Here is a 72,089-nt window from a genome sequence, read left to right as displayed (position 1 = left end):
AACTCGTCATGCTCACATGTACGGCGAGAGGGTACTCCTGTCTGGATCCCCTCTCCCTTCCCTCTCGTTCAGTATCTTCTTCCTTGTTGTTCCATCTCCTTAGTCCTAGGTCATAGGGTTTCCCTTTATGATTGGCCTTGGGTTTTCTTTTCTTCTTTTGGAGTAAGCAGGTCACCCCACTTCCCCCCCTATATAAGGGAAGAGGGTTGCCCTAAACCAGACTACATTGTTTTTTTATGAAAGAAGTTTCCCCTCGTTGGGTTTTGAAAAGCTGTAAGCTCGTTCATGGAGATTAGGCTTGCGACCAGTTGAAGAAGAAGAAGAAGGAGAAGAGGGCGAGCAGAAGAAGGAGGCCTCATGAGGGTGGAGACTGCATCCCGCGCCCCTCCATGTCGTTTGCGCACGGCAGCGCGCCCGCTGCACTGCAGCGTGCTGCTGTTTCCCTGCGCGCCCCTGTGCCGCGGGCCCCGCTCACGCCGCCCCTGGAACACCTGCTGTGCTATCTGCGGGAGTAGCTTGCTTCTAGGATCCCCTAGCCGCCGGTGTCTTCCCCGTGCAGGGAACTCGAGCGACGCCATCAGCCCACTTAGACGGTGTTGCACCCCAGAGCAGGTCCTCCTGTCCGTCAGTGCGCCCGCACCCCGCGTCCGAGGAAACCCCCGATCGTCGCCCCCAGCAGGCGACGTCTTCCTGGGTTTCGCGCCTCCTGGCCGCTGCGAACTCCCTCGACCCCTACCGACTGCACCCGCGAGCGTCCGCAGGCTGCCCACGCCGTGGTTGTGCCCCTCTGCTGCCACCCACGACGCGCCCCAGCGGTCTGTTCCCTCGAAGGTTGACCGCGTCGCCCGCCGTCCATGTTCGTGGCGCGTAACTGCACTCGCCGCGGAGCCTCGCCGCGTAGCCGGCGCTGACTTGGTTGCACCCCGTTTGAGCACCCCGGGTATTTGATACCTTGAAAGCAGGCCATCTCGACCGTGAGGCCAGACCCGGGCCCCCGGATTGCCGTCCGTGCTCTACCCGCCGACACCCCGATTCGCACTCGTGGACCGCTCTTGTCGCCGCCCGGCGGACCCTGCGCAAATTGCCTGCTCGCTGTACGACTGTCCTCGCGCCGAAAGTGCCTACTGCAACCCTTTGCACCTTAGCCTTCGACCTCCCCCGGGACGACAACGAGGTACACGCACGACCCTTGTCTCTTATTTTCTGCAGTATCCTATCGGTTGCCTCCACCGCGCTCGGGATAGATGTAGGTGAGAGCATGAGGTCGAGTGAAAACTACATATACTTGAGCATCTCTCCTAGTTTGGTGCGAGTCGGGTTCGCCCGTCACGTGCGAGCACTACCCAGCGGGGTATACCCCGTTCGGCGCCGTAGCGACCTCGTCCATACGGACGAGGGTCAGAGGGTCCACTTACCCATCTCCGGGCGACCCCTTCGATCCCCCGGACGTCGGCTTCTCCCTGCTCGTCGGCTGTTGCACGTACTTCGCCCCCTCCCGGATCATTGTCATCCTAGCTTGCCATTAGAGGATTCCCGTGCCCGACGAACCCTTCGAGCACTCGTCGCGCACCGACGCGCCATCAACACCGAGTACGAACCCTCGGTGATGGCAGGACTTCACCTCGGACGTGGTCATGCATCACTATTGTCATCAGCTCGGACTCTGAACCAGATGGTGATGATATCAAAACACGCACAAACAATATCGATGGAGGGAACACAGATCTACTTTCCCCATTTCAAGAAATTCTTATTCAGATGAGTACCAGGCGCATCATATTTGAAATTCTAGCTATCCCGTTGAAAGACTTCTGCCCTGCGACACATGGAGGAGAAATCGTGCATACTCAATGGGATGACAATGAATTTTGGGAGCGTGGCGATTTCACTCCAGCAATGATAGAAGCTGTCCAAAAAAAGGTCAGTCGTCACGCGTCCCAGCTCCTTTGAAGTTTATGATACTTATTTTGCCAGAACATCTTTTATGAATCTCTACACTCATTGACACGTTTGGTCTGTAGTAGTAATTGTTGTTCGGCAAAGACTAATTAATTTTGTCATTTAAACGTCTATTGAGTAATGCCTAGCTTAAAATGGACCAACTTTAAGGTCAAACAGTAAAACTTCAAATTTCCAAGTTTAATTTTGATAATTAAACAGCTGTGGTCTACTTGCATATACCAGATAAGTGTAAATAGAAATTTTCCGCACGACATACTCTACATATGAATAGACTAGTATGGACGTTTCTTTATCATTTGACTCTTTTGTACTCAAAACTCTCAATTTTTTTTAAAAATTAAATTTTCTCGTATTTAAAAATTTATAATACCTTCACTACTAAAATTTCTATTCATCTTATAAGTCTATTAATTAACATGTCTTCCGCACTTGTCCACTTATGGAATTTGCCAAATCATAATAATTAGTAAACTTTTTCATTATGCCAACAAACACACCCTAATAAACTCGCCATTTAAATAATTAACCCCCCTATTATATATACCGGTATACTATGTAATAACTTAGAATGTTCTTGGTTTATTATAATTTGCTATATGCAGAATTATTATTTTCTACCTTTGCGCAATTTTATGCAATTTCTGATAGGATTAACTATATGCAATTTAGCAATTATGTGTGAATTATGTTTGTTTTGTGCGAATTGTTCGTTTTGTGGGAATTATGTTCGTTTTGTGCGAATTTGTTCCTTTTGTGCAAATTGTTCGCATTGTGCGAATTCGTTCGGTTTGTGCAAATTGTTTGGATTGTGCGAATTTGTGCGAATTTTTTCTTTCTGTTTCGCCCCGTCCGCTCTTTTTTCGTCCCGTTTCTTCCCTCCTTTTGTCCCGGCCCGTCCTGTCCCAACAATCTCTCCGTTTCCCGTCCCGTCTCCTCTCCTTTCGTCCTCTTGCTTTCCACCTCGTCCTGTCTCCTCTCCTTTCGTCCGGTTTCTTTCCGCCTCGTCCCGTCTCCTCTCCTTTCGTCCTCTTTCTTTCCGCCTCGTCCCGTCTCCTCTCCTTTCGCCCCGTTTCTTCCCTCGTTTCGTCCCGTCCCAACAATCTCTCCGCTTCCCGTCCCGTCCCCTCTCCTTTCGTCTCGTTTCGTCCCGCCCCGTTTCGTCTGCTCTCCTTCCGTCCCGTCCTAACCATCTACCCGCTTCCCGTCCCGTCTCCTCTCTTTTCGTCCCGTTTCTTCCTGTCGTCTCGTCCCGTTTCCTCCCTCGTTTCGTCCCGTCCCGTCCCATTGCGCGTAGGGCACGCCACGTGGCATTCCTCTTCGCGAAGCTTCCTCCTCCCCCACTTCTTCTCCTCCCCCCTTCCTCTTCTTCCTCTTCCTCTTCCTCTTCCTCTCTGCAAATCGGCTCGACCTCGAGCTCGAGCTCGAGCTCCCCCGGCTATGGCGGATCCCGACGAGGGCGAGGGCAGCCCGTTCGACCTCCTCCCCGACGCCGTCCTCCTCCTCGTCTTCGGCGCTGTCCGCGAGGTCAAATCCCTCGCCCGCTGCTGCGCCGTCTCCCGTCGCTTCCGCCTCCTCGCTCTCCAATCCCCCTCCGTCCTCGTCCTCGTCGACTGCGTCGTCTCCTCCTCTTCACCCTCCTCCTCCTGCTGCTCCTGCTCCTGCTCCTGCTCGTGCTCCTCGGCCATGGCCGCCCCCAAGCCGGGCGGCCTCCTCGGCGCCCTCGCCCGTCTCCTCTTCTCCTCCTTCCTCGCCCGCCTCCTCCCCCGCAAACCCCTCCTCTCCGCCGAAATCTCCCACCACTCTCCCTCCCAAGTCCTCCGCCGCTTCCTCGACATCCGCTCACTCGACATCGTCCTCCCCTCCGCCGAGCTCGCCCTCGACCCCGGCGCCCTCCTCCGCTGGCACGCCTCCTTCGGCCGAACCCTAGAATCCTGCTCCATCCTCGCCGCCACCTCCCTCAATCCCCCCCCCCAATCCCCCCCCGACGACGACGATCAAGCCTTCTGCACCAACGGCGGCCTCAAATTGCGCGTCGTCTGGACCATCACCTCCCTCATCGCCGCCTCCGCTCGCCACTTCCTCCTCCGCGAGATCGCCGACCAGCACCCCTCTGTCGAAATCCTCCGAATCGCCGACGCCGATGGCCAGGGCGTCCTCTCCATGGATCGCCGCCAGCTCCGCGACTTCCGGAGCTCCGCCATTGACGTGGCCTGCTCCTCCAACCGGACCCAGGTGCCCGCCCTCAACATGAAGCTCTGGCACTCGCCTCGCCTCGTGCTCGGCTCCGGCGACGTCATGGAGGGCGCCACGCTCGTCGCGATTAGGCCCGCCGAGCGCGGCGAAGGCGGCGACGGGTTCGGGATCGGGATCGCCGAGGCCTTCGATGGGGAGTTCAGGGAGGCTGCTAGAATTCTGACCAAGAGGAAGGCTTATCTTCTGGAGATGAACCCGTTCTGAATTTGGGTTTCATTGGTACTGGAGTTTCTGTATATAGGTACCATCTTTGTCCTTTTGATTTCTATGATCCGGTTCTCTACTGTGTCTTCTTTTTTCTTGGATGGGATGAGAGTTCTAATTGTAGTGTTGGCTGGGCTCTTTGGAGTTCTAATGATCGAAGAATCTTTGTATGATTTACGCTCAAAGTTTCCTTTAATTTGCTTAAAGGGTTGGTTTGTAGTTTTTTTCTTTTTCTTTTTTTGGATCCCTTTTAAATCTTCTGATGTAGGTGAGCATTATGTAGAAATCTATTATCTTGTTGCGATGAATCTAGCGTTCAAGTTTTCTTTGGGACAGAAATTGAAGTATATCCTCAACTATTGCATCTCGCCGGGCTCAAAAGTTTCTGAAAACAATTTATAGTTCCATCTGCTCTTCGTTGTCTATCATAGTTTTATCCAGAAAGCTATCAACCTATTGTTTCTTCTCATGAAATTTATTGACCGACTCACTATTAGATAAAAGGTACTTTTTGGAATTTCCTTTTTCGTCGCACATAAGTTTTGCTTGTGGGATTGTTGAGTTCAAATTGTAAGTATTGCCTTATTTTTTAACTTTCTGAAATTGAATTCACCTCTTAACCCTTCTATCAGAGTCGTAAAAAATAAGTTACCCTTCTATTTTGAGCTGCCAGTTTATGATGGAAAAATTTTGGGTGCCACCACTAAACTAGTTTTTTCTGGACCATGGAGTTTTTAATTTGTAGATTTGAATTATACTTTGGTGCAGTGCATGGTCTTAAAACCAAGCTCTGCAAATTTGTGTCTGGCTTTGGAATCATAAATGCAAATAGCTTTTTTTGAGTTTTATTCTGAATGTAGAGAGTAAAATAGTTGATCTCTCCTGAGGACTAGAATATCCCACCGTAGTTCAAAATTTTCATGGCAATGAAATCTTTATTAAGATTGAATTACAAAAACATAAATATTGCCGTTTGGGCTTGACTGTAGTTATTTTAACAAAAAAAAAAAATCTTTTTTTGTGGATTTTGCAAGGATTTGTAACGTCTTCAAATTAGTTGGCTGTGATTTCATGTTTCACCACGCAGATCTGAATCCTTACATAATTGTTAAAGATTGAACCGTTGTTGAATAGACTCTCATCATTGTAAATGACAAGCATGAGTGCTGATGATGAATTCATCAGCTTGGTTTAATTAGCGTCTTTTTAAAAATTTTGTTGTACAATCTTAGTCTGAAAGTTTACTTTTTTAGGCAAGATTGTACTCCGAACGATGTTAGGCTACTTAGATGATACCAAAACGAATCTTGAAGATGTGAACGAGAGTTAACATGAGATAAGTTTTTTAACACTCCATCAAAATGGGATTTTTTTAACCCAGATGCTTAATATGATGCCAATTCTGTAATAACATTTATGGTTGTTACAATGAATTTTTTTAGGATATTTGGAACGGACGTGGGGCATCCTTTCCTTGCTCCTTGTGGTCTTTATAACTGAATTATCAACCAATCTTTAGCCATCAGTCTATGTAATGTCCTCATTTATTGGAAACTAACATATAACCCAACTGTGTTATTTGGGGCATGGATTATTTTTTGCGTGTAAAATTTGACGGATTTCTCAGATCTTTTTAAATATTTTGTTTTATCAAAGTACATGATCTGCAGATTATACATAGCTTGATGTATATTAAAATATCAAAAAGCTAGATGATTTGAAATTATTTCTGAAGTATTGATACATGTTGTGATATTTGTCTATTTGATGTGATAGTTAGATTCTTTGTTTGTCAAATCTGATTTTACGTTGTTAGAACTAATCTGCGTTGATTATGGGGAAACAATGAGTTGTCCTGGTATAAATGCTGTGAGCTTGCCATCAGCTCGGTCTAATACAAGCTTTATATGGAGTGTTTCATGAAGGTTAGTGATGGTGAACAAAACATAAAGATCTAGAAACAATAAAACATAAAGATCTAGAAACAAAAACCCCACCAAAGGAATAGTTTGTAGTGCAGTGGCATGCTCATCCTACACCCAAGAAGGGCATCAAAAATGAAGCTTGAAGAGGACGATTGAGAGGAAACTAGCAAGAAATTGTTCATTATTCAATTGATTCCTTGATGCTGAATTATGGGACACACCCAAGCAAGGTAAAAACAATGATTCTAAGACAAAAACGTTTCTAAACATTATGAGCGGAGAACTAACTCGCCTTCAGTATTCTACAGTTCTCTTCTGGGAAAAATAATTTCTTTCCAAAAATTTAATATCTTTTTTCATAGGGTAAGAGCCTTATTACCCTAGTATTCTACTGCAAATTCATGAGTTTCACTTTTCTTGATCTGTTGTTCAGTAAAAATGCATTTGAACAAATATAAGAGCATATAGACATAGATCTTTCAAATTATGATCTTGAGCTTCCTTCGAGATTGCCCCAACAGTTATTTTCTACCTTCCCTGTGAAAAGAAACCCAAGATTAAGTGGCAATTAACTTTTTTCTTCAAATGCAATAAAATATTGATCATGTGGAGGTGAAATTTGGTAAATTTTATTGGATTCTACGAAATGAACTGTAAAAAGCCAAAGGAACAGTTTCCATAAATGCCACAGGTCTTTAAACTTTCTCCCTATGTAAAGGTCCTGCCTTAAATATACCTTAATATTTCACATGAATTCTTATGTAACTGTTCTGACTAGATGATTATTCATGAAATCCTACTATTTAATAAAATTGTTATTAACTGTGAATATAATACGATTGACATAGACATATAAACAATTGTATAATATTTTTTATTTATCTGAAGCCAATAATGTGATTTCGGAGAGAAATAAATCATATTGACATGTAGTATTTTTTACGCTGAAATTTAGAATATTGATTGTGTGACATATTTACTGATGTTTGTTGATTTTTATTTTATCATCATTAAAATAATATGTTAGTCATTTTGATCAAATATTCTGAATACTGTTTTATGTCTATATTGGGCTTGTAATCTGGTATGCTACATCTTAAAGTACAAATCAAGAGGATACTTTTGAGACAGGTACATATTATTATTGGACCATACGTTGGCATTATTAATATTGATCATCATGGAGAATATAGTTAACTTTTCTTACATTATAACTGAGATCTAAATAATCATGTAAGAGCCAATGTGGCCAGGCACCTACTGAGATAAAATGACACTTTGTTCCATAATATTTCATTGAAATTCATTGCATGTTGACCTGGATTCAGGTGATTGACTTAAAAGAGTTATATTATTGACCAGAAAGGAGTCTCATGTTTCACATGTGATGAGTCAATAAGGGACCTGATGATGATTTTGAACTTGGCTTGACTGAGTTAAAGATTTGACTTGGGATATTCAACTGTATTACTTTTGCGGCTTGATTCAGAGAACAGGGAGCATGATGTATCACGTAATCGGCCGGGATCGACGGCATGTGTTTCAAGACAAGGGTTGAAAGATTCGCGTGAAGTTATGTGATTTTCAATGAAATGTGAGTTTAAAATCAATGAAAGTACACAGTAGTTCCATTGATTTTAAGTTGACAGAGTTTGATTGGTCACAAACCAACTCCTCAACGTTCCTTTGAAAAAGTAATAGATTTTAGAGGAAGGTACTGGAATAAAAAATACTATTATGTGAAACTGAGTTCAAGTAAAACTCCAAAATTCTCTCGGATTTGATAGAAGTGTGAAAATGGATATGCATTTAGATCAAATTTATAATGATTAGTGGGCCTCAGAGTGAAATGAGAGAGAATGATGCATGATACCTACTGTAAGTGAAATGCGATAAATAAGTAAAATAGAAATAATGATCATAAATGGGGATAAACACAGATTGGTAGTACCTGAGTCTTATTTAATATACGGCAAATGAATCACTTCAAGAGTACCCTGAAATAGCGGGAAATAATTGATTTTAGCATTCAAGAGTGAAATAAACCCAAGGAAAATATAATAAGTAATGCTCATTGACTTACCTTAGACCTAGGTTCATGCTTTATTTCTTTTTTCTATAATAACACATTATAACAGATTGAATCCCAGAGAAATATTGTAGGATAAATATCAAAAACACCTGATGATCAACCTTGCCAAAGAAGAATTGTAGGCATGGTCGCCGATAACACACAAATTCAGTGGTAAAATGATATAAATATGTGTTATCTGGGGGTATTAAAGTGATCTGAATGCATATTCTCATATGGAATTATCATTTATCTGCATTAGAACCACTTATTGGGAACTAAATCAAAATGAAGTTAATTTGGTGAGTATATGATTTTTGTGATTTTCTTTGGGTATTCTTCCAGGACTTTTTGTTATCAGAATATATTTATATATTTGTCAAAAGGCTTATTTGGGTCTAAATATTTTAGATGATAGGTTTCAACAGGAGATTGGATGATTTTGGAGGGAAAAATTTGGAGAAAGAAGAGCCAAAACAAGCACAGAACACGAGGAGGCAGAGGAGAGAGAAAATGGTAAAATGGGGAGACAGCCCACTTTGAACCCTCATACCTCGCAACTCCACCGTTGGATCACGCTCAAATTTTGATTGTGGATTTTTCACTTAATCTAATTTCATTCCAACAGTGGAAATTACCAGCAAATCTCTAGAACTCTTGTAATGAAGGGACGACCAAGGGCAAAAGGGGAAGTGACTTTACCCTTTCACCCAAGGTACTTAAACCCTTTTTTCTTTTCTCTGCGCCCATTCTAGAGTCTTCCATCCACAGCTGAGCAGACAGAGGAGGAAGTTCTTGGATCAAAAAAGTTTCTGAGTTTATTTCATTGCATTTTCTGGTCTTGATTTCTAGATTGTAGTCTTCTAAATCGCCTTGGCTTGGACGAAATGTTCTGGCCCTTTCTAGGAATCAAATCTGATTTTTCTTGAGATGACTATTGATCCCTGAAAAAAAAAATTAACTTAAAATTAGATAGATTTCACTTCCTTCTAGTTTAAAAATTAGACAGCTCCTAAAAACTCTTGAGAAAATTGAATCAGCTCCTATATAGATTATAATTCCCACGTACATTATCTTATTACGTACTCTATTTCTGATATCTTGATCTTGATTTCATGATCAAGAAGCCTAAATTGAAATCTCATAAATACAATCCTCATTTCTTTTCTCCTATCCTGAGGCTCTTGATCTTCTTGACAAGAAATCCAAATAGGAATCACTCATCCGATTATCTCCTCTATATTCCTATCCCAAATTCAGCTTAAAATCCACCAATCAGATTGAACATCTCATTTACCTAGTAAGCCTCTCTTGGACGATCCCTGATATTCACACTATACATATAAGTATTGGGGTAAATTTATAAATTTAATTGCATAATCTGAGTTGTACAATGACAGTAATTAAGGCATCTTAATCACCCAAAAATTCAGTTTATCAGTCACAAATAAATCACTTACGGTAACTAATACATAGTTTAAGTCAAATTCTTTCATAGATTTCTTATTAAGCTTAGGAACCATCTAGATTGATTGCTAATAGGATATTTTAAAGTGACCATGTATGAAAGATATACTACATTGTTCATTATTTCAGAAAGATCCCAAAGATATATCCCAGCATACATCACTGCACCTTTTATTGTGATTCTTTAGATATTTTTATATTTACATGCATGATTTATACATATTTATACATTAGAACATAAAATTTTTGAAACATTTAATTCGTATATTTATTTTTTTACTAGAAATAATCCACTTGCTTTGCCAAAACAAATAATACATGAAAGGCATTCCAAAGGTAAGCATGCTTGTGGTGATAGCAACTCAAGATGGGTGGATAACCAGACTGGTGGTTTGCCGAGAGGACTCTACCAAGCTGAAAATATTGGTAAAAGGATATATCACATCACTTATCAATAATACTTCACATATCAAAATTCTAGGAAAATCATTATCCTCACAAAATCCAGTAAATTTTTTTGAAAATGTTACAGAAATAAAAAATTGGTTCATTAATATGTGGGTTTGGTTTTTGCATGAAAATTTCGTTTTTTTGAAATTTATATAAAGATTTTAAATTTCAATACTATCAATAAATATCTTTCAAATATTTGTAGTAATGGGTATATGTGTTATAATCATCTACCAGATTCATAAAAATCCATAAGAATAAAATAGATATTAATTGTCCCTGGGTCATAGGACAAAAGGCTGAGGGAGTCAAATCCCAAAATAATGTAGACATTTCGTGTAAGGTGAAAATAAGGGATGAAAATTCCTTAAAAAGAAAAATTGGATGTGTTACTATGTCGTTGCTGTTAATTTCATTATATCAAATGATATTTATGAATTCTTAATCTTTAATCAAAATATATTGTTGAGAGCAAAGTCATATTCTTATGGATTGGTTCTTAGATATAAACTTAGTGAAGGAGTAAGAAAAGGGGGTAAGAGGTATTTGGAAAGTAATACTAATAGATCATTTTATGATTATTATAATCTTTTGTTTTAATTTGAAAGACACAGAAAATGTAGAAAGATGCCTCTAATAATGGAAAAGTAAGTTATGAGGAACTAGTCAGAGAGATGAAGTATCTGAAAGGAGAGAAAATTGAGGAAAAATATTCAGTAAATGATAATGAATCGAAGGTGTTAGCTAAAATCCCAATAAAAAATAGAGTTAACTAGCATTAATTTCTATGATGAACTTTAATTATATGGGTATTTTTTATTTTTTTGAGAGGACTAAACGAGTAGGTTATGATGAGTAATGATTTTAAGGGTTCTAGGAAATTCTAGAGTTTTATTGCATAAAAAATGTGGAGAAATTTGCTGAAAAATCAACTTATAAATGCTGATTTCAGGGTCTTTGATAGAATGCCTATATGAGAAACAGCATCACTTGTTTGAGTTAATATACGATTATGTCGGATTTTATACTTTTTATTCACCTAAGTGTTCTTATATGAATATAGCTTCTTACCAGACCACCGGCATGAAGAAATCATTGTCGGCTTCAGATTCCTCTTATGAGCAGTCTACTCGTCCAGCTTTGCTTTCTCCACTCCTCTAACTCATTCATTCTTTCAATAACCTTCCTTTTAGAGCAAGTATCTATCTCTCCTTTGTTCTGAAAGGTTCAAGAAAGAAGAAATAAGACATGAAGGAGATCTTCCTAAGCTTGATATTTTTAACTCAACTTTAGATTTGGTCAAAAAAAGATGTGTTCTGGACCTGTAAATTATGTTTTATAATACTGGAATGTTATAAAAACTTCCCTGAGAAATATGGGACCACTCCCTGATGCTTTTCAGTGGGAACTGGGCAGAGATTCACCTTCTCATCGTCAGAGTTTGGTCTCTGGTGATGGAGCCAAACTTACCCCTGGGCCATTCAATTTTGTCTTAGAGGATCCAACTGCTGTGATTTAGTCTCAGCCATGGAGCCTCTTAAGTTTTGGTGTCCTCTACTTAGTCAATGATGTACATTCAGCTTTTATCTCCCGCTGGCCCTGTGTTATTTGTTCGTGTTAGTGTTTGTTGTTGATTCATCGCCAAAAATAGAGAGAAGGAGATATTAGAAAAATAGGAATTGAACCTGAGTGTTTGATCTTTTTAGAGAAGATAGACAGTCACAATTATAATCCTTGCTTAAGGATGGGTCAACTCAAAGCCCAAATGTTCGCTTCTTTGTGTGCTTTGTTCACACTGTGGCTTTCGGGCTTGGTTAACACCTTTTTTATTTGCCATGGCCCTGTCCGCATTTTTCTGAAAGTTCCAATTTTGTTAATCCCATATCGAAATAGTTAAAAATGATCAACACCATATAACTTTCAGGATTATACAACATCTGAATTTAAAAGAACACTTCTCGCACTTGCGCGCTTGGGACTGACATTGTGCACCTTTTTGAGCTCTGCCTATTGTGCGCTGCCTATGCATGTGCCTTTAGTTTCTGCCAACGAGGATAGCTTAGTGGCCATTGTTGTGGTTGTCCCTATAATGCTGAATGGCTACTATTCCTGGGCCATAAACATTTAGTTTCTTTTTTTATTTTTAGTAATCATTAATTGTTTACTTATGATGTTTAGCTGATATTTATTTTCATTATCATGCTAAATGCATAAAAAATTGAGTAATTTATATAACATGTGAATTGATGCGTGGAGTGGAATTTATTCATCCCATATCAAGAAAAATATGTATACTAATTTCATATTGTAGACAACTCATAACCATGAAAGCGATAAAATGAATGCATGTATTTGAACATGTCGACGCCTTATTTTAAACTCCTATTAAATTGAATCTCATATGGGGCATCTTCATTATTAAAGTATAGGTCTTGGTCCTACAACAGAATAAACTTCAAAGAAAGTACGGAAGGAAAATGAGGATCCTCCAAGTGATGAGATAGTGTTGGTAAATCGAGTTGAAGGGAGTCAGAGATTGATGGAAATATATGTGGCCGGCAAGCCAATCACACATTCCACATCTCGTTCCATATTCATTAATAGAACATATTCATTATAGTGCACGCGTGATGCGTATAATGAAGTCCATGAATACATGATCGGGCTTAGTGAATTATGATGAGATCGTAATACGGAGATCCCTAGTCTTTAAGCATGTGTTCTAAACATTCCTATTCAAAGGATACGCGAGAAGGACATCGAAGTATCCGGATAGAATAACACAATCTAGCCTCACTCATATGATGAGTATGGCCGCTCCCGTAGCCATTAGTGTGGCGACACTAAGGATAGATAGTGGGTGCTCTTTAGTGGAAAGAGTTCACTGAATTGATCCGTACGAATCCCTGAAATGTATTATACCGAACTGTCAATCAGGTTGATTCACGTCACGGTTGTGTAAGTGGTCCTTAGACCTAAGACACCAAAGACGGCTTGTGGACGGACGGTTGTACTTTGGTTATGGCCAACGAGACTCTAATCATGGGATTCTAAACGGTCTTAGTTCGGGTGCATCAAGAAGTACACGAAGGCGATTGAGTGGTCAAGATGGGATCGTCCACCCTCGATATAAGAGGTGACAGCTCAAGGAAGATGATGCGATGAAGTCCTTGGCCAAGGCAGTGACATATCGGAGAAGAGTTCTCCGATGATTTTCGAATGCATCAGTACTAACTCGGATGATTGATTAGGGTTTGACAGTTGACCATACCCTAAGTCGTCCAAGGAGCGTCAAGTGGATGAGGGATTATACATACACGATAATCGATGATGAATAGGTTCCATGAGTGAGTCGACACACTCCTTTGTATCTTCTAGGACACAAGGTGTAGCTTGGCACCCCACGTGTCGGAGTCTCGACCTATCGATTGGGTTAAATCGATCCAACATTAATTAATCTATATGATGATATAGTTAATTAATTTGGAAGGCCAATAAAGGTTATTGGGCCGCTGGAGTCGTTAACTAGACTGATACATGGGCCTACAAGGTCACACGCAAATGGTCTTTTGGACGTTGGAAGATATACTTAAGTTTTGGGGTTTTTATGAAAAAATACCCACTTAGTCTAAATAGGGGAAGGCCCTGAACGAAATTCACCCAGGCCAGAATTGTTCAGGGGCCTTTCCCCTTCTTCTCCACTCTCCCCACACCCCCTCTCCATCCTTGATGTGATCAGGACGACGTAACGACGCCGACGGAGAAAGAACGGGACTCGTCAACGAGAAGGAGGAGATCTGACACACCGAGGACCGCGTGGATACGTCTAGAGGCTGCACACTTGAGCAGCTTGATTCGTCTCGCTCCGAGATCGAAGAAATCACGAATGAGATTCGTACAAGGTACTTCGTTTTAATGGTTTTTGTTAATGCCGTTCGATTCGCAAAAGTCTTCCGCTGCGCATCGTTTTTGTTCTGTTCATCCAAGTCAAGACCTGTAGAACCCAACAGAGACTACCACTGAATCTATCGATAAACTGTAACCCTGGTCATTGTCACAATCAAAGAGTCACGTTTCCAAGATTTATTCTTCTTTGTGTCTTATGTAGGGGGGCAAGGAGGAGCACGTAGATATGCCAACCACTACATAAGCTCTTGGGGGGTGAGGTTCAGCATGAAAAAGTGAGGGAAAGTCAAGTAAAGTACGACAAAGTAGGACGCTATTACTTAATTAAGGGTTGCTTCTTAGCACTGATCTTTCCATTTTTCAACAAGTTCTCCATGAAAGAAGTAGTGCACTAGGTTCTTCTTTTCCTCCTAAAGTGGTGAGTTGTGTCATCTCTCAATTTGGAAATATTTTAAAATATTTTCTTATGATGACCTTTATTGTAATTTTCATATTTATTTTTCTTAAACTTTTGTACATTGAGTTTGATACCCATTCAATGCATTTAATATTTTGGGTTGTGTTTTTAGTAAATTGTGATCCATGGTAAACTGTTATTCCTATGAGTATGAAATCAGGATGCATTTACATCTTAAAATGATGTTTCAATGCCCTTCACGACAACCTGATAATTGCATATTCAATAGAATTCACATGTTTATAGCCATTTTTAAGATATATTTTCTCATTGTTTTTAAAATAAATGGTGATTTAGCCACTTAAAATATTAAAATCGTCAATGGTGTCTCTTGTAGGGATAGACTACCCTATTTTAGCTTCAATATCAATAATAGTATACTCTTCACATTTTTTTAACATGTGATACATATATCCTTTGTATCTCTTATTTTTAGGAATCAACTCGCATATTCCTTTGAGGTATCATCTAGTTTACCAAGAGTCTGATATTTTTCATGAAACATGCCACTATATTATCAAAGCATGTCATCATTGACGCTGAGATATTTTCAAAAGGATCAAAAATTGATAAAGTAAGGGAAAGTGACCTTATCTCTGTCTCAACCACAATAGTGGTCATCTTCACCAACTATGTATTTCTTTGAGCCTGATAAAAGTCATTATCTTCATCATGAGCTACTTGTGTCAACCTATAGTTGTTTGGATCATCCAGTAATTGAACTTTTCTCAAGCCTAAGGCTGTATATAAATCTTTTAGTTAATCCTTATTTATGTGACATAAAATATCCTACAGTGGTCTGCTGTTTACCTGATAAACAGCTGGTTGAAATAGATTATGGTAATAAAATTTAAACCTTTCCTCCTTTTATGATCTGCTGCAACCCAGTGAAAATTCTTAATTGCCACTCGTCTCAATCATTACTTGCTTAATTTTCCCCATAGTTTGAGGAGGAATTTCATGGGTCTTATTTTCAAAAATATATGTAGCTAGTAACAAATTCTACATCTCATTTAACACTCATAAATATAAATATATTTGTTGTAATTGATGTGATGCTTGTACGTGAAGTACATGAATACATGAAATCGCTTACTCTGTTGGGATGAGATAATAATAATATGATATTGTAACTATATATGCATTCAATATATTCCAGCGATACTAGAGAAGGACATTGAAATATATGGATAGAAATAGTACTATCTAATTGGACTCATATAGGGACATATGGTGAGTACTCTTACCTTTATTGATTTATCTCCAACACATCTATAGGTTAATGTAAGACCCCGAAGTAGGCAGCACTTCTACATAAAGGTATGTGTGTTAACTAGGGAACGACACATCTGGGATGTGACGCCCCAGATGTGACAGAACAGATGACAAAACGTGATGGACGGTGACATGATGAAACTTTCATCACGTCACAATCCCATCACGCGTCCAAGTGTGTTGGGAAAAAACCATCACGTTTGTGTCACACATCCCTCCGTGCGGCGTCCCGTCAGATTCACGTCACCGCACAGCGTCACTGTCACTGGTGACGTGAAAAAACAACCCTAAGAAAATATTTTCCTCCACCGAGCCCCCGACTCCCAGTCCTCGACTTGCCATCTCCCCGACGACTCCGACGACTCCTCCCCGATGACTCCTCCCCGACGACTCCTCCCCGACGACTCCTCCCGACGACTTCTCCCGACGACTCCTTCCTGATGACTCCTCCCGAAAACTCCTTCCCGAAGACTCCTCCCCGACTCCTGGTTCCACTCTTGTCTCTCCCCCTGACTCCTCTACCCCCGACAATCTTTCTCTTCTTGGTTGTCGCTCCTGTTAGTGACTATGAGAGGCAGCACTCGCTCGTTCGTTCTTGCTCGCTCGCTCAGTCTCTCCAGTCGCTCTTGTCGCTCCTGATGAGTTCATCTCGACGACTTCATTCTTCATTTGTCATTATTCTTCTTCATCTTCCTCTTCTCTTCCTTTTCCTCTTCCTCTTCCTCTTCCTCTTCCTCTTCCTCTTCCTCTTCCTCTTCCTCTTCCTCTTCCTCTTACTCTTCTTCTTATTCTTATTCTTATTCTTTTCTTATTAAAAACATTCATCATAGAGTGTGCTAAAATTTTCAATTTCTTCCATTTGTAGGCATCCGTATCTGTAAGAAAAATGTTCCAAGGATTAGAATAGAAATACATGCCTTTCATTTCTGTTATTTGACTCTCCTTTACCCACCATTGATAGGGACATCCAAACCAAGAGTTTGGGGGATAAACTCACAACACATTTTTCCAACAGACTAGGTGATAATCATGCGTAGAGGGTCGAGTTATCAAAGTTTATTCTAGAATAGTTTTTTATGATAGAACTGCAGCCAGTTGGGAAGAAACTTAAGAGCCAAAGTCCTGAAAACCCAACTCCATTTAGGAGGGGAAGAGAGTGTGACACGTAATAGTGCAAGATGTGGTCTGGTCATTCGGTAAACCTGATGAGGTTAAAACTAGGATTATGAACTATGCCACTGAGACTAGAGGCAGGCACTAGTTTCTCAAAACAATTATCGATGCATAAGGTATACACACAAAGGCCCTTTAATGTGGCATCATAGAACACCGTGCATACAAGAAAACCTCTCAATTTTAATGTGTGACTTATAACTTGGCAACTGCTTATGAGGCACCTTTGGGAGTGAACAAATAAGCAGCCCCCAACTTGGCTTACCAAATTTCAATCAATTCAAGAGATGATTTGGCTTTTGGAGGATAGTAAACTACATGGCCATGATTCATTCAAACTTTCATCTCTTGACTCCTCTTCTCACAGCGTGCTCTCTCTTCTTTGTCTCCCCCTCTGTAAATATATTGAGAGGAGAGTCCTGACTGCATTCTCATTCCCCATGTTTCTGGTTGTCAGAATAATATCAAATGTGAGGGATCATTGCGCTTCTAGCAGTGTCACATCCTCTTAGCCATTTTGAGGTCTTAAGTCCAAATATAAGGATGGTTTGGCTTTCGGCCAGTTGCATGTCCTCCTGACCTATTAATAGTCCTGCCAAACTCTCCACCATCCAGAACACCTTGCCCCTAAGGTCCTACTCCAGGAATCTGCACCGTGATTTAGTTTACCGTGTCGTACTGTGTAGTGGATGAATATGCATTCTCTGTGGTTTAGTTTAGTGTATCCTCTTTAGGGTTTGACAGCCCTAGAAGAAACACCAAAAGTTATTAGTATTTTGCATTCACTAGTTATATATAGTGGCTAACATAAGGTGGGCTTTGGACCCTCTAGTTCAAGCTTAACCATTTCGCTGTCCATAGAATTCTAGTATTATTTATATAAGTTTGGATCAAGCCAGATTGTAATTCCAGGAAAAAACTTCAAATCGGGAGGGTGATCATCCCCGTGAACTGACCGTACCCCAAACTGAGACAGGTAAATGATTATAGCATACTAGGGTGCTTCAAGAGAACCATGTCGAAGGAACTTGGCAAAATGACCCCATAACTTCGGGAGAAGGGTTGCTCTCCTATCTTTTGATTAGGAAAGCATCACATACCAAGGGGTAGCGACTGTTTATTAAAAACACAGGACTCTGCTAAGCGGTAACATAGAGCACTTTTATTCGATGGATTTGTGAATGCTTCTTGTCTGTTATTGTTTCTTTCATGGAGACTTATTCAATGTTTACTTTATGTTGTGTTGTATGAACGTTTAAATCTAGGTAAATGATTATTTTTAAATGAGGTTATTATTTAGGGGAGAGGACCTAGAGTACCAGTGACCTTTAATACAGTTAGTAAATTTTTATCATGTTTATAATCAGAACCAGATAATTAACATTACAAATTGGTGTCAGAATTATTCACCATAGGTAGTCCTTTTGAGCCATCTGTTTTTACATAGTCTATCCACTAAAAGGCTATGGACACTAGTTAAATCTTTGAACTGGTATAAGATCACCATAGAGTCCAATGAATTTCATGTATAATACTCCACATTTCAAATGTTGGATGATACCTTACTGTTTTACCTTCAAATTTTAATTAGTATTTTATGAAACCATCTTAATCAACTCTTAAGCATCATTATCATACTTCATCCTCAAGTTTTCTCCTCTAGATATATCCAAGTGGTGCCAATCTCCATTTACCAAACCCTTTTCAAAGATTTAAACCGACCCATGATCAGAAAACATTATGCACCTGAGATAACACCATGGTATGGACTTTCATCATATTCTCAAGGTTATAAAAATCTCATTAACTCCCTTTGTGAATTCTAAAATACCTTTCAAAGCATTCGTATTTCCAATCAAAGTAATATTGATTTAACAATTATTCTTCATTTTTTCCTAAGTGACGAACTCAGGAGCAAGTTTAATGACCACCCTTTTTTGTCTTACCTTTGAGGTTTGAAGGAAATACTATTACCTTCCAGGTATTGAATGGGAGTTCTCAAATTGATTCATATTAAAAATGGCGCTGACGTGTTCTATGTGCCTCTGTGGATCTTCTGAAGGGAGTCCATGAAAAATGAGATACCGGTTCATAAGATCAGTATCAATTATGAAGTTAATCTTATGGTCTGAAGAGGCATTTTTTTGTATCTGTTCTACAAATTGTAGCTGTTAACCAGGCCAGGAAACTTTTTCCCATTAGGATTTTGTTGAGCTAACTTTTATGAGAGAAGTATAGTATCGAAGCTAACGACGAATAGTAATGTGTAAATGTAGTGTTTTGTTCTTTACATTGTTGGCCAGTGTGTCAATAAGGGGAAAGGAAAGAAGCAAAATAACAAAATTGAAAATTCATACAATACACAGACTCACTAGGTCATGTCTTAGTTTATAGCTCGTAGGTCCAACTGCCCACAAAATCAGCACAGTTCTAACTCCCATATATCCAAGCATATTTTTGTTATTTCAGCAAAATGTCATTTATTAATGCCCATGATATCCAAATTAAAAAAAAAACTAGAGTTTAGTATAGGCTGCCTTCACATAGTTCATATCCGATACAAATAATAAAAAAGATATTTATTTGTTTCTACTATAACAATATGCAGATATATGTGATAGTTTTTAAATCTTATAAATAAATATGAATAATTAAAAATATTAATTTTTAATTATAATTAAGAAAATAATAAAATAAATTAGTATTTATAAATATATGTAGTAAGTTGTTCTATTTAATATAAAATAGGTTATCATTATAATATACAGTTAGCAGATTTTGTTGGAAAACAATAGTTAGGGGAATATTGTGTTTTAGAGGATCTGAGATTCAGTTAAAACATTATAGTTATTAGGTACTTATAGCAAGTATCAGATATCAAGGAGGATATCTCCATTCCGTAGATACTTTGTACACAGTAATAAATATTGGATCTTTGATATCCTAAACAAATCTGATATTTAGTAATCAAGATATAGCAGAAAACTGAGGAAACATGTCCCATATGGAGAATTGTTTGGAAACACATGTATAGCAAATAAGTCCTTGATCAAATGATTTTTCAATTATGAACTGATAGAGAGAGAGAGATAGAATTTTCAAGAGATTACATGTTTGACAAGTCATAAAATGATTGTGTATTACATTTTTTCTCTCTCTACTTTCTGCATGATCAAGGTATACACTAACTGAACAAAAACTCCTAAGAGGAGGAGAGAGAGCAATATAGGAAGTGATACAAATCGATAGATGATATCTTGGGAGACAAAGAAATATAGGAAGAAATAGAGATCCTAGATGGAAATAAAAACACAAAAAATGGTGCATTGAGAAGATAGAAAGCGATGAAAAAGATAATTTAAAGGTAAATCTATCAATGGAGAGAGATATTGAAGTAAAATATATGAATTAAATTTTTGGGCAGTCATAAAAGAAAATTAAACGATGTAAATGATTCATCGTCATAAATTTAATATTACGTAAAAACATTACATGTATAAATATGACACTCACTCAGGGATGTTTATGATCACAAATAACATGATAATTTTCATATTAATCCCATGTATTTAGTGTTTATTCACATTAAGTTTATCATAAATTCATGCAATTATGGATTAATCTGACCTATTACATTTTAGGCTGAATTTTTATTTTTATTTTATGGTATTTTGGCATAGTTTGTTATATAAATTTCATAAAGAAAGTATTTTTATTAGTCAAAAAATTATATTCTTAGATTTAGTTAGTTTTTTCTTAAGGCGTATTATAATGTGAAAAATAAATGAATTTTCTGATATTTAATGGAATTTATCACCTCAAATTTGTAAAGAAAATAACTTTATAATTCAGAAAATACAATTTGGAATCTATTCATATATTTCTAATGATATTGTTGACTTTGATGTTCCTAGACAAGTTGAAACAGAGAAACTGCCAAAAAAATAACGTAGAGAGAAAAGAAGATGACACATATTGCTCCATGTTTAAACAATCATATCCAATGATTTAGAAATTTTGGGCTGAAAATTTGAGGTTATTTCCCTCTTTCCCTCTATCCATCAACCATTGTTGGTCTATAAATAGAACACCCCTATCCTTGTAAGAATGTACCCTTGGATTTGTTTCCTAATTATAATTAGCAGAGCGATTTGGTCATTCAAAATATCGTTCTGCTCTGTTCTTGTACTCCAAGAACAAATGATTAAAGGTAGAGCTGTAGGACGGATGACGAGTCGTCATCCGTACGTACAAAAACTCTCATCCGTCATTGTTCGGAGCGACGGACTGATGACTGAACTGAGAGCCTTTAGTCATCCGTCATCTGTACGGATGAAAGATGACAGAAATGATGAGCAGAAGAATGAGGATGGCAAATAACATTTTGCGGATGACGGAATTATAAAAAATATCAATAAAAAACTATAGAAATCTATTTAGTCAATTAAAAAGCTAAGGGTCAAGGACATAGAGGGGGATGGCGACAACGACGAGGGGAATGCTGACCGTCAAGGGTGTCGACGGTGAATGCTGAGGACATGCACGGGACTGCATAAGAAGGGGATGGGAATGTGATGCAAGATGATTAGGGGATGACGGGGTGATGTAGGGTGGCTAGAGGAGATGTTGACAGGGTGACGATGGGAACTGGATACAAGGATGACTAGGGGAGGGATGGGATAAAACAGACCACAATTCACATGATTGAATTCGAAGATTTAAATCCAGTGAAAATAATGATGGTGCATCCCCTTTCCTCGTCGAGGGCGGGAGTATTGTCTTACAACCGCCGCGGTGAAAACAAAGCAGCACGTTCAATAAATCCAAATGACGATCGCTAGAAGACTCAAAGACCTATTCAACTAGTCACTTGAAGATTCTAAATCCAATCAAATCCGACAACGGTGGATGAACGCTCGAAGAACACTGAAATAAGATCACGGACACCAAAGAGTGTAGAAGTACCTCAGCACTAGATAGTGCGTGAAGAGGCTGCGGGAAATTCTTGACACGTCATTGGCGGGACGATTAACGTGCGCTTCGATAGGGTGTTGCGGAGACAAGTGGCTGCAAGGGCATCCAGGGGCACGACAAGCGCACAGGCGGCTGGGGGCTCGACGGGCACATGCAGTTAGGGCGCGGCATGCACGGGCGGCCGAGGGGCACGGAAGGCGCAGGCGGCCAGGGGCACGGTGGGGTGCGGGCGGCCGGGCACCAAAGATTGTAGAAGTACATGAACACCAAAGAGTGTAGAAGTACCTCGGCACTAGATAGTGTGTGAAGAGGCTGTGGGAAATTCTCGACGCGTCGTTGGTGGGGCAGTTGACACGCGCTTCGATAGGGTGTCGGGAAGACAAGTGGCTGCGAGGGCTTCTAGGGGCACGGCGGGCGCGTGAGGGCAGCCGGGGGCTCACGGACACAGGCGGTTAGGGCGTGGCACGCACGGGCGGCCGAGGGACGCGGCCGGCCGAGGGCACGGCGAGCGCAGGCGGCCGAGCGTGCGGCGTGTGCTGGCAGCCGGGCGCACGGTAGGCGCGGGCAGCTAGGCACACGAAGGGCACGGGCAACGGGGGGGAAGGGCGTGGGCGGCCAGGGCGTAGGGCGAGGGTGGTGGTCAGTCGATGGGTGGGTGGTAGGAGTGGTCCTTCCTCGATGGCGACAGTGGCGACTGCAAGAGGCAGCGGCAGCGGCAGCGGTAGCTCGGGAGGGGACCAATAGGGCAAACTTTCTTTCTGAAGAAGAAGACTTCAATTCAAAAGGAAATTCGCTAAGTGTTTCTTACAACTTTGGCCTACTTATACGCCTTGGAGGAAAGAGAAAATACGAGAAATAAAGTAAACTAGACGACATGTTATTCTGTCACGTCAAAGGGCAGTTTTGGATATGGTGTTGACGAGGTGTCATGATGCGGGACATGTCATGTGTAAGTTGATGCCGGTGCGTTGACTTGGTCGCTACCAAGGCGATTCTTCAGTTGATGTTGGTGATGAGTCAGGATGCGGGGCATCTCGGATGATGGTGGCGGCGCGTCCCATGATGATGCTTGATGTCTTCACCACCAGGATGGTGGAGGACAGGTGGACTCCTGTAACTTACGGGTGGACGATGGCCAAGGATGCAGAAGGGTACGACAACAATGAGGAGGGAAATGACGATCGCGGAGGGCAAAGACAAATACCATCAATGGCGTGGATGGCGAACGGCAAGGATGGGCATGGGGACAAGATACAATCGTCGAGGATGGGCATAGGGACAATGCACAACCACCGAGGACAAGGACAAAGATCATGATAAGTGAGGATGAAAAACATGACAACCGGGGGCAGGAAACGATAATTGTCATAAAGTTATAGAAGCTTTATAACTGAAATTATGTCTTACAACCAAGGAAACAAAAAAGAAAGGTCGAAATGCTAAGGATCCAGTTTTGAGGGTTCTAGCCTAACTTTTAAGGGTTCAACCAAATATGTATAAAATGATTCGCCACAAAAATACCATTCATCAAATCTGTAAATTTTAAATTAAACATCAACCTGTATGCAGAACATTGACCTGTGTGCAAAATGGTTCAAAATGAACCATTACAACATCCACAAAATTTCATTGGAAAGATATGTTTATACCTCCAAAAAATGCACAAAATAATAACAATGGCTCAAAGAATATAAATCATAGTTATATAAAAATGACTAATTGAAGTGAGATCCTCTTTCAAATTGAATCGTAATAGCTCTAATTTCTCAGATTCTACAAACTCGGATATTTCTTTCCCTGTAAATGTCAAATGCGACAGTTTCTCCTTAAAATAGTTGTAGGGATTGCAATCATAAAGAGAGATGAAGACATGTAGGTGAATTATTCTAACTCCTAAATCCGATCTGCTGATTAGTTCTCATAATTAATGACCTTGCAGATGATGGGCAAGTAGAAACCAGAAAGAATTTAAGCTCAAAGCTTACCCGGCAGGATCATTGATCAAACGGCGTGCACTGACGAATGTAGTATTTCAGAAATAAACAGTATTTTTCAGTCGTGAAATTTTATTAAACCCTTTCAGTTATGAAATAAACAGTATTTTTAAATTATTTTATAACATCAGAATAAATTAGATTAATTTTAAAACAACTTTCAAATTCATTTAGAGTTATTTGGAATTAGTTTTCAATAATTTCTTTTGCTTAAATTAGATTTAAGTCCTTAAATAAAAATTTAAAAAATAAAAAATAAAAAGGTTAAAATTCACTTATCTAATACTTAGGTTAAAATTCACTTATTCAATACTTTTTCTATGTGGGTTCAACCCTTGATGATAAGTGATGACATGCATTTTTAGGAGCCTAATATGACTATATTTACATGCTTATTTGCATTAAATTAATTATATATGTATTTTATCAAGCTTTAAATGATTAAATTGATTTTTAGAATGATATTCCAAATTGTATGTATTTTTATGTATTTTTGGATATATTTTTGACAGCAGATTCTTAAAGAATACAGTTTTCTGAGTGAGAATATGCTTTTTAAAAAAATTACATTAAATTTGGAAATATCTTTTTTCTAAGTTGTAATATATATTTATTTGGGCCTTTATTTTATTAAACATGAATTTATAATATATTTTGGGTTTTTTTACTTTTCCTGTGCAGGTGATGTGGACCAATCAGAAAAAATAAGCTATTTTTTGTAATAATACGCTCCATGGATCGAGAAAGATATGTTTAAAGAATTATTATTTCTCTTTTCCTTTCTCTCTCCTTGGAATATGCAACAATGATGGTCGGACGACATGGCAGCACCACAAGGTGCCACGTGTACATGTGGCACACACATGGCACATTTCTATTTGATTATAAGGAGAAATCATTGACATGGGCTGCGCTAACGAGGATGAGGAGAGAGAAATATTTTAATTAACTAAACCGTAGAAATCATCCAACTTCCAGAACTTGGATTGAGCTTAAATTTTAAGGGCAGCTTCATATTTTTGTCATCTATCCATCCATAAAGTTGGATTTATAAATTGAGCCCCTGTTTTTGTAAAAAAATCTTTAAACTCACATCCTCCTAGTTAGGCTGATTGAAAGAAAGTGAAGTTTTGAAGGTCCATCAAGTGCTTCTTGGTGACTTTAGTGTTTGAGGAGGTTCAACAGACAAGTGGGGAGGTTAATCTACAGCAGGAAGACGTCGTGATAACGGAAGGATATAGGGATATAAGGTTAGCCTTTCGTCTTACATTGAATCGTCTCCAACCGACTTTGTTAGTGTAGCCATCTTCATCATCCATCATCTTAACCATTCATCACCTTCATTCATTATCATCATCCATGCCCTTATAAAACAATCCATTGTCATCTACTTTCATCCATTTCAGGTCCCATCCTACACCATCATGATCTCATCACCTACCTCTATCTCTCTCATTAAAACCAATATACATTATTGCATCTTTACTTTGCTCATCATCCTATCTCAATATCACCACCTTCCTCACCATATCCACTACCTACTATGTTGTCCTCACGATCCCATCTCGCCTCTTCATCCTCTTCTATCCTAAACCCTAAAAAGTAAAACCCTAACTAACCATATCTCATCTTATTGTTCACTCTCATCAAACATTCACTACCGTATGCATAACTCTTCTCCCCATCGTGCTTCACCCAATTAAGATCGTACCTTCCCTTATACCCATTTTGTATAGAGATGCGCGTTACTCATCACTTGCTAACTAAATGATTTACGATTATAGGTTTATAAATTTATCGACTAAACTCAAATTTTCAAAAACATAATGTTTACCCTAATTCTGAGTTTATCGATAAGAAAAAATATTGTTGCATAAACCAGAAGCCTCAAACGACATATTCAGCCCTAATTTTTGGTTCATCAGATGCATAGTAGGTGATGAGGTTTTCTTTGCAGGTATCAATATTTAGAAATAAATATAATTTAAATCTAAAACATAATATGGAAGGCCTATGAAATTAATTCATGAAGAGAAAATTTGCTTATATTATTTTAAGGAAAAAGGTGTATGTACTGGGAGATATACATTTAACATTCAATAAGATAAGAACGAAATAGGAAAAAAAAATTTGATAATTATAGAAGCATATTAAGAGATACTAAGGAAGACTATCAAAATACAATTTTTATAGTATATGAGGGGAATGATATATGAGTTGCCAACGAAAAGCTATTTAAATTTCTAAAATTTGTATTAAAGGATGATTTTTAAGGGTCTCGACATATCAATTATCTCAAATCTAGGAATCGGAATGAATAATAATAAACAACCAGGTTTAAGATGAGAGAGACAAAAATGTGTTAGAGACAACTCAATAAATTCAAAGGATTCCTATAGGTATTTTTTCAAAGCTACCCAACTTGAGTTATGTGGACAAAATGAATGAAGTTTTTTCTCTCTTATGGAAAAATAGAACAACTCAAATCTTATTCTATTTCAGTTCATTTGTTATTTTTATATTAGTTAGAAACATAACGAAACATCAGGTGTTCAATTAATGAATCACTCAATCTACTTTTTCAAATTTAATTCAAAAGACAATTAAAACCAATTGAATCCAATTGATCTACTAAAACACACTAAATGTTCACCTATTTTTTCCTGAATGAACCAGGCTACCCTAATTTCAAAGTAAAATGTAAAGGATAGCTACTCGCCCCTGCCTACTATTGGCTTTCTTCTCTTAGTACATTTCCTTTGTGCTAGCATAATTTGATATTCATGGAGCTTCTCTAGAGCCTTCCTAAGCTTCTCAAGGCTTCTAAATTATCAGTATCTTTGTCGGGTTCCCTAAACTCTCAGGATATCTCATTGGTTTTGAAGTGCCCAAGCAAAAGCTAGGGATAAAAGTGACAATTTTTTTATTATATGACTTGGAAAGAGGCTCCACACACCGTATATTATATGGGGTCAAATTTTGGTTCTTTTGTTGCCAAAATCTATTTTTGAATTGAGGGGACAACATTTATTGGTAGATACTGTGGACACTGCCACTGCCCATATTATATTCCTAAATCAAGGGATCGATTGCTTTGATTATATTAAAGTGTCATTGTAAAGTGGTGGAACCTTGTCTAAATTTATTCCCCGTCATCCTTATCAAGAATTCCTAGACAATGAGTGCCTTCAAAAATATGGACCCCATTTTTCCTTGCCACCTTAACTTCCCAGTTCTAAGTCTACAAAGAAAAAGTGAGCAAGATTTACTCATTTGAAATTTCCATTTAACATTGTTTCATAGTATCTGACGATCTAGTTGATATAGTGAAATTAGAGTTCAACCCATCAAGAGGCATATTTTAGGGAGGATTGGCCTGAGTCGAATCTTAATTTAGTTTTTTCTTTGATTCCACACAAACCATGTTGGAACCGGAAGGGGTAGAGAGTTTAATCCCATGTTACAACAATCATCTCAAAATTCAATTCTCACTTCTGCATATCACACCCCGGTCCCAATACACGATCCATCATATATTAAATGTGAGATTGGACATCGTTCAATATAAAGTGAAGATGTTTCAAAGAAAACGTCCAAATTATTGTTAGTGACCAAGCAGTTTCGAAGCTGGAGAGTGTGAGGTTCTTTATTTCATTTCTTTTTGTTACACTTCATTCAGATTCATCTTCATCACTCCTAAAGTCACACCTCTCTTAAAGTCACTTTTTCCCTGTTGCTTGTAAACTCGGGCCTTGAGAATGTTTCATAGCCCCTGAAGTTGTGCCTTGTGGAATTATCTGTGGTTGGCACCACGTTTAGCTAAGATTTAGTAGCCCAACCTGGATATAAGGTTGGCCCTTCTTATTAAGTTATTTAAGATGATAGTGGATGGTCTTTCCTGGGTTGCCAATCAATGACACCCCTTTAATACACCTGAGAGTATAGCACCAGGGATAGACTTGGTTTATAAAGATACAACTATATGGGCCACTCATCTAAGGGGTCCTACAATGCAGGTATTTACTAGTAAAATCCATGTTTAATTCTAAAAATTTGAACAGAGGTGTCTTAGAAACAGTTGACCCTTTTCTGGATTTTCTTTTTCCAGCCTGAAACATAAATATTTATAAATGTATGTGTCTTTGTGATGCAAATTTGTGAAAGTCAGTTTTTCTTCTTGTTCCATTAAAACCCTGAAATTCATATGATAAAAATGAAACATCAAATTCACATATCTTTTATCTGGTAAGGTGAACCATATATAAAAAATGATACTGAGTTTTAATCATTAGAGTATGGAAATTTTGAGTCATGCATGTCGTAGTAAAGCTTAACCATCAAAATCAGATTCCAATCTAGTTCATAAATGAAGATGGATGGAATATTCAACTTTAAATTGTCTCCATAGTGTTTAGTTCGGCATGAATCTGCTGTAGTGATATCCATAAGTTCATGCATTAAATTTGATGTCAATTTATTGGGGATAGAGGGAGAGATTTAGATGAGAAAGGAGGAGGTGAGTGTCCTCCCATATAAGTTAGAAAATTTCAGCTTGGTGCCTAATGATAACTAAAATAGAATATCATATTATTATACAGATGTAAGAAAAATTCTATAACCAATATTGAAAAAACCAATATCCAATATTGGGATCCGAAGCTCAAGCTCCAGATATATACCAATATCATTACAGATATAGACTCCAGATATTGTTACTGTGGCAACTGATTTATGGTATCGATATCCAGTGCTGAGATTTATGATATAGATTCCAGATATTTTCAAGTTTCCTTAGCCGATGTCAAATTCATCGGTAACTGATTTTGACAAATGAGATATAGAAAAACTATGTAATGCATTTTAAGTATCCATTTCTGTGATTTATTCAATCCACATGAACTTAAAGAGGTGGGGATATCAAGATCAAATCCTCTATACACATATTTCATTGTGTCACATTAGTTAAAATTAAATCCATCATAAGTTTCTGAATAAATACAAATATCAATTCAATTTATCATATTTAAAGGTATATGGATAAATAAAAAACTTGTGGGTTCAACAAATAGGAAGTAAGAAATGTTTAATAAGAATATTTTAATTTGACTTCTAAAAAAATAGTTATAACAAAGGTTTCATAACTTGATGATAAACCCTTTAACATTTTATACAATAGGATGTTTCATCCAAAAGAGTCCTTACAACTCTGGTGTTAAGCATCAGGTTATATTTTATGATTGAAAATTACGTCCATAATCCTGGAATTTTAATATTTAAAGTCATGAATTTTGATACAAAATGCTTTAGGTACTTCTGATAATTTTGAAAATGAATAGAAAATTGAATGTCCTGGTCAAACATTAATAAACACAACATGCCTACAGTCGAATCATGATCAAATATGAAAACAGTTACCAATTACTTGTAAGACCTGGAGCAAGAGTGATGAGCTAATATATATTCAAATACCTTCAAATTTTAAGTTCATTGCTTTCATCTATGTAAAAAAAATTAAATCTGATCACATGATCAATGGGTTAACTCATTTTCGATGAAATTTTAATTTATATAGGAAAAGGACTGTGTCATGTAAGTCACATTTTTATAAAGGTTTACAGAGAACTGTTAATAATTGATCAATTAATTCATGTGGTTTCTCATGAATGTCTCAAATATGAATTTCTTTATAATAAAACGTGGTGAATAAATCTAGTTGAAGAATTATATTAAAATGAAATAAATAAAATTCATCCCATGTTTGTTTGGTAAAATTCAGAAAGAAAATAGCTGAATAAATCTAAGTTGCCTATTCTTTTTAAAGAGGCCTTTAAAAAAGGAATGCCAAAATCATAACAGATGTTCCAATATCAAAATTATTTACCACTTCTCTATTTTATATATCAGTTGTTCCTGGTTACAATTCACTTGTGCTCTGTTTCTAATTTTCACACACAAACTTATTACTCTCTAGCTCCATATATTTCCTAGTCCTAACCTATTGATAGCGCCACAGGATGATTTTAATTTTTTGGAAAACAAAAATTACTTGTAATCAAATTACAATTCCATAGGATCTGGAATCAGTTTTTTTGGTCTAGCTCCTGTAATGTTACACGTGAAATAAAATTGGCATCTAGAAATCATGGCATCTGGCTCCAGTCTGAGAAGACTATATTCTAAAATTTATAGGCTGTGTTTTCATGTTAATAATGAACATGAAGTTTTTTCTCAACAAAAACAAACTTAATAAGATTTAGAATAGTAGATTTTGGTTTTCATATCAAAGAGAGAGGTCTTGGAAAAGACTGAGCAATGAGAGAGAAAATTCAAAATAGAAATGGAGCTATGTTTAAATAATCCTATTTCATAGTTGAGATGGAGGTATGTTTTAATATCATTCATTACAAATTTATATATTTAAATATGATTCAAATGCATATACTAATGTCATATATATTTAATAAATAAAAGTAAACAGAATAGAAGCATGCAAATGACGGTGGTGCCAATATATGCAATCAGTGCCAAGAGTAAATTTTAATTTATCGAAATAAATTGGAAAACATACAAATACTAACACAAATTAACCAACTTACGAAGTGTTATTATTTTGACAACAGCCATTATCTGTACGAGATGCCTCCCTCAATAAAACCTTTTTTAGTGTTATTTATCACATAAAAGTTAGATTCCCAGTGGAATTATTACCTAGGTTATAGTTACATTTATTGATTCATGAAACACATTAATGGAGCTCAATCCACACATTTATATCTATTGCCATGGTCTCATAATCAAATACAATTAATTTTTATTCCATGAGTCTCATATGAAATAGACTATTTAATACTGAAAATTTTCTCCGAATAAATTGAACGTTTCCATTTAAAATTTTATATATCCATCTAAAAATTTCCAACGCTCTCTTTAACAGAAAGATAAATCAGTATAGTGGTAAGGACTATAGCAACTTCATGTTTCATATAATTTTTCTGCCATGTGGTCCCATTGAAGCTATCTACCCAAGTGTTTATCTTACTGAATAACTGTTTGTGATTGGTTATCGGCTACGTTTCTTGGGAAAAAAGATTCTTTATTTTTTACACTAGACTTGACAAAGACGAATATAGATATTTTTCTAATAGCTATCTATCTGTGTCTTACACCGAGATTTCATTCTGTAACAAATTTAATTGTAGGGTCTTCAATGGCATACCATAAAAGGTACAACGACCCGGGCGACCAAGTTAACACAAGGCATCACTTCTCGGTGCAGAGAATATTTAGAACAAATTTCCAACCATCTATCTAATAGAGCTTGTCAGAATCCGAAGGAATCCCACTAGATCAGGGGGTCTTTCGACGTTGCAAGAGAGGAGGAGCATGTCAAAGCCCAACGCATGTACTGCTTGCTGGGGGGATGGAGGAGGCCGCCGGCGAGGCGGGTCGTCTTCTCTAAAACTGGCGGCTTTCACCGCCGTGGTCATGGCGGCATCGGTGGCAGCTGTGATACTTCTCAATTTCGCTCCTAATCTCTCCTCTTCCCCCTCCGCCTCCTTCTCTTTCCCATCGTCGTTCTGGTCGCTGAAGAACTCTCCAAGTCAACGCCGAAATCCCCTCACCGATCAGAGCGAAGCGCTCCCGGAGCAGAAGATTGAAGAAGAAGAAGAGGAAAAGAAGAAGCAGGAGAAGACGGAGGAGGAGCAAGCGGGAGCTGGCCTCCAGCTAAACCAGACAACGTCGCCGTTGACGACGTCGATGACGACTACCGCACCGTCTCCGGCCAAGTCTCCGTCTGGTAAGTACGGAAAAGCCCCCCCTCCAGCGAGAGAGGAGAGAAGGTTTACGAGTTACGTCATGTGTCCGTAAACGTACCTTCCTTTGCTCGCCAAGTGTCCAGCTGCATTGATGATTCACAATTCTGCGCCATGAACGTGGCTATCGCGCACGGGTTTAAGCGATCGTAGTCTTCATTCATAGATAAGGACAGATGAACCAACAATATTTATGAAAATTTTCACTTATATACCCTATAATCAATATAGGTGTTAAATATCGCGATTAATTTTCCCCGTAAACGAATACACCGAGAGATCTCGCCGCTTTTTTTTCTTAGGCTCTGTTGACTTTGTTGCTAAGGCATAAGAGTTTGGTTTTATGCGGTAGTTCCAGCGGATCTATCTTATCCGATATGGTAAGAAGAATAGAATTGTCTTCTGCTCTGATTTATGCCGATTCCTAATGTAGTGATCGGATCGCAAAGAAGAGGAATATGTGTCTGATAGACTTTAACTCTTGGTAGAATAATATTTCTAGAATTATCTCTCTCGTCTTAAGAGTGGGTGGCACACACAGGAAGCAACGCGGAGAGGGATAGGAGCTTATCAAGACTTGAGGAAAAGCTCGCAAGAGCGAGATACAGCATCAAACTAGCTTCAAAAGATCAAAAAAATTCATCGTCTCTCAGGCCGGATAGCTATGTTCCTTACGGGCCAATCTACAAAAACCCGAATGCATTTCACAGGTAAATCACTAATTTCATGGCTCGGATTTGTACATTCAACATGTACCAAATGGAGTATTTTTTAATTTCTAGATAGACAACTCATTGTTGTTAACGGATTAAATTTTATTGGCTAAGACTAATGACTCTTTTTTTGCTTTCATCTCACGTGAGGCAAAACCATTTCGACTCGGTGAAGCAATGGAACATTTATGTGGTGCCTTTGATATCAAAGATATCTTGATTAGGCAAACCTAGGTTTTCTTAATGTTCATGAAATGCGTATTTAGTAGTACTTTAAACGAGTTTTTATAAGAGCGGGAACCAGCAATTTGAATTGACATGTCTAATCTTCCCTCACCATTATGAATAGTACGTTAAGCTAGAAACTGAACGGAAGCGACATGTCATTAACCTGATTATATTCTGTTTCCAATTTTTATGGTGCAGGAGTTATCTGGAAATGGAGAAATCCTTTAGGGTTTTTGTTTACGAGGAAGGGGATCCTCCATTGTTTCATGACGGTCCCTGCAGGAGCATTTACTCTTCGGAAGGGCGATTCATTTATGCGATGGAATCAGGAAATACCTTTCGAACCAGCAACCCAGAACAAGCCCATGTCTTCTTCCTCCCCTTTAGCGTCGCAAAGATGGTAAAATTCGTCTACCAGCCAGAAAGCTTTGACATCAGACCCATGAAGAAAACCATAGCGGACTACGTCAACATCATAGCCCAAAAGTACCGCTACTGGAACAGAAGTATGGGTGCCGACCACTTCATCTTATCTTGCCACGACTGGGTAATTCAACAAGTTTACTTCAAAACCTAACAATCACTTCTAACAAAGAAACTGCAATTGTTAATTCTGAGTAGGGCTTGCCGTCTGCAGGCCCCAAAAGCTTCGTCTGCGGACACCCATCTCCACCAAAACTCCATCCGTGTTCTCTGCAACGCCAACACTTCGGAAGGATTCAATCCTTTGAAAGATGTTTCACTTCCGGAGATCAATCTCAAGAACGATCACACTGCTGGAATTATCGGCGGGCCGTCGCCTTCTCAGCGACCCGTTCTCGCCTTCTTCGCGGGAGGTTTGCACGGACCGATCAGGCCATTGCTGCTAAAACACTGGAAGAACAAGGACGATGATATGCAAGTCTTCGAATACCTTCCCAAAGGAGTGTCATACTACGATATGATGAAAAAGGCCAAGTTTTGCATATGCCCAAGTGGGTACGAAGTGGCGAGCCCAAGGATTGTGGAGGCGATATATTTTGAGTGCGTGCCCGTTGTCATCTCCGACGGTTACGTGTTGCCCTTCAGCGACGTACTGAATTGGAAGTCCTTCTCGATCCAGGTTGAGACGAAGGATATTCCAACCCTGAAGAAAATCTTGCTCGCCGTGTCTCCAAGAGCCTTCATTAGGATGCAGCGTAGAATGCAGCTCGTTCAGAGGCATTTTGTGGTGAACTCTCCACCCAAGAGGTTTGATGTTTTTCATATGATTCTACATTCAATCTGGCTCAGGAGGCTTAACGTCCGGGTCAACCCAGCGGTGGCTGGGATGTAAGTAAAAAAAAAATACCCATAAGGGGGATCAGTTATATTTAAATATTTAATTCATCCGTGAAGAAATAAAAAGGCGGATCAAAGGACTTTTTGTGAAGTAATGCAAGACAAATGGCGATTATGCATTCGTAGACTAGATTATGCATTCTTGGAGTAACTAAAATTTTTCCTCTAATTAATTCACGAGACTGTTGGATGAAGCACATGTTTCTGACGATATTTTTTTGATAGAACAGTAGTAGTTTTCTGTACAACCTGGGTTGAGGTTGATAGTAAATATGTGTGGGAGATTGTGTGATGTCGCTCTATCGTTTCTCTCGCATAGCATAGTATTTATTCTTTCACATAGCTCTGGTTCCGATGAAATATTATTTTGAGATGGTATCCTCAATTTACACCCCAGCCACAACTGGGTTGACCCGGACATTGAGCCTCCTGAGCCATATTGAGTGAAGAATCATGTGAAAGACATCAAACCTCTTGGGCGGGGAGTTAACCACAAAGTGCCTCTGAACGAGCCGCACTCTCCGCTGCATTCTAATGTACTGCCTGGGAGACACATCAAGCAAAATCTTCTTCAAGTTTGGAATATCCTTCGTCTCAACCTGGATCGAGAAGGACTTCCAATTCAGTACGTCGCTGAAGGGCAACACGTAACCGGCGGAGATGACAACGGGCACGCACTCGAAATATATCGCCTCCACAATTCTTGGGCTCGCCACTTCGTACCCACTTGGGCATATGCAAAACTTGGCCTTTTTCATCATATCGTAGTACGACACTCCTTTGGGAAGGTATTCGAAGACTTGCATATCATCGTCCTTGTTCTTCCAGTGTTTTAGCAGCAATGGCCTGATCGGTCCGTGCAAACCTCCCGCGAAGAATGCGAGGAATGGACGACTGGACGGCGACGGCCCGCCGATAATTCCAGCCGTGTGATCGGTCTTGAGATTGATCTCCGGAAGAGGAACATCTTTCAACGGATTGAACCCTTCCGAAGTGTTGGCGTTGCAGAGCACCCGGATGGAGTTTTGGTAGAGATGGGTCTCAGCAGAAGAAGCTTTTGGGGCCTGCAGACGGGCAAGCCCTACACAGGATTAACAATGGAAGTCTCCTGGTCGAAGTGATTATTAGGTTTTGAAGTAAACTTGTTGAATTACCCAGTCGTGGCAGGATAAGATGAAGTGGTCGGCACCCATACTTCTGTTCCAGAAGCGGTACTTGTGGGCGATGATGTTGACATAATCAGCAATGGTTTGCTTCATGGGTGTAATGTCGAATGTTTCTCGCCGATAGACATACATAACCATCTTCGTGACGCTGAAGGGGAGGAAGAAGACGTTCGCTTTCTCTGGGTTGTCGGTGCGGAAGGTATTTCCCGATTCCATGGCGTAAATGAATCGACCTTCCATTGAGTAGATATCTCTGCATGGGCCGTCATGGAATAGAGGAGGCTCCCCTTCCTCATATACAAAAACCCTAAACTTCTTCTCCATTTCAAGGTAACTCCTGCAACATAAAAATGTAAAATAAACTTATGACAATCACATGAACTTTCAAGTTCTAAGTCTGTTAAAGAATACTAGATCCGTCAGTTTGGGTTCTGCGTTCTCATTTCCCTAAAAACTCATATCAAGTACAATTAGAGCGTGCTGTCGTGCCCCTTTGGAAAACATAGGTTTCCAGCAATATCTTTAGTACTTGAATATTCCCATTTGAGCATATAAAAGTATTTAGACGCCAGATATTTGCGATTTACCTGTGTAATGCATTCGGGTTTTTGTAGATTGGCCCGTAAGGAACATAGCTATCCGGCCTGAGAGACGATGAATTTTTTTGATCTTTTGAAGCTAGTTTGATGCTGTATCTCGCTCTTGCGAGCTTTTCCTCAAGTCTTGATAAGCTCCTATCCCTCTCCGCGTTGCTTCCTGTGTGTGCCACCCACTCTTAAGACGAGAGAGATAATTCTAGAAATATTATTCTACCAAGAGTTAAAGTCTATCAGACACATATTCCTCTTCTTTGCGATCCGATCACTACATTAGGAATCGGCATAAATCAGAGCAGAAGACAATTCTATTCTTCTTACCATATCGGATAAGATAGATCCGCTGGAACTACCGCATAAAACCAAACTCTTATGCCTTAGCAACAAAGTCAACAGAGCCTAAGAAAAAAAAGCGGCGAGATCTCTCGGTGTATTCGTTTACGGGGAAAATTAATCGCGATATTTAACACCTATATTGATTATAGGGTATATAAGTGAAAATTTTCATAAATATTGTTGGTTCATCTGTCCTTATCTATGAATGAAGACTACGATCGCTTAAACCCGTGCGCGATAGCCACGTTCATGGCGCAGAATTGTGAATCATCAATGCAGCTGGACACTTGGCGAGCAAAGGAAGGTACGTTTACGGACACGTGACGTAACTCGTAAACCTTCTCTCCTCTCTCGCTGGAGGGGGGGCTTTTCGGTACTTACCAGACGGAGACTTGGCCGGAGACGGTGCGGGAGTCGTCATCGACGTCGTCAACGGCGACGTCGTCTGGTTTAGCTGGAGGCCAGCTCCCGCTTGCTCCTCCTCCGTCTTCTCCTGCTTCTTCTTTTCCTCTTCTTCTTCTTCAATCTTCTGCTCCGGGAGCGCTTCGCTCTGATCGGTGAGGGGATTTCGGCGTTGACTTGGAGAGTTCTTCAGCGACCAGAACGACGATGGGAAAGAGAAGGAGGCGGAGGGGGAAGAGGAGAGATTAGGAGCGAAATTGAGAAGTATCACAGCTGCCACCGATGCCGCCATGACCACGGCGGTGAAAGCCGCCAGTTTTAGAGAAGACGACCCGCCTCGCCGGCGGCCTCCTCCATCCCCCCAGCAAGCAGTACATGCGTTGGGCTTTGACATGCTCCTCCTCTGAGACAGAGGACCGAGCCTGTATAAAGCCTCCTCTCTTGCAACGTCGAAAGACCCCCTGAACTAGTGGGATTCCTTCGGATTCTGACAAGCTCTCTATTAGATAGATGGTTGGAAATTTGTTCTAAATATTCTCTGCACCGAGAAGTGATGCCTTGTGTTAACTTGGTCGCCCGGGTCGTTGTACCTTTTATGGTATGCCATTGAAGACCCTACAATTAAATTTGTTACAGAGAAGAATATCAGGGTAAGGTTAGGGGACGGATGACGATTAGTTATCCGAGCTTCCCCAAACTGTCGTCAGTCTTCCATCTGGCCATGCGTATGCTGGACAGGTGGCACCAATAATTTGATAATTTATGTAGAAACTAGTTTAGAGTCAGTAATCTTGTAAAGCATGCGTTGAGAATAGTTTAGACCGAATAATTGACAAATTACTTGACAAAACACAATTTCATAGAATAACAGTAGTGTCATTAGCACGAACTCATTTCATTCAAAATAGACAAATATTGTCCATGCTCATCAAACCATAATATTTTCTTCATGTAATTGGGCCACCAAATTGCCATGTCAATTGCTCGAGAAATAATTTATATTATAAGGTAAGTTGTTGTGTCGATGCTGAGATTAATAAATGATGGAGTATAAAAACGACTGTTTTAGGTTTAAGTCACCGAGTTTGAACTGTGTATCACATTCTAGTGTCACACTCCGAGATAATTAATATTAACGATGAATCAAAACACTGAATTATACATTAAGGCCTCCTTGATGCCTTCCCATATATTTTTTTATTTACATTTTTTTAAAGTATGTTTATGAGGCGCTAACAAATAGAAGGGATTATGTAATCTGGTAAATAATATCGATTTCTCATCAACTTTTTTATCTTTGATTTCCCAAAAATAAATTGAAGTCCTAGATATTAGAATGATCAATCTCTTATATGTTTATAAAGGACGCCTAAGTCACCATTGTATTCAGTGTTCCAAAATGATATGCTCCATCTGAGAAAGTTGTAATTAAATGTTCTTTGAATTGAGTATAATCTGTTAAATTTATAAAATGTCATTTATTCTTCATACTGTTCTAATGAGCTGCTGTGAATCAAACTTTCATTTCACCCTCAGTTTATGAATATATCATAATATTAACCCTAGTCTTAATTAACATGGAAACATTCAAATCATAACACTAAACAACAAAGTACACATAATCACTTCCAATTTTACATTTTTAATTTAAGTACCCATGCTGTCTTGTTGAATTCTATTTAGTAGCACAATACATCACCATCATTTCTGAAATAAAAACATTTTTTATGTTTTGAATCACAAAATTGATATTAGTTATCAAAGTAATCAGTCAAAAACATGCGTCAAAGTTCATTAGTTTTCAAATATATGTTCAGTGTGTTGCTTTCTTTTGACCCTTTCTTAATTTCATGTGAGAAAGCCTGGCTCACGATGTCCACTTGAATTAGAAAATCTAAAAAACATCTTCTGTATGATTTAACCTGATAAACATGAGTGAATATTTGAATGCATCAATATTTCTCAGATACCACAGTATGCATTCATAAAATTATACAAGATTCTCTCTTTTCATTTCGGAGATGCTCTCTCCGAGCATGGTTGTGGCACGAATAAAGGGGGCCCCAGTGTGTATCTAAATCCGCACATCATAACGCATTAAGTATCCGTAATGAATATGTCAATGTATAAAAACTGCCTTCTCAGTCTAATTCATTCAAGGAAATACCCTTGTCATTGCACTGATACTTATATTCCATCTTTTCATATTTAAATTTATCAGTCCATAAATATGTTTATATCTATCCATGTGTCACGCTCCCTGTCTATATCTATCCTCTATATCAATTGATATATCCATTTCTCTCCTTCTCTCCTAATTTTATAAGTTTATAAATCTATATGTTTAAACGTCTGAAATATGACAAATTATAGAAAGGGTTCTTTATTTTGTTCTCATGATAAAGGAACTGTGATAGTGAACTAGTGAAAATATAACGTTTCATCAGTATCTTTAGATGTATCCAAGGGCTTTCATCCCTTAATGATCTCTTGTCCAAACAATTTGCATAGTGTGGATACTTACATATACCATGGAAGAATAAGAAGGTCGAAATTCAAAAATCATCTAAAATTGTAGTCATTTGATGAACTATCATTTCATAGAATACTACAATAAAATAAATCTCATAGCATTTTTAAAAAACTTTTGTAAGCTATTGATATAGAATTTGTCTGGGTAGGCAGAAAACACCATAGTTGCTCATAAAAATAACAATGGATGGCCAACAGATGTTCTTGTCCAGCATTCGAACAGGCATAACATTAAAAAATCTCTTGGGTCTAGCTGTGACAGGAAAAAATTATGCGTCATTCTTATAATGAGATAATTGAATGTCCATGTCATACACATGTCTGAGAAATGTTTCAGCATTTAATTCTTTCACGAGAGATTATGAAAGAACTCATCTATTAACATATGACGCTCATAAACTTGTGCCTTGCTTCACAACACTATTTATTTAATGGTTGGGCTGAAACCTTACTTTGACTTTCCTGTGGGTATCAACGAGATTTTAGATTTATCTTGACAACAGAATTTAATCTGCTCCACAACGTTATCCATCGGATAAATCACCCAAAAAAGTTATTTCTTACTATTACCATAAATGATCCTGTTAAAATAAGAGGATACACCTTGCACCTGGACCTATCTCTGGAATGACAATATCGCAAGGGTCTACCGCGAAAATAATAAATTTGTTCCCAGAATCAATAATAGTATTAGGAATATATAAATAAAGATGGTCATGCCACAATACGAGGGTTAGCACAGTATTTGATCGTTCTCATGGTATGATAATATCTTCAGGGTGTCCCTCGAAACTAAAAAAAATTGGCTTCAGTTTCCGGGAGTAAATAGAGCCCTAGAAAAAATCGTGTGGCCTGAAAAGAAGTTGAGCCAACTCACGATCAGCCCACTATGAATCGGATGGGCCAACTTGTTAGACTTACATAGCGGTGTAGGCTTATCTGATTGGTTAGAGTTCCAACGAATCAAATATATACTCCAGGAATTGATGACGAGGAATTTCCAGAGCTGTGCAAGATTAGCCAATGAATGAAGATGTTGAAAGATGTCCCAGTGCTAGAGTAAAATAGGGAAAATACCAATTTGAACAAGATAAATATGACGGCATAATAGAGAGGTACTGTACACGTCCATTAACGATACGACACTGTCCTTGGTCTTTAGTCTTGGGTTGATCTTTTCATATGCTGCGATAGAGCAGATCCTCTGAGAGTTCACATGACAGTCACTAGAGAATAACTAAAGAGAGGGAATATTAAACCAAGGAAGAGAGCGGAGAGATTGGAGAAGATAAAGGGAATGAACATAGTAATTTTTCTTTCACCAGAGCAGGAAATAGAAACTTGAAATAACTAAAGATAGGGGGATATTAAACCAAAGGAGAGAGTGGAGGGATTGGAGAAGATAAAGGGAATGAACATAGTGATTTATCTTTCACCAGTGCAAGGAAATAGACTTCTGGTTGGCTGTAATCTTCTTTAGGCTTAAAAGGGGCCCCAAATAGGCCCATCCAAACAGTCCCTCTTTCCCCATACCAGCGATAGGGGCCGGCACAATGCCAACATAAGAACATCTTGAGGGTAGGTCAGGGATCAGTTCATAATTCACATATTCATTAATGTATTTCATACTATCTTCATCAATGTATTTCATATGTTTTCAAAACCTATTTTAGAATACTTTGTCATTAACAGGACTTGCCTCTCTCTGATACGTACGTATTATTCAAACGAGCTATGGTTGTACCGCTATGTTTTTTAGCGGTCCTATTCCCACTAACTACTTCCCTGCTGCTGCTGGATTGAACCGGATATTAAACCTTCTGAGACAGATTGAGTGAAGAATCATATGCAAAACATCAAACCTCTTGGGCGGGGAGTTAACCACAAAGTGCCTCTGAACCAGCCGCACTCTCCGCTGCACTCTAATGTACTGCCTGGGAGACACATCAAGCAAAATCTTCTTCAAGTTTGGAATATCCTTCGTCTCAACCTGGATCGAGGACTTCCGATTCAGTACGTCGCTGAAGGGCAACACGTAACCGGCGGAGATGACAACGGGCACGCACTCGAAATATATCGCCTCCACAATTCTTGGGCTCGCCACTTCGTACCCACTTGGGCATTTGAAAAACTTGGCATTTCTTATCATATCGTTGCATATCATCGTCCTTGTTCTTCCAGTGTTCTAGCAGCAATGGCCTGATCGGTTCGTGCAATCCTCTCGCGAAAAAGGCGAGAGAAGGGGTCGATAAGAAGACGACGGCCCGTCGATAATTCCAGCAGTGTGATCGGTCTTGAGATTGATCTCCGGAAGTGAAACAACTTTCAAAGGATTGAATCCTTCCGAAGTGTTGGCGTTGCAGAGAACCCGAATGGAGCTTTGGTAGAGAATAGAGATGGATCTCCGAAGATGAAGCTTTTGGGGCCTGCAGACTTGTTGAATTTCCCTTGGGTGATATTATTAGGGTTTGTAGTAAACTTGTTGAATAACCCAGTCGTGGCAAAGGTAAGATGAAGTGGTCCGCACCCATACTTCTGTTCCAGTAGCGGTACTTTTAGGCTATCATGTTGACATAGTCTGCTATGGTTTTCTTCATGGGTCTGATGTCAAAGCTTTCTGGCCGGTAGATGAATCTTACCATTTTTGTAATGCTAAAGGGAAGGAAGAAGACATGGGCTTGTTCTGGGTTGCTGGTTCGGAAGGTGCTTCCTGATTCCATGGCGTAAATGAATCGCCCTTCCGAGGAGTAGATGCTCCTTCAGGGACCGTCATGGAACAAAGGAGGATCTCCTTCCTCGTAGACAGAAACCCTAAACGTCTTCTAGATAACTCCTGGAAAGTAAAAATGAAAAATAAAACTAAGTCATGAAAATTTCATGAGGTTCATGTAATTTATTTTTCTTGGTTCTAGTTATGCCCATTAGTTTGTGGGTGCCTAGAGAATAAAGGATGCAGCTGTTTAGATTGTTGGTTCCATTTATTTAAAAACTTCATGCTAAGTACTACAAGAGAAAACGCTGGATGATGGGTACCTCATAATACTTTCTCAGTCAGGTGTTAGATCTACTCTTAAAACAACCCTTTCTAGTGGCATTTAGAAGGTACATATTTGTATCTATTAAACTCTTATTAAAAAGGAGTAGTTTATAGGTCAGAAATCTGGTGTGGGAACTGCTAATGGAGTCCACTATTTCCCACGGATCATAGATATGTACATGATAGTTATATAGGTCACTATGTATCCCAAAGAAAATGTTGGTTTCCTTCTTTGAGCCATCTTTGATATCAAGTTATTCCCATTTAAGATGATACTGGATGTAAACGTATAAGTTTCTAAATGAAGCATAGTTTTTCAATGACGATGCCAGTTTGAATTTTTGTGGTCTACAGTATCTCGTGGGAATAATTCAAAGTTAGAATCTACAAGATCATTTCATGATCTTAGAGAAGTACCGGTAAAATTTATTCTTATTTTTGTAGATCGGCCCAAGAGGAACATAGCTAGCAGGCCCAATAGACGTTGATTGTAATCTTTTGAAGCTAGTTTGATGAGATATCTCGCTCTTGCAAGCTCTGCCTCAAGGCTTGATAAGTTAATATCCCTCTCCATGTCAATTCCTGTTTCGGCAACACATTCTTAACATTTGAGAGATAATTCTTCAAATATCCTATATTAATCATACCAAATGTGAACTCTATCAAACTTATATTTTTCTTCTTTTGGGGGAAATCAAGTGAGCGCACAATAGAGAAGGAAGAGAAATTTCTCATCACAAGAAACTGAAAATCTCAATGAAACGCTGGTAGCCTTCTAAGTCATTCACTCGAATCATTTAGTATAATAGTCTCAGTATGAGAGACAACAAAATCTCCGTTAGCTATGAGCCGAGTATTGTCATATTAATTGAAAATTGTGAAGTAATTACTTTATAAAAATTCAAGGTCACTATCCAATGTCGAATTCCACAGTTTGAATAAACATCAAGAAAAAAATTCCCGGCAAAAATACAAGCAATTATTTTATCAATTCAGATAAGATAGGCCCGATGAAACTGTCACATGAATGAGTCGTCTTTAATACATTGATAAATCTAAACACCCAAAGAATCTATAAGTGAAGAAACAAATGGTAACATCTAAATGAGAAAAAAAATTTGAGAAAAACAGTAGAAAGTTTGGTTTTACCCATCATAATCATGATCAAAGAAACGACATGGGGAAATAATTAAGATGTGGCGTTGTAAATTTCTTCTGTTCTCTCTATTCGCTTGGGAATTTAGCTGCTTACCAGACGGCAAATTCGCCGGAGACATCGTTTGGATATTCTTGATCTTCTATTTCTTCTATTTCTGTTCTTGTTCTTCTTAAATCTTCTTCTCACATACTTTCTGATAGTGCTCGTTGATCAACGTCTCCGGAGACAAGAGAGAGATCAAGAACGAAAACGAAGACTATCCCGGCAATAATTTTGCGTATAACTTGGCGTATAAAGCACGTTACTTGCCCATATTGTTCCTTTTTTTCATTTTTAATTCAATAGCATCTCTTGGGTTAAAAGAGGCATTAATCAACTATATTTATATAGCCAACTATAGTTGTGTATTTTAAGATGACGTTGAAGACACGCTGCTTTGCATGCAACTTTATTTAAAATGTAGTGGGATGTGGACGATATTTAAAAAAGATGTCGCGCAAAGATAAGAGAGAGAGAGAGACTCGTCTTACGAGAAATACGTGGCAGTAGATATTCAATTAGATAAATTCCTTTTGCTTGACAAATTTACCTTCGAAAACATTTAAAATATAGAAAATAATATAATGCGCGTTACAAATCCATTTAGGGGTGGACGGATTACAGGTGACGGTTATGGACGGGACTGAACGGCCATCCCTTTATCTGCCCGCATTTCGTCATCCCGTTCTGTCCAACCCCAAACTGTCCCATCTAAGAACGGGACTTCATTATTGCAGTTATAGTGCAGGGACGCAGACTGGACGGTTCTTTCATCCCAAGGCGTAGAAATCGTCCCATCTACGAGGTTGGAACAAAACCAGGACTGAAATTTGTTCCCAGACGAACAGACAGGATGGTTTTCATATCGTCAGACGAAAAAACAGTCCCCTCTGGAGGTCGCGAAGGATGGACGGTGAGGGATGGACGAAAATCCGTCGGATTTGCTTCCGATGGTTGAGATATTGCAACTTGGCATCGCGATAATAATTTCTTAACATTTTGCATCAAAGTCCCTGCTTTCTTTCCTGCGCCCAAACGCTGCCCAAACGTAGTTGTACATACGTCCCTCCACTTTCTCTCTCCTCCATATTTCCCTAAAAAAACTTAGCAAAATCCATATTAATTCAATCAGACCTAGGAATTATTTTTATTGGATATTTCGTCCGGAACGAGGGACAAAAACGTATTTCTCTGAATGGACAAAACTGGCTAAGTCGTAAAGCGGACTGGACTATTTTTTCGTCCCTGCACTGATTCCGGATGTCGAACGGGACGATCTTAGTCCCATCCTGTCCCTCGTCCACGTCCCGGACGATCAAGAACTATATTTGCAGTTGACGAAGAATTAATTCTAAAAAACGGTAAATAAAAAAAAATGAGTAGAAAAGCGCCGAGAGAGTACACGTGTCGTGCGCTGAGGGGTTGCTTACGTGGCATCAAGGTCACGGGTATAAATACCAGTCCCGCCTGTTGTTTTAAAGTTCGTGGCTCAGGAAAGGCGCCAGATCGAGCTGAAGAGAGGGAGATGGGGAGGGAGATGGCAATGGAGTCCAATTCTTGTTTCAGAGGCTGCTGCACCAGTGAAAGAATTCCTTTGCATCTTCCTCCGCAATCGTTCTCGTTGCTAGCGCCAATCGCAAAAGGTATTTTTCAAATCTATTTTCGCCGCGATCTGTAATCGCTCGATCGATTTTCGCCGGAAATTACTTGCAAAAGGTAGTTTCGTTTTCTTTTATCGCCAGGATTTTTTATTTTTGTTGCTCAATCGACTTCCGCCGGGTATTTGCAAAGGTATTCAGATTAATGTTTATCCCTGGGATGTGTAATTTGTTGCTCAGTCGATTTCCACCGGGAATTATTTGCAAAGGTATTCTCGTTAATGTCTATCACCGGGATATGTAATTTTTTGCTCATTCGATTTTCGCCGGGAACTATTTGCCCAGGTGTTCTCGTTAATGTTTATCGCCGGGATGTGTAAATTGTTGGTCAATCGATTTCCGCTGGGCATTATTTGCAAAAAGTGTTCTCGTTAATGTTTATCGCCGGGATTTGTAATTTGTCGCTCAATCGATTTTTGCCAGGAATTATTCGCAAAAGTTGTTGTCGTTTACTTTTATCGGCGAGATTTGTAATTTCTGAATCCGTGTCTTCCTGATTTCTTTCGCTTCAAGGATCTGAGAGCACAGTTTTTGAGGCTCTGCTCAACGGGAGGCGTGTGGCAGCGAAGAAACCGGTTTTGTCCACTGCAGATGACATCGACAAGTATCATCGCCAGCTGCAGTTGCTCTGGTGCTTAGTGAATTTTGTTTTCTCAATATATAGAAATTCAGCTGTTTTAATTCATCTTATTCTTTTCAGTAAGCTGGATCATCCTGGTTTGGTGAAATTGATTGCTGCACACGCGAGACCACCAAGTTACCTACTTTTCTTTGAGTTCTACGAGTCTCCGAACCTTGCTGAGAAGTTGCATATAGAGGAGTGGAGCCCGACAACACACGAAGCTCTCGTTATTACAACAGAAATTGGTATTGTTACAATCCTATGATGAACATGAAGATGTCGTGAGAAAAAAAATATCTGAAATTATTTACTGTCAATTAATGTATGTTCGTATTCTTCTTTGTTTCCTAACTTGGAAGATTTTGGACTCTTCTGTTCGTAGCTAGAGCTCTGAAGTACCTTCACAATCAGGGAATTGTGCACAGGGACATCAAACCAGCAAATATTTTGGTAATCATCGATTTGTGAGAAAATTTTGCGTGATTGGCGTGTTTCTGAGGCTACTATTTTGCAGCTGGATGCAGATCTACATCCACGTGTTGCTGATTTTGGTCTTGCGGCATATCAGAGGGATCTCAAATGTATGTCTGCTGAGAATTGGAGATCGTCAGGAAAACCAACCGGGGGTTTTCACAAGAAGAACATGGTTGGCACACTTATTTACATGGCACCAGAAATTCTGAAAAAGGATGTGCATACAGAAAAATCAGATGTCTACAGTTATGCAATAACAATCAAGTAAGCCTTCCCATTAGTTATATATTAGAGGTTAATAATTCCCTTATCAAAAGCAAGATTAATATCTGATGCGGAAATACATCATTATGAGGCTCTTTTTGGGCTCCAATGTCTACGCTCCCTAATTGTCTCTTCGTTTTTAGATAATTGCTTTAATCACGTGTAAGGCCCAAAATTTTAATCACTGAAGTTTTTTTACCTTTACCGCAAGGTGGCCTTTTGAATCACAGATTGAATAGATGGTGAGTCAGTTCCTGGAATGGAAATAGCAGAAGATATTATAATATATTAATCATTTTTTTGAAAAATGCATTTTATTCTTGCATTCAAAATGTGAGCATTATGTTATGGGTGACATTGACTGATTCAACTCGTTTAAAACTGTATTTTGTCTCTATGAACCCACCCTCCTGTCATAAAAAGGATTTCATCCTGTTGAGGATTCAGACACTTATTTTTTTTAATATCGGTACCTGAAGTTGATTCTTCCTCTTTAGTTTTTTTTTTGAAAGTATCCAAAACTATGTCACTGCAGTGCCCTTTTGTCATTACGATCATAATTCCTCGTGAGATGAAATTTGATCAAAGGCAGCATGGGGCCGAACGGCCTTCTTCATTATCGACCCATAACAAGGGCCAAACCCAATCCAGCCCTCTAAGGGTTTTGACTCATGGTGCACCTTGAGTCAAAAGAGACTGGGAAGATTGATTGAAAAAGCAGGAAAAAAACTCTCGTGAGTCTTCTGCCTCCTCTTCCCTGTCTTCCTCTTCTCCTTCTTCTCTACCAGCTCGACCCTAACACTCTGTTCCCTCCCTCTTCCCCCTACAATCACCCTCAATAGTATCGATCGAGTGGACATAGGTGCTCACTGCCGCTCAGGCGGGAGACGGCAGCTTCCTCTTCCCTATCTTCTATTCCTCTCATCACTGTTTAACACCTAGACAGCTGTTGGACATTGGTTGATTGTGGAATTCGAATGTTTTCATTGCTGAGCGAGATGAGGAGTTGTATCACAAATTAAGAATGAGAAACCTTCTATTTGCGAGAAAACTGTAAATGTTAAATTTTAGCATATTATGTTTTTGGTGTCTCAAAAAGTTGTAAATAACTGGGAAGAAAATAAATATAATTTTTCATTGGAGATAGCCATCTCCATTACTTTCATGGTATCATTTTGCATGAGAAGTCATTTCTTGTACTTGAAATTGCAGCGAGCTTCTAACTGGAGTTGTTCCCTTCACAGACTTGCGCACAGAGGCACAGGTATACAACAATGAAATTATTTGCTGTCCTGCTTTGAAAAGGATAACTTCATAAGTACCATATTATTACACAGTCATGTAAAGTTTAATCATCTTTGAAGCTAGAAATGTTTTGCTTGTGCCACATAATACAGGAAATAGTTTAAAGTACTTTCTGGGGCAACTTTTCTACTGAAAAGTCCTAACATTGTATTCTCCTGCAGAACAACCAGGAGCCCTCTACCCACAAACCATACTCTTTGGTTCCCCCTCTTGACTACCTCCCCCTTCCTCTTAACCACTTACGCCCTCATGTGTGTTCCCTTTGCTTTATGTAGGGCATCCATAATCTCGTACCAATCCATCCCTCTTTTGCTCTCACCTTGATCTTCAGCAGCAACTCAGGGAACTGCCTGGTGCAGACGGTGATGCATTCCCGTGAGTTCTCTGCTTCCAGCCCCACTACTTTGATTAGCACTTCTGCTTCCGCTTGGGATTTCCTGATGGTAATGCACTGTAAATTGGGGTCCTGTGGGTCTTGCATACCCTGGCGCCCTCTGCCAAATGAGTAGTCCCTTACGTAGAACGTCCATAGTCTCATATCAGTTCCATAGAATATGTTCGGTTGATGTCTATACACAGGATCATTTATAGAAAGAAGTGCACCACTTAAAATATAATACTTGAGTAAAAAAATGTTTATGCTCTATGTAATGCCTCATCTTAAATATAGTCTTGACAACACAATAAAATTCCATGCAGGCTCACACCGTTCTTGAAGTGAATTACACTGAACAACAGCTCACAGCCGCAATATCCCATGGCTTACGGCCTCTATGTGCATCGTCAGAATCTGGTGTCCCAACATCATTATTTCAACTCATTGAGAAATGCTGGGCACCCAATCCTTTGGATCGGCCGCATTTTGTTGATATAGTTGAGGAGCTTAACTCGATTGTCATTCATGATGAAAAAACAAGGGAATCTGTAAAGGATGTCTCAACTTCCTCGGATGTGCTATTCCAAAATACAAATGGTCACTGCAAAAATTATATGGAAGAATTAAATTGGTATTCTCAAGGGGAACGTATGTCCAAGAAAATTCAGTTGGTCGACTCCCAATTTGACTTGTGGGCTGGTTTTGTGAAAGATGACCATGTTTATGAGCCAACTCTTTCTTGGGGTTCCTTTGCCACCTGTGGGAGAAGGGAGAGCATGGAAGACACTCATTTCATGCTACCAAAATTTTGTGAAAAAGATGATATTCATCTATTTGGGATTTTTGATGGCCATCGAGGTTTGCAAACAATTTTGTTTTCCACTGAAATCATTTGGATAATTTTTTTTATGAATGATAGTTAAATTTGAACTTGTTTCAGGCTCAGCAGCAGCTGAGTTTTCTTCTCAAGCATTGCCAGGATATTTACAGACTTTATGCTCCACGAGCTGGTGCAACTTTAACCTGAGTTACTCTTTTTTGGTATACTTCACTGTTTTTGTCTGACTTTAAATTTCTTTGATGCAGTCCATCAGAAGCATTGGTCAATGCTTTTGTTAAGACAGATTCAGAATTCAGAAAAGAGTTGATTCATCAACGTAATTTGAAGAGAGTCGCTCAGAAAGAGTGGCACCCAGGTTGTACTGCAATGATTGCTTTAATTGTCCAAAATAAGCTTTTCATTGCAAATGCTGGTGATTGTCGAGCAATATTATGTCATAGGGGTAACCCAATTCCTCTCAGTAAGGTGAATACGTTGTTTCTAATAGATATACTCATTTATTACTCCATTATTGTTCACTTTTCTGTTTCAATGTACTTTTACAGGATCACGTTGCTAGCTGTCCTGAAGAAAGAGACAGAGTTGTCAAGCAAGGCATGGAAGTCAACTGGAAAGTAGACACCTGGAGAATTGGCCCTGCTGCTCTACAGGTTATTTTATTTTAGAGTTTAAATCCAGATTCCATGTAGAGATGATCAAAATGTTCTTATTTTTTGTGCTTTTCATGGTCAAACATTGTTACTCACCTCTGATTTTTTCTGACTTATGCGTCCCCCAGTACTTTATTTTCTGAGATTAATCTTTAGAAGCCCCAATTTTTTGTTGGTTTATCAAATCATTCCTTGTGATGCATATTCCCCATTAAACAATTCTGATAGACAAAGACGATCATTTAGTCATTGCAGCATATGATTTCATTATTTTATGTGTTTCTTCTTACCTGATCTAATTTAGTATGGAAAAAATGATTAACCAATTTTATTTAATTGAAGAATGGTAACAATGGTAATTATTTAATTTCTGTGGTGTTCCATTATTGATTCCACTTCAGTTAGTTTAACGATACTTTGAACAATGCCTTGACAATTTAATATTAAGGAAAATATTATTTTTGGTTTGGTGAGCCAGTTTTCCTTCTTTTAGTAATAGCTGTCGAGATGGACCCATGTGAAATGAATGGAAACTTTGTTTTTACTAAATGTGGAATCTTCTCTTCTATGAGGTTCAGATCATGATTCTGCCTGTTACCTGGCCTATTTTTTCTTGGGTGGAGAAGAAGGTGGAGCGTTGGGTAATTTCTGTAAAAAAATGGCATGTGTCTTGTTGCACTTTGTGCAACCCAACCATTAGGTGATGCGAGCAATCAAGGATTGACTGCACTGCATCAAGATGCAGTCATCTGCCTCATAGTGTAATGTACCACTGTCTTTCCTAGAGCTAGCCAGATGTGATAGCGACAGCAACACTTCCCAAAGACATTAAAAAATCCAGACTGAGCTTGCATGCCCTGCCATTTTCTGCCTCACAGTCACTACCAACCCTAGCCAATTTCTCCAATGTGCTTTGTAGAGCATCCCACTGTCTCCGGTGATGAGTTTGGTAAACCAAATTCATACAGATACAGCAGTCTTCTCGGCAGAAAAGATTGCTGTATTTGTATGAAATTTCCATGATGACTCCACCTGATAGGCATGTGCCACTGACCACTGATGACATCCTTCCTATGACTTGTCAAGGTTACTGACAGTGCAGTGAATATAATGCAGTGGAGCAGAAAATTGCATTTTTCATTGATTTAGGCTTACTTGTATACTAGTTCAATGATAGTCAAATGACTCGTGTCCGGTTAATGGGTAGAAAGAAATCAATGGGAAATATCGCGACAGCCATATCTCCTCAATCACCTTCCTCTTGTGATGTACATGATTGGGCTCTGTGCAGGTGTAGTTAACAGAAAAAAGAGGTGAAACAATCTGTCATTTGTGACCAATGCTGCATATCAGAGATTAAACGAGCAACGGGGAGAAGGCTAGAGCTATAAATAAAGAAGGATGTGGCCAGGATGAGGAAGGGATTTTCAGCTAAGAAGTTACATTTCTTTTTATTCATGGGTTGATCACTGATAGGTTCAACTCCAACCCTATCTGTTCCGGAAATCCAACAACGATATATGCCAAAAAATAGTACTCTGTGTTCCGAGAATTGTAACTGCAACGACGTACACTATCAATTCCAATGTAGACAATCGAGACGACTCCTCCGTGGAGTTCCTTCTCGAGTTGGGGCGTCTCCTCCAAATCTGGAAGAACTCCTCCCTCCAGGGCGGCGTCGGCTTGATCCTCCGCTCTGGCCTTCCCCAATATGGTAATCGGCAGCTGCTTCAAGAAAATGTTCATCCCCATTCCTGTCTGTCGACCCCTTTATTTATAGGGTGGCTTCACAGAGGCTTAAGGTCACATCGCCCGGTCAACGGCGCATTTACCGGGCACTCTCTTCTTCTTTCTTTGATATTTCCGAGAGTAGAACTTATCAATCACCATACTGGGTCATCTTCCCTCTTCTTTTTCAAAAAAAGACTCAGAATATAAGTAGAGGAAAGTTAAGAGACTCTGTTACTTTGGTAATGATTTGTTTGGCCCTGGACCCTACTGGAAGAAAATTTAAATTTCATTCTGATTAGGGAAGGTGACGAACAGGCTGTCCCAGCAGATGTCGTGTAAGATGTCTTAATGAAGACATACAACAAACCTACGACTGGAACGACATTATATCTAGCTTGTGTAAATCTGCGGTATCTCACTCAATCTGTCGGCCAGTATACATGGATAACCAGTGGTGGTATTTATCAATGTTGGAGCAACAAAAGATTTGATTAATCTAGCTATATTGGCCACTTTAAACATTCTCATTCTAGAAGAAAAAGATTCAGGTTTATTTGGATGATGACTATCTTTACGTCATCTCATGTCTAGAGCCTGGAAATCATACGAGACTTGCTGCCACTCACCAGCAATTTGAGACTGATTTATTCAAATTACAATTTGTGCACTTTAAACATTCTTTGGCAAGATCGTTTATATTTCCTGCACACTGATGTGGAATTCAGGCCACATGTCTCAACAGCCTCATGAAATAGTGAGAAGTGAGCAGCAGTTCAGGAAGCTACATGCCATCTGCAACCCGAACATGACCATGGTAATTTCTCTAGAACTGACTCAAATTGTTGATTTTTTAAAGAAATTTGAGAATTATTTATCCACCAGTTTTTGAACCACATGTGAGGTTACCAACTAAGAGAGTGATATGAAGGAAAAGTATCAATGTTCGCTTTTCAATATATCTTCCCAAATTGTTGTTCGATTCCGAAAATACAACCCTTGATCCTCTCTGATCAGATCCTTGCGGATCGGGGCACTCCTTCTCCTCGGCGATGCTCCTCCTTGATCGTACGAGATCCTTGGCAATGCCTCTAGCAATCTCCTGTCTTCAGATTGACTCCACGCTCCCGGGCGGCCCGACGAATCGTGCTCCTCCCTCCGATCAGCTGTCGAGAATCCCTCCAGCTGCCTCGGCCTTACCGACGTAACCGTCGAGTTAACTTTCAAGAAAAGAACTAACTTCTCATACCTGGACCTCCATCTTATTTATAGGGGAGCTCCCTCTGGATCTTTATTTAGTCCCCCTCGTGGTCAACGCTGCTAGTCAACAAGATGCCGACCTGCTCTATGCTTGTTTCTCCTCTTGTATTTCATTGCATAGAACCTATCAGAGAGACATCTACCATCACATGCAACTATTACCAGGGTCTCAGCCAGTAAAAATGAATCCATATTAGTATTCACATTTAAACAAGAATTATAGAAAAGAACTGACACAAGAATTGCTGAATTCTAATGTAATCCGGCCGCCTTCGAGCGTGTTCTCCATTCCAGCTCCATTGATTAAAAAGAAGGATGGGGGATGAAGAATATGTATTGATCATCGGGCCTTGAACAGGAAGAACTCAATATTGAAACCTTATTTGAGGTATTTCGTATGTTTTTACTGTATATTATTTTAGAGAACAACAAAAAGCCTGATGAGTTGATACTGGATAAATTAAAGGATAACCCCAGTATCACCTATCAACCCTATGATAGTGGCAGGAGCATTGTACGATGGTCTCCAGTGGCAATTTCATCTTCTTTTCTCCATTGTTTCAGCAAGACCAACTCGGTCAACCTCCATTGCATTGCAAGCCAAAATTAAGCCTCATCACTGTTGATTAAATGGACATACTTCAATGTCCTCTGACAGGGCATCCTCCAGAAGCTTGTAGTGTTCAAGGCAGCAATTTTTTGGGAACTCTTTGATGACCTGGCCCAGATGATGGTGTCTCCATAATGCTTGGATATCTTGGAGTTTGAAAGGACATCAAGGCAGGAGCATGTCGAATAATATGCAGCAGTTCAGACCTGCTGGGATACTAAGCGGTATTGTAAACCTCAAGTGCGGCTGCGTACTCCTCTCGATAGATGCTCCTCTCTTGGCAGGCCTCCTGTCTACCACCAAGTTACATTGGCTAGATTCGCCACCCCAAAGACGCAGAGTACTGGGACTCTCCTTGGCTTCCTTTGCAATGAGAGTTGAACCCCAGGAATAAATGCCCATGCAAGTCACAAACCCTCCGCTTCCAAAGACTGTCACTCTTGAAGCCACTGACATTACCTTTGTGGAGGGGGATGCTAGAAGTAATGGTTGAAACCTTTCCATAATTTGCTCATGGACATATGGCCTCAGCAGCCCTAAGTCTTTGCTGAAATCCCAGTATGGTGAAGTTCAGGGAGGGCTTGTTGAATTATATGGAGCACACAACTTAGTCAAGCTTTACTTGAAGGCGAGGTACCACCAGATCTTGATGCACCCAAACTACGTCTGCAAGACAGCTGCAAATGCCTGAGGGGCCATGAGCGTAAATATATTGATGGCAATCATTATGGAGGTGGCAAAGGGGGCTTTTGACTATTGTACAAGCACTTTATCATCTTCAATGACCAGTACGACCACATGAGACCTGGCTGCCATTTTAGAACCGGTTCCCCACACATGTTTTTTTTACTTTGAGAACCACTACAAATGCGGGCAGTAAACTCCTGTGGCTAATTCGGCCCTGCATGTCAGCCCATTCGGCCTATAGGTACCTTCCACCCCACACCACTAGCAACAGGATAAAATTAACTTTGTGAAGAGAAATCATGTGGGAACTTCACAGTGGGAACAGCCGACAATACCCTTTGGAATAGCCTCTTATAATCCCTACATGAGGCTGGTCACGTCTGTCATTACCTTCCTCTCATTTTTAGATTTTCTAATTATTAAAAAAATTATCAAAAAGTAAAGAAACTCTAAAGAAAATATTACTCACTTAGTAATTCCAATCTGCCAGAGATCCTCCTTTAGCTGACCTGTTACCTTTCGGTCAGGCACTCCTATCTATCGAGATCACGTGTCTCCAAAATCCCAAGCACCCTCTGTGAGAGTTTTTCCAAATACAGCTCCTTGTCTGCCTTGTTCTTTCTCTCCAGAATCAGTTTGTCAAAAAATAACTGCTTTTCCCTGGCTTGCCCTGTATTTATTCGTTTTTAAACCTCTGGGATCCATTGCTACGGGTTGGTTCATACCCATTATTAGTAAGCCATAAGGCTCTCTACCAATGATGACTTCTGCTGCCATGCTAACTCATAAGAGTCCTAGGTGTAAGCTTGTATTGGGGAAGGGAATAGAAAATGAGGAGGAGAGGTTCCCAGGGTAGAAAGGAGAACAGGAATGATCTGAGGAAAGGTCATACAGATCAGGCAGGGATCAACTGGGGATGAGCCACCGAAGACGCTCTGAGGTAGAGACGATCATGGGGGAGGGGGATTGTAGAGGAAGAGAGAGACCGTAGACATGGAGAGGAGAGACAATAGACCTTCATTCTTCTCGATGCCTTCCTAAAGGGAGGGCATCCTTATTGATGCGATCCGTCACCGCATCTACGAACGTCGGCCCGGGCCCACGTTGGGGGCCCATTAGCGGAGTCTATTTCAACTCATCGCCAAGGAGAGAAAGGGAGCTTTTGGTCTTGACTACCACCTCTGCTCGAGGACGGGCCCAGACCGAGTCCAGGCGTCGTCAACCCCGTCTGCTCGAAGGCGTCGTCAATCCCGCCTATCCCATTCTCCTCCTATCGTTCTATCTTTTTCTACCTTCTCACACATTGTGTGTTGCAAGACGTTGTTAAGCTATAACAAGTAATTTGGAGTATTTGTGGCTTAACAAATTGGTATAAGAGCCGTTCCCTGGGGACGATGGAGGCCCGCATCCAGCGCTTCGAAGAAAGGTTCGATTGACTGCTCCTTGCGCTCGAGCAGCGACCAGACCACCGTACACCAAGGCAGGAGCTGGAGTTGTCCCAATTGGGCCCTCCATTATCGATCCAGGTGCAGGAGCACGCGGCCCCCCAGCCGCGCGAGCCGCCACCTGCACCGCCGCTGCCTTCGTCAGGTCCGCCACCGTCGCCGACTGAAGGGGAAACTGTTGGCGCCGCCAGGGTCGACGCCGACGTCTTCTCGGCTAACCCTACGGGACTTGGCGCAGGGAACACAGATCGGTCAAACGGACTGGTTCATGACCGGTGGGCCGACTTGTCCCTCCCTCGCCGCGAGCGGGCCCGCCTAACGCAAATAGGCCCATTTGCAGGAGAGGGAAGACAAGCGGGCTCAGTTATGCTCGGCCCGGCCCGTCATTCAAGCGCAGGAGGCCCGCGGGCGGACGACGGAGAGCCCTCCGCCCAGGACTTCAAAGGTGGTCCGAGAGGCCTCTGGGTCGACGACTTCCGTCGACCTGTCACGGCCGGGGTGGGCGGCTCCAAGGACGTACAAGGTCTTCCACCACCGGATGTTGGGTGGGAACACCGCCGGTTCGCCGACGAAGAGTTGCATGGAATTCCCTGGCGACCTCATTCACCGAGAACCCACCTAACTTTACAAGTTGAGCGGCTCGGGACTGGAGGGCGACGACTCGAGACTGCCCATAGACCGTTTCCGCTGTGGGCACTCAAGGGAGCCATCTCCAGCACGGGAACCGCGGCCGGGGCCTCGCTTGCCGCCGGTGATGCCCCGTCACGACCGCGGTGCCTTCGTGGGAGACTGTGATTTGGACCATGACGAAGAAGAAGAGTACAATCGTCGAGGTCCAGTACGACGAGGTCACCGCCCGGGTAATCGGCAATACCGGTCGATCCACCACCACCGGACCGCAGATATACCGTCTTTCATGGGAGGGGATCCAGAACGCTGGTTGCACCACGTGGAGCACTACTTCCGGGCATATTCCGCTCGAGATGGAGAGAGACTTTGGATTGTTTCGTCATACATGGAAGGCAAGGCGTCGGCATGGTTCTGTTTCAAAGACAACCGAGCTGGATTTGTCAGCTAGGACGATTTCAAATGGCAACTGTCGTATCGCTTCGGCTTTCAACCCCGGGAGGCCTACCATCAACTGTTCAAGCTACATCAAACGGGCAGGGTGGACGAAGTGGTCTCCACCTTCGTGGATCTGATTGGGTACTTGCCCGAGATCTCCGAAGAAACTGCCATGCACGCCTTATACTCTGCTTTGAAACCGTCCCTACAAGCGGAAATTGATCGGCGCGAGCCTCGCTCTACCGAAGCACACTAATTGATTGTGCGTTCAAAGCGGAGAAGCTACTCCACCAAGTGGAGATGACAACCTCAAGACGGAACAGCAGAACTCAACGAACAACGGGGGACAACTCGCGGAGCTTCACAGCACCAAACCCCTTAGGGGGAGTGCCCGGAGGAAATCCTCCAGTGTGAGTACCCTGCCAGATTCGGCTAACAGCTGAAGAGATTGCCACTCGAAAGGCGCAAGGCCTGTGCTTCCAATGCAATGGTAAGTTTACGCCAGGCCATGTTTGTCGGAAGGCACTGAACGTCTCAATCGTGATGCATACGGCAGAGTCGACGGGAATACAGTCGGATGAAGAAGAGGAGGTCGAGGACGAGCCGAGCACGATGACAGATAGCCTGAGGGAGCTCAGAAAACTCACTATTCAAACGGTCACTAACATGTCGGCGCCACATTCTCTCCAGCTCAAGGGTCGTATTCACGACCAAGAAGTCACCATCCTCATCGACTCGGGGGCATCTGAAAATTTTATCGACGACGGGCTGGCTCACAGGTTGGGGCTGAAGCGACAAAGTACGACCCCATACTGTGTGCGCTATGGAGACAGCAGGCGATCTCATGGGACCGAGCTATGCTCTGACGTGCAACTCCACATTCAAGCATATTCCACAATCGTCTCCTTTCACCCGGTCCAAGACTTATGCCTCGATGTCATTCTGGGGTTCACGTGGCTCCGCACCCTAGATTGGACTTCCACACAATGGGACCTGCTTCTACTATGATTTCAGGCCGATGGAGTATGGCACACGTTGAAGGGAGATCCGAGCGAGACGCAGCTTGAAGCAGCTGCGAACTCAACAAACAGCAAGCGGGCGTCGACAGTAGGTATGGGCTTATACAAACTTGCCATAACCTTGTCAGTGATCTCGCAGGCGACAGAGGCGACGACAGACAGAGAGCCCTACAGAATGCAATTTCCGACTGTCTGCCATGCGCCAACGACCCTACCGCCCCACCAAGCCTGCGATCATCAAATCACGCTGCGTCCAGGAGTGGGACCGATCCACTGCTGGCCATACCGTTATTCCCATCTACAGAAGAATGAGCTAGAACGGCTTGTGGACGAGCAGTTGATGGGGGGCATCATCAGACCGTCGCGCAGTCCCTTCTCCAGTCCTGCTCTCCTCGTGAAGAAAAAGACAGGGGGATGGCGCTTTTGCGTGGATTACAGGGCCCTCAATGGCATCACAGTACCGGATCGCTTTCCCATTCCAGTGGTGGATGAGCTACTGGAAGAACTCCGCGGCACGACAATCTTCTCCAAGCTCGACCTCAAGTCGGGCTATCATCAGATCCGCATGAAGCCAAAAGACATCATTTTTCCATCCAGTACAAGACAGGGAGTTCGAATCAAGTGGCCGACGCATTATCTCGCCAATTGACAACCACAGACGTAACTGTACACGCGGTATCTCTCTCTCCATGGGAGGACATCGGAAGTCTGCGCCAAGAGGTGGATAGAGATCCATATCTACAGGCAGTTATTCAGAAGTTACAAAAGGACCCCAACAGCCAAGGCAAGTACAAATTGTCACACGGAGTGTTAATTCATGGCGGACGTCTAGTGTTACCAGCCGGATCGCCGAAAATTGGGCTTATCATGAAGGAACTTCACGACGGGGTCATCGGTGGCCATTGGGGATTCCTCAAGACGTACAAGCGCGTGGCATCACAATTCTACTGGCGAGGTATGAAATGCGTCATCAAGTCCTACATCAACAGCTGCTCCCAGTGCCAGCGGTTCAAGACGTCGTCGCTCTCCCCGGCGGGGCTCTTGCAACCACTACCGATTCCTCAGCAAATATGGGAAGACATTTCCATGGACTTCGTGGAGGGTCTTCCCAAGTCCAGCGGAGTGGACTGCATATTCGTGGTGGTCGACCGCCTTAGCAAGTATGCGCACTTCATCAGCTTGGGTCACCCCTTCTCCGCCAAGGACGTGGCTTCTAAGTTCACCACAGAGATCATCAAGCTCCACGGCACGCCACGCACCATTATTTCGGACGGCAGCAAGCATATTTTTGAGCCATTTCTGGACCGAGTTACACAAGCTACAAGGGACCAAATTGCAGCACAGCTCGGCTTATCACCTGGAAACTGATGGACAAACCGAGGTAGTTAACCGCTCTTTAGAAGCTTATTTGCATTGTTTTGCAGGCGATCAACCCAAAAAGTGGAGGTCGTGGTTGCACTGGGCAGAGTTGAGCTACAATACATCCTGCCATGCAGCCATCAAGATGTCGCCCTTCAAAGAAGTGTACGGGCGCGAGCCCCCGACGCTTTTATGGCATGGCAGCCCCGCGACACCCCTGGACGACCTAGATCATCTTCTCCAAGAACGGGATCAAATCCTGACATTACTCTGCCAACATTTATTGCGCGCACAAGCCAATATGAAGCGTGCGGCCGACAGTCATCGTCGGGACGTGGAATTCTACGTTGGGGAATCGGTTTTTCTCAGGCTGAATCCCTACCGCATGAGATCCCTTGCCCGTGTTCCGAATGAGAAATTGGCCCCTAAGTACTTCGGACCGTATCAAATCACCCAACGCATTGGAGCAGTGGCATACTGTGTTGACTTGCCGGCCGAGGCTCACACCTATCCCGTATTTCATGTATCACAGCTCAAGAGGGCGGTGGGAGCGACGGATCGGGTACAACCACTGCCGCGAAGCCTCACTTCAGAATGAGAATGGCAAGTCACCCCCTCGCATATTTCAGCATTTCAACCCTCCGCCCATGGACTACAAGTCCTCACGCATTGGGCAGGCCTACCCGACTTCGAAGCTACTTGGGAAGTCGCAGACCGCCTACGCCAACAGTTCCCAGATTTTCAGCTTGAGGACAAGCTGATTGCCCTGGGAGGGAGTCCTGATGCGATCCGTCACCGCATCTATGAATGTTGGGGGCCCATTGGCGGAGTCTGTTTCAACTCATCGGCAAGGAGAGAAAGGGAGCTTTTGGTCTTGATGACCACCCCTGCTCGAGGACGGGCCCAGACCGAGTCCAGGCGTCGTCAACCCCGTCTGCTCGAAGGCATCGTCAATCACCCCTAACCCCTTCTCCTCCTTCTATCGTTCTATCTTTTTCTACCTTCTCAGACATTGTGTGTTGCGAGAAGTTAAGCTATAACAAGTAATTTGGAGTATTCGTGGCTTAACACTTATTTAAAGGAAATACATAGTGACCAAATGACTGAAATGCCCTTGTGGGCAAACATGACGAGACTACCCGTCTCCTGGGGCCTGCTCACCTCCTGGCCAACAATACATCGTGTTGACCTCATCTTTTATTCTTCCTTTGGTAGTCACAACTTATCAGACTTGTCCCGGCTTCCTCATCCTTTTTTGTTTCTAATGTCCATTTAATATGTTTTGATTGAATGCTCTTGGACTGGGTTATGGATATGCTTCCAAAATTATAAACCAACTTACTATTTTACCCAGTGTGGACATTTTACCCAGTCAGTAAATTAAGAATGTAATTCAGTTCATAGGTGATTTTTCTGGTGTTCTGATTTCTAGGATGATGGTTTCTTGTGAATAGGTGACAAGATCAATTGGTGATGATGATTTGAAGCCAGCTGTGACTGCAGAACCAGAGATAACTGAGACGTCCCTATCTGCAGATGATGAATATCTGGTGAGTATCTTCATCTAGTAAACATAAGATGCCATCAATTAAACATTTGTGTCCTTTCAAAAGTGTTGGATATGTTTGAAAATCATAAGCAAAGTATTCTAATCATCATAGGGAAAGAGGACTAGACAGAGATGGAAGAGACACAAGATAAAAGAGAGATGAAGAAGAGAGGTAGAACGAGATTAGATCAGGGCAGTGGGAGGAACCTCGCTGCCTTTGGATCCAGGTGGTGTATGAGGATAAAACCAAACTTAATGTATTGGATCCTCAACCTCCTACAGGAAGAAGAAACCCTAAATTTTTTTCTGATAAAGATCATAAGAGGGAAACAAAATACAATACTCCCAATTTTTTCCCGACATTTTTTTCTGTAGTATTTAATTTCTGTGTTGTCCAAAAGGTTCTTAATATGCTTGATTATCATCAGCAAAGTTTTTTTATCATTTTATGTTAAATCATAAAATGTGTTTCCAAATCTAGACTATAGAACTGCTTCTTTCTAAGTTGGGGATACTTCTTTCACTTCTAGAACGGGAAGTGTGTCTTTCTTAGAGACTGAAATTAAAGCTTATTTTTGTAGCATAATTGATCACTTTATTCATACGACTACATTAAATTAATCTCATCTAGAAAATGTGGAAGTTGAGAGCAGGAGGTTAACTCTAAATTCATCTCAAGCATTTAATTTGATTTATATAACTTGGCTGTTTCTTCAAAAAAAAATATAACTTGGCTATTACTTCACAAAAAAATATAACTTGGCTGTTAATATCATCTAGAAAATTAACAAGTAGAGATCAGGAACTCAACTCTAGGTCTCAATTGTACGAACTCTCCATGGGCATGCACTTATTTTACAGAAAATTTTGGAATATTTTCTCTACTCTGATCCAGTTTATATTTCTTAACCAAGAAATTCCCAAGAGATTATTGAGCAATAAAAAGTTCTTAATTTGGCTTTTCCAGGTGATGGCAAGCGATGGTCTCTGGGACATGATAAGCAACGAGGATGTGATTTCCATTATAAGGGACACAGTTAAGGAACCCAGCATGTGTGCCAAAAGATTGGCCACTGAGGCTGCGACACGTGGCAGCAAAGACAACATCACAGTCATCGTCGTCTTCCTGCATCCCGTATCAACTGCAGAGAGAGTATACTAGCTTTTACATACATGGTAAAACTGTGAAGCCCATTAAATTGTTTATATCAATTTTAGTCTGTGGATTTTATTTTTGTACAGATAATTTTTCAAATGCCAGGAGTGGATGTCACGATTTCGTAGTTTTGACAATTCCTGGTTAAATCTTCTAGAGAATGGATCGCATAAAACAGATACTTGAAGTCTATTTTTTAGATTTTTAATCATTTATGTAACTTTAATTCTGCATTTTTATGAATTGATTATTTCTAATTATGTGGGAGAGAATGTCATGATTGCTTAGTTTTGATTAACCAGGAATTCTAGATATGAAACATTGAAGCCTACTTTTGACCTTTTATTTTATCTGAAATATAAATTATGGTGATTCCAGAGCTGGGATCCTGTTAAGATCCGGGTTCAAGAACCTAGATCCAAGAAATTTCAAGAAGAAAAACCCATTCCCAATTATGCCAAAAGTAAAATCTTTGCGAGAATTTTCTTATCTGCAGATATTTCGTAGAGAATCTGGTAACAAAGATCAGTTGATAGAGAGAGAGAGAGGGAACCGAATCAGTTCCTCTCTCAAAGCAAGTAGAAACCCAGCAAGCTCGGCTGTGTTTGTTGGAACAGGAGAATCTCTAACCTCCCACCTGCAGGAAACTGTCACATCTCGAAAAGAATAGTAGAGTCTATCAGCCCAACCTCGTACCTTATTGATAGGAGATACTTCCCCAAAACCTTCATTTGAAACTGATGTAGGACGGCTAAACGAATGGATGCAGAACGACTGATGAGACGGAAGGACGACGACACGTGCTGGGTATTGGGATGGTTTAGGAATGGGAGGGATAAATTGGACCACAAATCCACACGATCGATTTTGAAAACTTAAATCCGATGAAATATTAGTGGTGCAGCCCCTTTCCTCGTCGAGGGCGGGAGTATTGTCTTTAACCAACGTGATGATGCCAAGCACCAAAATCAATATTATTGAATTCACGTTCGCAGGAAAACTCAAGAAAATCCACTATTCCACTATTCTTTGAAAATTCCAGAAAATCCAAAACAAATCTGAGGGCGGTGGATGACTTCTTACGGAACACTGGATGAAGAACACACGACACCAAAGAGTTCAGGGTTACTTCGGCATTGGAGTGCGTGTCGAGGCTGCGGAGAATTCTCGGCGTTTCGCTGACCGGTGGAGAAGAGACAAGCAGTGTTCGGCACAAATAATGGCGAACAGTCCGGGTACGATGGATGAATAGAGGGAGATGGATGGGAGATTGGGCGCTGGGACAGCCCTGGTGTTAGGCGATCGTGGCGGGCGGCTTGGTGCTCGGGCAGCTCTAGTGTTGGCTGCCCTGACAGGCGGTCTGGCGCCGAGGGGGGCCCTGCCGGGTGACCTAGCGCTGGGGCGGCCCTGGCGGGCGGCTTGGCGCTAGGGCGGCCCTGTCGTCAGGCGGCTCTAGCGAGTGGCCTGGCACTGGGGCGGCCCTGGCGGGTGGCCTGGCACTGGGGCGGCCCAGGTGTTGGGCGGCCCTGGCGGGTGGCCTAGCGCTGGGGCAGCCCAAGCGTTGGGCGGCGTTGGCGGGTGGCCAAGCGCTAGGGCGGCCCTGGCGTGGGGCAGCCTAGGCGGGCAGCCCTAGCTGGCGGCCTAGCGCTGGGGCGGCCCTGGTGTTGGGTGGTCTGGCGCGGGGACAGTCCTGGCGATGGGCGGCCCTGGCGGTTGGGGCTGGGCGAACAGGTAGAGAGAAGAGGGAGAGAGAGCGAGAGAAGGGAGGACAGTGGTCGGCAACGCGTGGCGGTGATGACGATGGCAGCGGCGGCGATCTAGGGAAGAAGGGAGGATTAGGGCAAGTCCTCCAACAAGAGAAAACTCAATTATTGAATATAACTTTGCCAAATGTTTATTGTAGCACTGGTCTATATATATAGGCCTTGGAGGAAAGAGAAAATACGAGAGATAAAAATAAAAGTAAAGGTAGACGATGTGATATCATATCACGTCAGAGGGCAGTTCTCGATCTGGCATTGACGACGTGTCATAACACGTGACGGGGTATGCGTAGGTGGAGACGTGTTTGACAGGGCATGCGTAGACGGAGACATGCTTGATGCCGGTGTGTTGACTTGGTCGGTTGACGGCGCCAGCAAGTCCGTAAAGGTCGTGTTGACGTCGTCGCCATCGATTCTCGGGGGGTCAAAAGAACTCGACTCCATCGAGTTGTTGATAGAAAACTCCAGCGGGGCCACGAAGTCTGGGCGCAAGCGAGCCAGGTACTATTCCGAAATCCACGCGTCGTACGTTGATGGTTTGCCCAACCAACGAACAAGAAACTTTCGCACCATCCCACCTTTGGTGAAGGTGATTACTTCGTCCAGTTTATCCTTGATGTTCTCTTCCCAATCGGAGGGTAGTGAAGGAGGAGTGGACAAGTCAAACTCGCTCACCAGGAGGTCCATGAGAAGAGATTGGTCAATAGATGAGGGTGGGGCTTTAAATGCGACCAAATCCGAAATATTGAAGGTAGTGCTTATTTTCCATGTAGAGGGTATATCGACGGTATAGGCATTTTCCCCCACTCGCTTGAGGATTGGGAACGGCTCGGCACTACGAGCATGAAGTTTGGTAGCCCGCTTAGAAGAGAATCTCTCTGGCCTAACCCTCACCATTACCATGTCACTTTCATTAAACTCGCGAAAACGACAGTGTAAAACTGCGGTCTTTTTGTAGGAAGTGTTACTCGTACCACTGGCTTATGAATGTCCTCATGCAGACTTCAAATATGATTTGCAGACTCATGTCCATCGTCTAAGACTCTAGCATGCAACAACATGGGTATGAGGTCAGTGGGCTTGTGAGGTAGATAACCATAAATGTTTTCAAAAGGACTCATGCTAGTGGTACGATCGACTAATGCGTTGTAGGCAAACTCAACGCGCGAAATGACATTATCCCAAGATTTGAGGTTTTCCCCAACCAAAGATCGTAATAGATTGTCGAGGCTTCTATTAATGACTTTAGTCTGCCTGTCAGTTTGAGGGTGAAAAGCTGTGGAAAATTTAAGCTTCGTTCCCAAGATGTGCCAAAGGGTCTTCCAAAAGTTGCTAGTGAATCTGACATCTCTGTCTGGTACTATGCTCTTAGAAAGCCCATGTAGATGGACAACTTTATTAAAATAAAGTTGAGCAACAAGAGAAGTATCAAAAGTTTTAAAACAGGGAATAAAATGTGCCATTTTAGAAAAATGATCTACGACAACCATAATGGAATCATGACGCTTGAGAGTTCTCGGAAGTCCTAGAACAAAGTTGATGCTCACGTCATTCCAAGATTTATGAGGGACCGGTAGAGGGGTACCTTTCCATGGATCTCACGTCATTTCAAAATCGATGCTCACGTCATTCCATTAAACGAAGTGCCTTTCCATGGATCGCATTCGTAATTTTTAGATCCTGGAGTGAGCCGAGTTAAGTTTCTCACGTGTGCAGCCTCTAGACGTATCCATGCGGTCTTTGTCAAGTCAGACCTTCTTCTTCTCATTGACGAACCCCATTCTTTGTATGTCAGCATTGTTACGGCGTGCCGATCACATTATGTAGGGAGAGGGGGTATTGGGAGAGTGGAGAAGAAGGGGAAAGGCCCCTGAACAATTCTAGCCTGGGTGAATTTTGTTCAGAGCCTTCCCCTATTTATACTAAGTGGGTAGTTTTCATAAAAACCCTCAAAATTTAAGTATATTTTTCGATGTCTACAAAACTAATTGCGTGTGACCCTCTAGGCCAATGTATCAGTCTATTTAACCCAATCGATAGGTCGAGTCTCCGACACGTGGGTGCCAAGTTATACCTCGTGTCTTAGAGATACAAAGGGTGTATCTACTCACTTATGGAACCTGTCGTCATCAGTTACCGTGTATGTATAATCCCTTATCTACTTGACGGTCCTTGGACGACTCAGGGTATGGTCAACAGTCAAACCCTAATTGGTCATCCGAATTAGTACTGATGCATTCGAAAATCATTTTAGAACTCTTATCCGATATTTCACTGCCTTGGCTAAGGGCTTCATCGCATAATCTTCTTTGAGTTGTCACCTCTTATACCGAGGGTAGATGATCCCATCTTGACCACTCAACCATCTTTGTAAACTTTTTGAGGGTAGAATCCCATGATTAGAGATTTGTTGGTCATCGCCAAAGTACAACCATCCATCCACAAGACGTCTTTGGTGTCTTAGGTCTATGGACTACTTACACAACCGTGACGTGAATCAACTTGATTGACAATTTCGAATAATATCATTTAGGGATTCATACGAATCAATTCAGTGAACTCTTTCTACTAAAGAGCACCCACTATCTATCCTTAGTGTCTCCACACTAATGGTTACGGGACCAACCATACTCTTCATATGAATGAGGCTAGATAATGGTATTTTATCCAAATACTTTGATGTCCTTCTCGCGTATCCTTCGACCTACAACACCAAAGAACACATATTTAAAGACTAGTGATCTACGTATTACGATCTCATTATGTCTGATTAAGTCTGATCATGTATTCATGACCTTTATTATGAGCATCACGTGTGCACTATAATGAATATGTTCTATTAATGAACATGGAACGAGATGTGGAATGTGTGATTGGCTTATCGGCCATATATATTTCCTTCAGCATCGCTATATCAATTCCTTGACATTTTGCTTCAAAGACCTTGCTTTTTTCACGCACACAAATCGACGCCCCCCAAAAGTAATTGTACTTATGTCCATCCGCTTTTTGTCCTCCATATTTCTCTAAAAAACTTAGAAAAATCCATATTTAAAGTTTGTTAAAATTTTCAACTGTAATTTTTTTTTTGTTTGGGATGAGGGACGAGAGGGTTTTTCTCCGGGCAAGAGGAAACTGGCAAAGTCAGGACGCAGATGATTTTCTTCTTCAATGGACGAATCCCTGGATGGGATGGCTCAGACGAAGTTGAAATATGCGAACGTCAGACAAGACGGTCTTCGTCCTGTCCCGTCCATCGTCCACGTCCTAGAGGATCCGAGACTACAATTATGATAGATCATGAAAGGGACATCATCAAATCTCTGATGTATTTGTGCCCCAAATATAATCCAGAGATTATTTTAAGTTAGGGGTTTGACAGGGCCTAAATATTAGTGGAAGATTAGACATATCTAGGGTTTTACTAAGCCTACTAAAGGAATTTATTATGTCTACATGATTTGTAGAAGCGAGTGAAAATGAGAGGAATAATCATTGGCAACATGTTAGCCATGGATGACTGGCAATTGGCTAGATTGATTTTATATCTTAATTCATCCTATTTTTTAGACCCTATTATATGGATCAGTAATCAAAAGCTTCACCCGTTGGATTCACCAAATCTGCAATTAAAACTGTAAATCATGGTGTATTTGAGAAAATATTTCGGGATAAATTGGGAACAAATTGACTAACTTGTATGATTTTATGTAATTTTTTGACTAATGTAATATTATGGCTAGTGTATGAAAGTTAGACTTATGTTGGGACTTCAACAGATAATAAACCATCATTTGCAGGGATTTTTGTAAATATTATTGTAAAGTCGTCCACTGACTTGATATCTCTTTTTTTGCTCAAATAGAAGTTTCTTTTTGTAATTTCATAATCTCTCCAAATTATCACAAATCTCCTCAATAATCTCCAGTTTTGTTTATTCTATCTCTGAATATCCATTGAATTGATATTAGGTGGCTTGTTTTTTCTGTCCTGTAAGTCCCTATAATTTTTGAGCTTTTCATTTGCTGATCGACGTAACTCTTCTGGATTGTGAAATGAAGTAACCCAGAAAAAATTTCAAATTCTGGTACATTCCTTCCCTCCTACATCATTATATTCACCATTTATTACCTCATTGTAAGCTTTTATGTTTTATTACATCAATCATTAGCAGTTAGAGATTTATTAAATTAGTAATTTTTTTAATGCTCATCTAATTTTTTGAAATGTGAACATAAATAGTGTTTTCATCAACATATAGCACAATGTTATTCAGCAGAAGTCAAGAGGTGACAAGATGAGAAAGCGCATATAGATGTTGTGTAGTATGCCTACCATTGATTTTGATGACACAAACATAACTCTGGAATGTAAGATAAAAAAATAAGATTCATAATACTTGTAAGATAATGAACTTAGGGAATTTAGTAGTGACTTTCCTGCATTGGATTATAACATAGTAGCCAACGAATCATGGAACAGTCTGACTATATTTTTACATAGAATGCATGTAACATCTTCAACAAAGTTAAGCACCTAAAATATGATATACAAGCCTAAACTCATCAAATATTCTAGCTCAATAATCTTTCATCTACTGGCCAAAGAAATTTGTGTTTTATACGGACAAGGGTAAAGGGATTTGGCTATAACTTCTTTAAACTATTTTGGTAGCTAAACTCGGGATGATTTATCATCTTATATGGAATTAAAATAGCGGAGTATAGGAATCATCTTGCATTGTATTCTTAAGTATGACTGAATTCATAGAGGTGAGAATTGGCAACAGACTCATTGTTGTAGTCAATCTTGAAGGGTACTCTTCTGAGCCAACATATAGGAAACTGCTTGATCTCATTAAGATTAATGGGGAACTCTCTATAGATGTTTAGCCATACATGAGACCCAAGGACTGGCCCCTATTTATTGGAAGCAGCTTAGTTATGTTTTGTCTTACCTAGTTTATGTCATCATTTTTGTAAGAAAGACAATGTATACACATTTATTAAACCCCACGCTTAGTGAAATAAGCCTTAATTCCAAAAAAATCATTTACATGTAAAAAGTATAACTTAACTAATAAATATATGATAGGATAAGTGCACAACTGTCCAAGATGTGGATGCTTGATGGTTTGGGATGGTTTTTGACTATCCAACATCCCATTTTTTGGGCATCCCAAATTGTCCTGTCCAGGAACCATCCCATCTAGACATGTCTCGTCAAAAAACCTCCTCTTTGAGAATTACCCATTGCGGAAACAGGTATACCCCTTACATCCATATTCCAAACAGGCATTCCAATTCATAGAAGTTTTATATTTAATTCAAAAATCATCATATGAATTTTAGAACTCTTTTCAGGTGTCCCATCCAACGCCTGAGGACAGGATGGCTTTTTTACTCAAAACAAAAAAACCATAATCTCCATCCCGTAGACAAAATCTTCCATCTTGTCCAATGTATGAGGCTATGTACGGCATGATTTTTCATCTCTGCAATCATGAAATGAATTGGAAGATTTTGAAATTCTTAAAAGGATGGTTTGTTCATCTCAAAACAAGTTAACGGTCCTGTCCATCTTATATACACAGATTTCCATCTTAGACTGGATGATTTTTTGTCCCTGCATTAAAAAAATAAACTTTTAGTGCATTCATCCAATGTTCTGTCCAACATTTGAAGATCAGAAGGTTTTTTGTCTCAAAACAAAAAAACCATATAATGAAATTTTAGTGCATTCGTTAGATGTCCCATCCAACGCATGAGGACGGGTCAGTTTTTTCATCTCAAAACAATAAAACTATCATTTCCATCCCATAGAGAAATTTCTATCTTGTCTAACTAGTGTGGCCCGCTTGCAATGCTTGCTTGGGGTGGATGTCCCATCCAACGCATGAGGACGGGTCAGTTTCCTGCACATACCGATTATCGAAACAAATAAAGGTGTGATACAAAAAATGCGAGCTCCAGATGGAGATAGATCAGGAAATGGCCGAACGTTCTAGTCGACGTCGCCCAAACGTTCCCATTGAATGTGCAGGAAACGTGTAAACTGCTGCTCCCAACCAGCGCCCTATCCGGCAGCAGTCAACGGCAGAATCTGCACCAAAGAGGGAGTTTGGCAATGGGATTCGGGCGGCGGGAGGCGCGCGCGGGGGGGCCGGGGAAGGGGGTGCGAGGAGGCATTGGGGAGGGGGCGCGAGAGGCCGGGGAAGGAGGGCAGGGCGGCGGCGCGAAGGGGGTGCGGGCGGCAAGGAGGGGGGCCGCCGTCATCATTTACCACAGGGCACAGGGGGGGGGGGGGGGGGGGCGGGGGCGGCGAAGGGGAGGGGGCGCGGGCGGCAGGGAGGGGGGGTGGGAGGCCGGGGAAGGAGGGCAGGGCGGCAGCGGGGTGGGGGCGCAGGAGGCGGGGAAGAGGGGTGGCGGTGGCTGGGAGGAGGGCGGGGCGGGGATGGGGAGGGGGAGCGGGAGGCTGGGGGAGGAGGGCGAGGCGGCGGCGGGGAGGGGGTGCGGGAGGCCGGGACAGCGGGCGGAGATGGCGGGAGGGACGGGGCACGAGAGGCCGGGAAAGGAGGGCGGGGCGGTAGCCGGGAGGGGACGCCGTAGGCTGGGAAGGGGGGCGCGGGCGGCGAGGAGGGGGTAATGAAGGCCGAGGGAGGAGGCCGAAACGGCGGCTGGAAGGGGGATCTCTCACTCTCTCTCTTCTCTCTCACTCTCTTATCAGCCAATCAGAGGCCAGAAGCGCACATGTATTCCTATTCTAGTAGTATAGATGTCTGAGGCCTTTGACGGGATAGTTTTTCCTCTTATTGACCATTAAAACTCTCACATCCACATCCGTGCACTATATAATGATATGTAACTGATCCATTATAAACTCATGTTAATAATGGATCTGCCAAATTACAAATCTACCCATCACATAGTTGGTGACTCAAAAAATTTCTATGCATATTTATGTGCATAGCCTTATGAATAATGCCTGCATCCAGAAACACTTTAATATTATATGAAATCAAATAGTAAGGATATATTTGGAGATCCAACATTATATCAGTGTTCACCCACATGATATTCAACATTATTTTTCATATTATTTTTGGAGATACAACATTAATTATTATATGAAATCAAATAGTAAAGATATATTTGGAGATCCAACATTATACCGGAGTTCGCCCACATGATATTCAACATTCTTTTTTATATTATTTTTGGATATACAATATTAATTATGATATATGTAATCTAATAATAAGGATATATTTTGAGGTCCAACATTATACTAGTTTTAGGCCACTTGAGGTCCAACATTATTTTCGACATTATTTTTAACGATTCAACATTAATTATGATATGGAATATAATAAGTATGTACATGGAGATCCAACAATATAAGAGTGTTAACCCACATTGGATCCAGCATTATTTTTGACATTATTTTTAAAGATTCAACATTAATTATGATATGGAATATAATAAGTATGTACATCGAGATCCAACAATATAAGAGTGTTAACCCACATCAAATCCAGCATTATTTTTGACATTATTTTTAAAGATTCACAATAATTATGATATGGAATCTAACAAGAAGCATATATATGGAGAGCCAACAATATAAGAGTGTTAACCCACATGACATCCAACATTATTTTCGACATTTTTTTTAGAGATTCAACATTAATTATGATATGGAATATAATAAGTATATACATGGAGATCCCACAATATAAGAGTGTTCACCCACATCAAATCCAGCATAATTTTCGACATTATTTGTAAAGATTCAACATTAATTATGATATGGAATATAATAAGTATGTACATGGAGATCCAACAATATAAGAGTGTTAACCCACATCAGATCCAGCATTATTTTTGACATTATTTTTAAAGATTCAACATTAATTATGATATGGAATATAATAAGTATGTACATCGAGATCCAACAATATAAGAGTGTTAACCCACATCAAATCCAGCATTATTTTTGACATTATTTTTAAAGATTCAACACTAATTATGATATGGAATCTAACAAGAAGCATATATATGGAGAGCCAACGATATAAGAGTGTTAACCCACATGACATCCAACATTATTTTCGACATTTTTTTTAGAGATTCAACATTAATTATGATATGGAATATAATAAGTATATACATGGAGATCCCACAATGTAAGAGTGTTCACCCACATCAAATCCAGCATTATTTTCGACATTATTTGTAAAGATTCAACATTAATTATGATATGGAATATAATAAGTATGTACATGGAGATCCAACAATATAAGAGTGTTAACCCACATCAGATCCAGCATTATTTTTGACATTATTTTTAAAGATTCAACATTAATTATGATATGGAATATAATAAGTATGTACATGGAGATCCAACAATATAAGAGTGTTAACCCACATCAGATCCAGCATTATTTTTGACATTATTTTTAAAGATTCAACATTAATTATGATATGGAATCCAATAAGAAGCATATATATGGAGATCCAACAATATAAGAGTGTTAACCCGCATGACATCCAACATTATTTTCGACATTATTTTTAAAGATTCAACATTAATTATGATATGGAATCCAATAAGAAGCATATATATGGAGATCCAACAATATAAGAGTGTTAACCCACATGACATCCAACATTATTTTTGACATTATTTTTAAAGATTCAACATTAATTATGATATGGAATCTGATAAGAAGCATATATATATGGAGATCCAACAATATAAGAGTGTTACCCACATAACATCCAACATTATTTTCGACATTATTTT

General features: G+C 40.7%; 3 protein-coding genes and 2 pseudogenes across 7 annotated transcripts; 3 read left to right on the top strand and 2 right to left on the bottom strand.

Moving 5' to 3' along the window:
- The first annotated feature begins 3,328 nt into the window (after positions 1-3,328).
- LOC144700836 (F-box protein At1g30200 pseudogene) lies at positions 3,329-4,638 on the top strand (annotated as a pseudogene).
- Positions 4,639-31,340: 26,702 nt separating this feature from the next.
- LOC144700834 (putative glycosyltransferase At5g03795) lies at positions 31,341-34,277 on the top strand. 2 transcript variants are annotated; one of them, XM_078572386.1, is made up of 5 exons: positions 31,341-31,909; positions 32,467-32,635; positions 33,065-33,413; positions 33,504-33,889; positions 33,969-34,147. In XM_078572386.1, exons 1-5 carry the CDS (start codon positions 31,495-31,497, stop codon positions 33,994-33,996), a joined length of 1,347 nt encoding a protein of 448 aa, XP_078428512.1. In that variant the 5' UTR covers positions 31,341-31,494; the 3' UTR covers positions 33,997-34,147. The 2 variants fall into 2 exon arrangements, with proteins under 2 accessions (XP_078428512.1, XP_078428511.1); XM_078572385.1 differs by having other exon boundaries at positions 33,504-34,277.
- Positions 34,278-34,532: 255 nt separating this feature from the next.
- Positions 34,533-37,264, bottom strand: LOC144700835 (putative glycosyltransferase At5g03795). The gene is made up of 4 exons (XM_078572387.1): positions 36,666-37,264; positions 35,940-36,108; positions 35,341-35,689; positions 34,533-35,250 (listed from the first exon to the last, which is right to left on the bottom strand). The coding sequence occupies exons 1-4, from the start codon at positions 37,078-37,080 to the stop codon at positions 34,573-34,575; spliced, it is 1,611 nt and encodes a 536-aa protein (XP_078428513.1). The 5' UTR covers positions 37,081-37,264; the 3' UTR covers positions 34,533-34,572.
- Positions 37,265-40,232: 2,968 nt separating this feature from the next.
- On the bottom strand, positions 40,233-43,744 carry LOC144700833 (putative glycosyltransferase At5g03795 pseudogene; annotated as a pseudogene). The gene is made up of 2 exons (XR_013580881.1): positions 43,508-43,744; positions 40,233-42,051 (listed from the first exon to the last, which is right to left on the bottom strand). The product of XR_013580881.1 is annotated as a putative glycosyltransferase At5g03795 pseudogene (transcript).
- A 1,181-nt stretch (positions 43,745-44,925) lies between these two features.
- Positions 44,926-61,658, top strand: LOC144700832 (protein kinase family protein / protein phosphatase 2C (PP2C) family protein). Of its 3 annotated transcripts, XR_013580879.1 has the most exons (13): positions 44,926-45,096; positions 45,625-45,742; positions 45,812-45,978; positions 46,116-46,183; positions 46,248-46,471; positions 47,684-47,735; positions 48,476-49,010; positions 49,093-49,162; positions 49,239-49,458; positions 49,539-49,643; positions 52,100-52,188; positions 60,271-60,366; positions 61,333-61,360. XR_013580879.1 is itself a non-coding variant. In XM_078572384.1 (12 exons), the coding sequence occupies exons 1-12, from the start codon at positions 44,979-44,981 to the stop codon at positions 61,525-61,527; spliced, it is 1,968 nt and encodes a 655-aa protein (XP_078428510.1). In that variant the 5' UTR covers positions 44,927-44,978; the 3' UTR covers positions 61,528-61,658. The 3 variants fall into 3 exon arrangements, 1 of the variants encoding a protein (XP_078428510.1); XR_013580880.1 differs by lacking the exons at positions 60,271-60,366; positions 61,333-61,360 and adding an exon at positions 52,389-59,872; XM_078572384.1 differs by lacking the exon at positions 52,100-52,188 and having other exon boundaries at positions 44,927-45,096; positions 61,333-61,658.
- The last annotated feature ends 10,431 nt before the right edge of the window (positions 61,659-72,089 follow it).

The sequence above is a fragment of the Wolffia australiana genome, chromosome 3 (genome assembly GCF_029677425.1).
Source record: "Wolffia australiana isolate 7733 chromosome 3, ASM2967742v1".
In the NCBI taxonomy this organism is placed as follows: Eukaryota; Viridiplantae; Streptophyta; class Magnoliopsida; order Alismatales; family Araceae; genus Wolffia; species Wolffia australiana.
This window is presented reverse-complemented; position numbering and strand designations above follow the sequence as displayed.

Bases quoted from the DNA above. Each gene is read 5' to 3' on its own strand.
- LOC144700832 (XM_078572384.1), top strand. From the start codon at position 44,979: ATGGGGAGGGAGATGGCAATGGAGTCCAATTCTTGTTTCAGAGGCTGC. The intron at 47,736-48,475 runs GTATACAACAAT...AATTCCATGCAG, and splicing joins ACTTGCGCACAGAGGCACAG to GCTCACACCGTTCTTGAAGT. The intron at 60,367-61,332 runs GTGAGTATCTTC...TGGCTTTTCCAG, and splicing joins CTGCAGATGATGAATATCTG to GTGATGGCAAGCGATGGTCT.
- LOC144700835 (XM_078572387.1), bottom strand. From the start codon at position 37,080: ATGTCAAAGCCCAACGCATGTACTGCTTGCTGGGGGGATGGAGGAGGC. The intron at 35,690-35,939 runs GTAAATCGCAAA...TTTATGTTGCAG, and splicing joins AACCCGAATGCATTACACAG to GAGTTACCTTGAAATGGAGA. The intron at 35,251-35,340 runs GTAATTCAACAA...GCCCGTCTGCAG, and splicing joins TCTTATCCTGCCACGACTGG to GCCCCAAAAGCTTCTTCTGC.
- LOC144700834 (XM_078572385.1), top strand. From the start codon at position 31,495: ATGTCAAAGCCCAACGCATGTACTGCTTGCTGGGGGGATGGAGGAGGC. The intron at 31,910-32,466 runs GTAAGTACGGAA...TGGCACACACAG, and splicing joins TCCGGCCAAGTCTCCGTCTG to GAAGCAACGCGGAGAGGGAT. The intron at 32,636-33,064 runs GTAAATCACTAA...TTTATGGTGCAG, and splicing joins AACCCGAATGCATTTCACAG to GAGTTATCTGGAAATGGAGA.